Below are 72,089 nucleotides of genomic sequence, written 5' to 3' on the forward strand. Positions count from 1 at the left end.
AAAGATGTAACTCTGTGAGATGAATTAACAGAACACAGAGCAGTTTCTCAGAAAGCTTCTTTCCAGTTTTGAACGGAAGATATTTCCTTTTTCACCATAGCCCTCTATGGGCTTCCAAATATCCCTTTGCCAATTCCACAAGAACAGCCTTAGCGAAAGGCTTCTTGAAGGGAAAGATGTAACTCTGTGAGATGAATTCACAGAACACAGAGCAGTTTTTCAGAAAGCTTCTTTCCAGTTTTGAACGGAAGATATTTCCTTTTTCACCATAGCCCTCTATGGGCTTCCAAATATCCCTTTGCCAATTCCACAAGAACAGCCTTAGCGAAAGGCTTCTTGAAGGGAAAGATGTAACTCTGTGAGATGAATTCACAGAACACAGAGCAGTTTCTCAGAAATCATCTTTCCAGTTTTGAACGGAAGATATTTCCTCTTACACCATAGCCCTCTATGGGTTTCCAAATATCGCTTTGCCAATTCCACAAGAACAGCCTTAGCGAAAGGCTTCTTTAAGGGAAAGATGTAACTCTGTGAGATGAATTCACAGAACACAGAGCAGTTTCTCAGAAAGCTTCTTTCCAGTTTTGAACGGAAGATATTTCCTTTTTCACCATAGCCCTCTATGGGCTTCCAAATATCCCTTTGCCAATTCCACAATAACAGCCTTAGCGAAAGGTTCTTGAAGGGAAAGATGTAACTCTGTGAGATGAATTCACAGAACACAGAGCAGTTTCTCAGAAATCTTCTTTCCAGGTTTGAACGGAAGATATTTCCTTTTTCACCATAGCCCTCTATGGGCTTCCAAATATCCGTTTGCCAATTCCACAAGAACAGCCTTAGCGAAAGGCTTCTTGAAGGGAAAGATGTAACTCTGTGAGATGAATTCACAGAACACAGAGCAGTTTCTCAGAAAGCTTCTTTCCAGTTTTGAACGGAAGATATGTCCTTTTTCACCATAGCCCTCTATGGGCTTCCAAATATCGCTTTGCCAATTCCACAAGAACAGCCTTAGCGAAAGGCTTCTTGAAGGGAACGATGTAACTCTGTGAGATGAATTCACAGAACACAGAGCAGTTTCTCAGAAAGCTTCTTTCCAGTTTTGAACGGAAGATATTTCCTTTTTCACCATAGCCCTCTATGGGCTTCCAAATATCCCTTTGCCAATTCCACAATAATAGCCTTAGCGAAAGGTTCTTGAAGGGAAAGATGTAACTCTGTGAGATGAATTCACAGAACACAGAGCAGTTTCTCAGAAAGCTTCTTTCCAGTTTTGAACGGAAGATATTTCCTTTTTCACCATAGCCCTCTATGGGCTTCCAAATATCCCTTTGCCAATTCCACAAGAACAGCCTTAGCGAAAGGCTTCTTGAAGGGAAAGATGTAACTCTGTGAGATGAATTCACAGAACACAGAGCAGTTTCTCAGAAAGCTTCTTTCCAGTTTTGAACGGAAGATATTTCGTTTTTCACCATAGCCGTCTATGGGCTTCCAAATATCGCTTTGCCAATTCCACAAGAACAGCCTTAGCGAAAGGCTTCTTGAAGGGAAAGATGTAACTCTGTGAGATGAATTCAGAGAACACAGAGCAGTTTCTCAGAAAGCTTCTTTCCAGTTTTGAAAGGAAGATATTTCCTTTTTCACCTTAGCCGTCTAGGGGCTTCCAAATATCCCTTTGCCAATTCCACAAGAATAGCCTTAGCGAAAGGCTTCTTGAAGGGAAAAATGTAACTCTGTGAGATGAATTAACAGAACACAGAGCAGTTTCTCAGAAAGCTTCTTTCCAGTTTTGAACGGAAGATATTTCCTTTTTCACCATAGGCCTCTATGGGCTTCCAAATATCCCTTTGCCAATTCCACAAGAACAGCCTTAGCGAAAGGCTTCTTGAAGGGAAAGATATAACTCTGTGAGATGAATTAACAGGACACAGAGAAGTTTTCAGAAAGCTTCTTTCCAGTTTTGAACGGAAGATATTTCCTTTTTCACGATAGCCCTCTAAGGGCTTCCAAATATCCCTTTGCCAATTCCACAAGAACAGCCTTAGCGAAAGGCTTCTTGAAGGGAAAGATGTAACTCTGTGAGATGAATTCACAGAACACAGAGCAGTTTCTCAGAAAGCTTCTTTCCAGTTTTGAACGGAAGATATTTCCTCTTACACCATAGCCCTCTATGGGTTTCCAAATATCGCTTTGCCAATTCCACAAGAACAGCCTTAGCGAAAGGCTTCTTGAAGGGAAAGATGTAACTCTGTGAGATGAATTCACAGAACACAGAGCAGTTTCTCAGAAAGCTTCTTTCCAGTTTTGAACGGAAGATATTTCCTTTTTCACCATAGCCCTCTATGGGCTTCCAAATATCCCTTTGCCAATTCCACAATAACAGCCTTAGCGAAAGGTTCTTGAAGGGAAAGATGTAACTCTGTGAGATGAATTCACAGAACACAGAGCAGTTTCTCAGAAAGCTTCTTTCCAGGTTTGAACGGAAGATATTTCCTTTTTCACCATAGCCCTCTATGGGCTTCCAAATATCCGTTTGCCAATTCCACAAGAACAGCCTTCGCGAAAGGCTTCTTGAAGGGAAAGATGTAACTCTGTGAGATGAATTCACAGAACACAGAGCAGTTTCTCAGAAAGCTTCTTTCCAGTTTTGAACGGAAGATATGTCCTTTTTCACCGTAGCCCTCTATGGGCTTCCAAATATCGCTTTGCCAATTCCACAAGAACAGCCTTAGCGAAAGGCTTCTTGAAGGGAAAGATGTAACTCTGTGAGATGAATTTACAGAACACAGAGCAGTTTCTCAGAAAGCTTCTTTCCAGTTTTGAAAGGAAGATATTTCCTTTTTCACCTTAGCCGTCTAGGGGCTTCCAAATATCCCTTTGCCAATTCCACAAGAATAGCCTTAGCGAAAGGCTTCTTGAAGGGAAAAATGTAACTCTGTGAGATGAATTAACAGAACACAGAGCTGTTTCTCAGAAAGCTTCTTTCCAGTTTTGAACGGATGATATTACCTTTTTCACCATAGGCCTTAAGGGCTTCCAAATATCCCTTTGCCAATTCCACAAGAACAGCCTTAGCGAAAGGCTTCTTAAAGGGAAACATATAACTCTGTGAGATGAATTAACAGGACACAGAGAAGTTTCTCAGAAAGCTTCTTTCCAGTTTTGAACGGAAGATATTTCCTTTTTCACGATAGCCCTCTAAGGGCTTCCAAATATCCCTTTGCCAATTCCACAAGAACAGCCTTAGCGAAAGGCTTCTTGAAGGGAAAGATGTAACTCTGTGAGATGAATTAACAGAACACAGAGCAGTTTCTCAGAAAGCTTCTTTGCAGTTTTGAACGGAAGATATTTCCTTTTTCACCATAGGCCTCTATGGGCTTCCAAATATCCCTTTGCCAATTCCAAAAGAACAGCCTTAGCGAAAGGCTTCTTGAAGGGAAAGATATAACTCTGTGAGATGAATTAACAGGACACAGAGAAGTTTCTCAGAAAGCTTCTTTCCAGTTTTGAACGGAAGATATTTCCTTTTTCACCATAGCCCTCTAAGGGCTTCCAAATATCAATTGCCAATTCCACAAGCACAGCCTTAGCGAAAGGCTTCTTGAAGGGAAAGATGTAACTCTGTGAGATGAATTCACAGAACACAGAGCAGTTTCTCAGAAAGATTCTTTCCAGTTTTGAACGGAAGATATTTCCTTTTTCACCATAGGCCTCTATGGGCTTCCAAATATCCGTTTGCCAATTCCACAAGAACAGCCTTAGCGAAAGGCTTCTTGAAGGGAAAGATGTAACTCTGTGAGATAAATTAACAGAACACAGAGCAGTTTCTCAGAAAGCTTCTTTCCAGTTTTGAACGAAAGATATTTCCTTTTTCACCATAGCCGTCTATTGGCTTCGAAATATCTCTTTGCCAATTCCACAAGAACAGCCTTAGCGAAAGGCTTCTTGAAGGGAAAGATGTAACTCTGTGAGATGAATTCACAGAACACAGAGCAGTTTCTCAGAAAGCTTCTTTCCAGTTTTGAACGGAAGATATTTCCTTTTTCACCATAGCCCTCTGTGGGCTTCCAAATATCCCTTTGCCAATTCCACAAGAACAGCCTTAGCGAAAGGCTTCTTGAAGGGAAAGATGTAACTCTGTGAGATGAATTCACAGAACACAGAGCTGTTTCTCAGAAAGCTTCTTTCCAGTTTTGAACGGAAGATATTTCCTTTTTCACCATAGGACCCTTTGGGCTTCCAAATATCCCTTTGCCAATTCCACAAGAACAGCCTTAGCGAAAGGCTTCTTGAAGGGAAAGATGTAACTCTGTGAGATGAATTCACAGAACACAGAGCAGTTTCTCAGAAAGCTTCTTTCCAGTTTTGAACGGAAGATATGTCCTTTTTCACCATAGCCCTCTATGGGCTTCCAAATATCGCTTTGCCAATTCCACAAGAACAGCCTTAGCGAAAGGCTTCTTGAAGGGAAAGATGTAACTCTGTGAGATGAATTAACAGAACACAGAGCAGTTTCTCAGAAAGCTTCTTTCCAGTTTTGAAAGGAAGATATTTCCTTTTTCACCTTAGCCGTCTATGGGCTTCCAAATATCCCTTTGCCAATTCCACAAGAATAGCCTTAGCGAAAGGCTTCTTGAAGGGAAAAATGTAACTCTGTGAGATGAATTAACAGAACACAGAGCAGTTTCTCAGAAAGCTTCTTTCCAGTTTTGAACGGAAGATATTTCCTTTTTCACCATAAGCCTCTAGGGGCTTCCAAATATCCCTTTGCCAATTCCACAAGAACAGCCTTAGCGAAAGGCTTCTTGAAGGGAAAGATATAACTCTGTGAGATGAATTAACAGGACACAGAGAAGTTTCTCAGAAAGCTTCTTTCCAGTTTTGAACGGAAGATATTTCCTTTTTCACGATAGCCCTCTAAGGGCTTCCAAATATCCCTTTGCCAATTCCACAAGAACAGCCTTAGCGAAAGGCTTCTTGAAGGGAAAGATGTAACTCTGTGAGATGAATTCAGAGAACACAGAGCAGTTTCTCAGAAAGCTTCTTTCCAGTTTTGAACGGAAGATATTTCCTTTTTCACCATAGGCCTCTATGGGCTTCCAAATATCCCTTTGCCAATTCCACAAGAACAGCCTTAGCGAAAGGCTTCTTGAAGGGAAAGATGTAACCCTGTGAGATAAATTAACAGAACACAGAGCAGTTTCTCAGAAAGCTTCTTTCCAGTTTTGAACGAAGATATTTCCTTTTTCACCATAGCCGTCTATGGGCTTCCAAATATCCCTTTGCCAATTCCACAAGAACAGCCTTAGCGAAAGGCTTCTTGAAGGGAAAGATGTAACTCTGTGAGATGAATTCACAGAACACAGAGCAGTTTTTCAGAAAGCTTCTTTCCAGTTTTGAACGGAAGATATTTCCTTTTTCACCATAGCCCTCTGTGGGCTTCCAAATATCCCTTTGCCAATTCCACAAGAACAGCCTTAGCGAAAGGCTTCTTGAAGGGAAAGATGTAACACTGTGAGATGAATTCACAGAACACAGAGCTGTTTCTGAGAAAGCTTCTTTCCAGTTTTGAACGGAAGATATTTCCTTTTTCACCATAGGACCCTTTGGGCTTCCAAATATCCCTTTGCCAATGCCACAAGAACAGCCTTAGCGAAAGGCTTCTTGAAGGGAAAGATGTAACTCTGTGAGATGAATTAACAGAACACAGAGCAGTTTCTCAGAAAGCTTCTTTCCAGTTTTGAACTGAAGATATTTCCTTTTTCACCATAGCCCTCTATGAGCTTCCAAATATCCCTTTGCCAATTCCACAAGAACAGCCTTAGCGAAAGGCTTCTTGAAGGGAAAGATGTAACTCCGTGAGATGAATTCAGAGAACACAGAGCAGTTTCTCAGAAAGCTTCTTTCCACTTTTGAACGGAAGATATTTCCTTTTTCACCATAGGCCTCTATGGGCTTCCAAATATCCCTTTGCCAATTCCACAAGAACAGCCTTAGCGAAAGGCTTCCTGAAGGGAAAGATGTAACTCTGTGAGATGAATTAACAGAACACAGAGCAGTTTCTCAGAAAGCTTCTTTCCAGTTTTGAACGGAAGATATTTCCTTTTTCACCATAGGCCTCTATGGGCTTCCAAATATCCCTTTGCCAATTCCACAAGAACAGCCTTAGCGAAAGGCTTCTTGAAGGGAAAGATGTAACTCTGTGAGATGAATTCACAGAACACAGAGCAGTTTCTCAGAAAGCTTCTTTCCAGTTTTGAACGAAAGATATTTCCTTTTTCACCATAGGCCTCTATGGGCTTCCAAATATCCCTTTGCCAATTCCACAAGAACAGCCTTAGCGAAAGGCTTCTTGAAGGGAAAGATGTAACTCTGTGAGATGAATTCACAGAACACAGAGCTGTTTCTCAGAAAGCTTCTTTCCAGTTTTGAACGGAAGATATTTCCTTTTTCACCATAGGACCTTTTGGGCTTCCAAATATCCCTTTGCCAATTCCACAAGAACAGCCTTAGCGAAAGGCTTCTTGAAGGGAAAGATGTAACTCTGTGAGATGAATTAACAGAACACAGAGCAGTTTCTCAGAAAGCTTCTTTCCAGTTTTGAACGGAAGATATTTCCTTTTTCACCATAGCCCTCTATGGGCTTCCAAATATCGCTTTGCCAATTCCACAAGAACAGCCTTAGCGAAAGGCTTCTTGAAGGGAAAGATGTAACTCCGTGAGATGAATTCAGAGAACACAGAGCTGTTTCTCAGAAAGCTTCTTACCAGTTTTGAACGGAAGATATTTCCTTTTTCACCATAGGACCCTTTGGGCTTCCAAATATCGCTTTGCCAATTCCACAAGAACAGCCTTAGCGAAAGGCTTCTTGAAGGGAAAGATGTAACTCTGTGAGATGAATTCAGGGAACACAGAGCAGTTTCTCAGAAAGCTTCTTTCCAGATTTGAACGGAAGATATTTCCTTTTTCACCATAGGCCTCTATGGGCTTCCAAATATCCCTTTGCCAATTCCACAAGAAAAGACTTAGCGAAAGGCTTCTTGAAGGGAAAGATGTAACTCTGTGAGATGAATTCACAGAAAACAGAGCAGTTTCTCAGAAAGCTTCTTTCCAGTTTTGAACGGAAGATATTTCCTTTTTCACCATAGCCCTCTAGGGGTTTCCAAATATCGCTTTGCAAATTCCACAAGAACAGCCTTAGCGAAAGGCTTCTTGAAGGGAAAGATGTAACTCTGTGAGATGAATTCACAGAACACAGAGCAGTTTCTCAGAAAGCTTCTTTCCAGTTTTGAACGGAAGATATTTCCTTTTTCACCATAGGCCTCTATGGGCTTCCAAATATCCCTTTGCCAATTCCTCAAGAACAGCCTTAGCGAAAGGCTTCTTGAAGGGAAAGATGTAACTCTGTGAGATGAATTAACAGAACACAGAGCAGTTTCTCAGAAAGCTTCTTTCCAGTTTTGAACGGAAGATATTTCCTTTTTCACCATAGCCGTCTATGGGCTTCCAAATATCCCTTTGCCAATTCCACAAGAACAGCCTTAGCGAAAGGCTTCTTGAAGGGAAAGATGTAACTCTGTGAGATTAATTCAGAGAACACAGAGCAGTTTCTCAGAAAGCTTCTTTCCAGTTTTGAACGGAAGATATTTCCTTTTTCACCATAGGCCTCTATGGGCTTCCAAATATCCCTTTGCCAATTCCACAAGAACAGCCTTAGCGAAAGGCTTCTTGAAGGGAAAGATGTAACTCTGTGAGATGAATTCACAGAACACAGAGCAGTTTCTCAGAAAGCTTCTTTCCAGTTTTGAACGGAAGATATTTCCTTTTTCACCATAGCCCTCTATGGGCTTCCAAATATCCCTTTGCCAATTCCACAAGAACAGCCTTAGCGAAAGGCTTCTTGAAGGGAAAGATGTAACTCTGTGAGATGAATTCACAGAACACAGAGCAGTTTCTCAGAAACCTTCTTTCCAGTTTTGAACGGAAGATATTTCCTTTTTCACCATAGCCCTCTATGGGCTTCCAAATATCCGTTTGCCAATTCCAGAAGAACAGTCTTAGCGAAAGACTTCTTCAAGGGAAAGATGTAACTCTGTGAGATGAATTAACAGAACACAGAGCAGTTTCTCAGAAAGCTTCTTTCCAGTTTTGAACGGAAGATATTTCCTTTTTCACCATAGCCGTCTATGGGCTTCCAAATATCCCTTTGCCAATTCCACAAGAACAGCCTTAGCCAAAGGCTTCTTGAAGGGAAAGATGTAACTCTGTGAGTTGAATTAACAGAACACAGAGCAGTTTCTCAGAAAGCTTCTTTCCAGTTTTGAACGGAAGATATTTCCTTTTTCACCATAGCCCTCAATGGGCTTACGAATATCCCTTTGCCAATTCCACAAGAACAGCCTTAGCGAAAGGCTTCTTGAAGGGAAAGATGTAACTCTGTGAGATGAATTCACAGAACACAGAGCAGTTTCCCAGAAAGCTTCTTTCCAGTTTTGAACGGAAGATATTTCCTTTTTCACCATAGCCCTCTATGGGCTTCCAAATATCCCTTTGCCAATTCCACAAGAACAGCCTTAGCGAAAGGCTTCTTGAAGGGAAAGATGTAACTCTGTGAGATGAATTCACAGAACACAGAGCAGTTTCTCAGAAAGCTTCTTTCCTGTTTTGAACGGAAGATATTTCCTTTTTCAGCATAGGCCTCTATGGGCTTCCAAATATCCCTTTGCCAATTCCACAAGAACAGCCTTAGCGAAAGGCTTCTTGAAGGGAAAGATATAACTCTGTGAGATGAATTAACAGGACACAGAGAAGTTTCTCAGAAAGCTTCTTTCCAGTTTTGAACGGAAGATATTTCCTTTTTCACGATAGCGCTCTAAGGGCTTCCAAATATCCCTTTGCCAATTCCACAAGAACAGCCTTAGCGAAAGGCTTCTTGAAGGGAAAGATGTAACTCTGTGAGATGAATTAACAGAACACAGAGCAGTTTCTCAGAAAGCTTCTTTGCAGTTTTGAACGGAAGATATTTCCTTTTTCACCATAGGCCTCTATGGGCTTCCAAATATCCCTTTGCCAATTCCACAAGAACAGCCTTAGCGAAAGGCTTCTTGAAGGGAAAGATATAACTCTGTGAGATGAATTAACAGGACACAGAGAAGTTTCTCAGAAAGCTTCTTTCCAGTTTTGAACGGAAGATATTTCCTTTTTCACCATAGCCCTCTAAGGGCTTCCAAATATCCCTTTGCCAATTCCACAAGAACAGCCTTAGCGAAAGGCTTCTTGAAGGGAAAGATGTAACTCTGTGAGATGAATTAACAGAACACAGAGCAGTTTCTCAGAAAGCTTCTTTCCAGTTTTGAACGGAATATATTTCCTTTTTCACCATAAGCCTCTAGGGGCTTCCAAATATCCCTTTGCCAATTCCACAAGAACAGCCTTAGCGAAAGGCTTCTTGAAGGGAAAGATATAACTCTGTGAGATGAATTAACAGGACACAGAGAAGTTTCTCAGAAAGCTTCTTTCCAGTTTTGAACGGAAGATATTTCCTTTTTCACGATAGCCCTCTAAGGGCTTCCAAATATCCCTTTGCCAATTCCACAAGAACAGCCTTAGCGAAAGGCTTCTTGAAGGGAAAGATGTAACTCTGTGAGATGAATTCACAGAACACAGAGCAGTTTTTCAGAAAGCTTCTTTCCAGTTTTGAACGGAAGATATTTCCTTTTTCACCATAGGCCTCTATGGGCTTCCAAATATCCCTTTGCCAATTCCACAAGAACAGCCTTAGCGAAAGGCTTCTTGAAGGGAAAGATGTAACTCTGTGAGATGAATTAACAGAACACAGAGCAGTTTCTCAGAAAGCTTCTTTCCAGTTTTGAACGGAAGATATTTCCTTTTTCACCATAGGCCTCTATGGGCTTCCAAATATCCCTTTGCCAATTCCACAAGAACAGCCTTAGCGAAAGGCTTCTTGAAGGGAAAGATGTAACTCTGTGAGATGAATTCACAGAACACAGAGCTGTTTCTCAGAAAGCTTCTTTCCAGTTTTGAACGGAAGATATTTCCTTTTTCACCATAGGACCCTTTGGGCTTCCAAATATCCCTTTGCCAATTCCACAAGAACAGCCTTAGCGAAAGGCTTCTTGAAGGGAAAGATGTAACTCTGTGGGATGAATCAACAGAACACAGAGCAGTTTCTCAGAAAGCTTCTTTCCAGTTTTGAACGGAAGATATTTCCTTTTTCACCATAGCCTTCTATGGGCTTCCAAATATCCCTTTGCCAATTCCACAAGAACAGCCTTAGCGAAAGGCTTCTTGAAGGGAAAGATGTAACTCCGTGAGATGAATTCAGAGAACACAGAGCTGTTTCTCAGAAAGCTTCTTTCCAGTTTTGAAAGGAAGATATTTCCTTTTTCACCTTAGCCGTCTATGGGCTTCCAAATATCCCTTTGCCAATTCCACAAGAATAGCCTTAGCGAAAGGCTTCTTGAAGGGAAAAATGTAACTCTGTGAGATGAATTAACAGAACACAGAGCAGTTTCTCAGAAAGCTTCTTTCCAGTTTTGAACGGAAGATATTTCCTTTTTCACCATAGGCCTCTATGGGCTTCCAAATATCCCTTTGCCAATTCCACAAGAACAGCCTTAGCGAAAGGCTTCTAGAAGGGAAAGATATAACTCTGTGAGATGAATTAACAGGACACAGAGAAGTTTCTCAGAAAGCTTCTTTCCAGTTTTGAACGGAAGATATTTCCTTTTTCACGATAGCCCTCTAAGGGCTTCCAAATATCCCTTTGCCAATTCCACAAGAACAGCCTTAGCGAAAGGCTTCTTGAAGGGAAAGATGTAACTCTGTGAGATGAATTAACAGAACACAGAGCAGTTTCTCAGAAAGCTTCTTTGCAGTTTTAAACGGAAGATATTTCCTTTTTCACCATAGGCCTCTATGGGCTTCCAAATATCCCTTTGCCAATTCCACAAGAACAGCCTTAGCGAAAGGCTTCTTGAAGGGAAAGATATAACTCTGTGAGATGAATTAACAGGACACAGAGAAGTTTCTCAGAAAGCTTCTTTCCAGTTTTGAACGGAAGATATTTCCTTTTTCAGCATAGCCCTCTAAGGGCTTCCAAATATCCCTTTGCCAATTCCACAAGAACAGCCTTAGCGAAAGGCTTCTTGAAGGGAAAGATGTAACTCTGTGAGATGAATTCACAGAACACAGAGCAGTTTCTCAGAAAGCTTCTTTCCAGTTTTGAACGGAAGATATTTCCTTTTTCACCATAGGCCTCTATGGGCTTCCAAATATCCCTTTTACAATTCCACAAGAACAGCCTTAGCGAAAGGCTTCTTGAAGGGAAAGATGTAACTCTGTGAGATAAATTAACAGAACACAGAGCAGTTTCTCAGAAAGCTTCTTTCCAGTTTTGAACGGAAGATATTTCCTTTTTCACCATAGCCGTCTATGGGCTTCCAAATATCCCTTTGCCAATTCCACAAGAACAGCCTTAGCGAAAGGCTTCTTGAAGGGAAAGATGTAACTCTGTGAGATGAATTCACAGAACACAGAGCAGTTTTTCAGAAAGCTTCTTTCCAGTGTTGAACGGAAGATATATCCTTTTCACCATAGCCCTCTGTGGGCTTCCAAATATCCCTTTGCCAATTCCACAAGAATAGCCTTAGCGAAAGGCTTCTTGAAGGGAAAGATGTAACTCTGTGAGATGAATTCACAGAACACAGAGCTGTTTCTCAGAAAGCTTCTTTCCAGTTTTGAACGGAAGATATTTCCTTTTTCACCATAGGACCCTTTGGGCTTCCAAATATCCCTTTGCCAATTCCACAAGAACAGCCTTAGCGAAAGGCTTCTTGAAGGGAAAGATGTAACTCTGTGAGATGAATTAACAGAACACAGAGCAGTTTCTCAGAAAGCTTCTTTCCAGTTTTGAACGGAAGATATTTCCTTTTTCACCATAGCCCTCTATGGGCTTCCAAATATCCCTTTGCCAATTCCACCAGAACAGCCTTAGCGAAAGGCTTCTTGAAGGGAAAGATGTAACTCCGTGAGATGAATTCAGAGAACACAGAGCAGTTTCTCAGAAAGCTTCTTTCCAGTTTTGAACGGAAGATATTTCCTTTTTCACCATAGGCCTCTATGGGCTTCCAAATATCCCTTTGCCAATTCCACAAGAACAGCCTTAGCGCAAGGCTTCTTGAAGGGAAAGATGTAACTCTGTGAGATGAATTCACAGAACACAGAGCAGTTTCTCAGAAAGCTTCTTTCCAGTTTTGAACGGAAGATATTTCCTTTTTCACCATAGCCCTCTAAGGGCTTCCAAATATCCCTTTGCCAATTCCACAAGAACAGCCTTAGGGAAAGGCTTCTTGAAGGGAAAGATGTAACTCTGTGAGATGAATTCACAGAACACAGAGCAGTTTCTCAGAAAGCTTCTTTCCAGTTTTGAACGGAAGATATTTCCTCTTACACCATAGCCCTCTACGGGTTTCCAAATATCGCTTTGCCAATTCCACAAGAACAGCCTTAGCGAAAGGCTTCTTGAAGGGAAACATATAACTCTGTGAGATGAATTAACAGGACACAGAGAAGTTTCTCAGAAAGCTTCTTTCCAATTTTGAACGGAAGATATTTCCTCTTACACCATAGCCCTCTACGGGTTTCCAAATATCGCTTTGCAAATTCCACAAGAACAGCCTTAGCGAAAGGCTTCTTGAAGGGAAAGATGTAACTCTGTGAGATGAATTCACAGAACACAGAGCAGTTTCTCAGAAAGCTTCTTTCCAGTTTTGAACGGAAGATATTTCCTTTTTCACCATAGGCCTCTATGGGCTTCCAAATATCCCTTTGCCAATTCCACAAGAACAGCCTTAGCGAAAGGCTTCTTGAAGGGAAAGATGTAACTCTGTGAGATGAATTCACAGAAAACAGAGCAGTTTCTCAGAAAGCTTCTTTCCAGTTTTGAACGGAAGATATTTCCTTTTTCACCATAGGCCTCTAAGGGCTTCCAAATATCCCTTTGCCAATTCCACAAGAACAGCCTTAGCGAAAGGCTTCTTGAAGGGAAAGATGTAACTCTGTGAGATGAATTCACAGAACACAGAGCAGTTTCTCAGAAAGCTTCTTTCCAGTTTTGAACGGAAGATATTTCCTTTTTCACCATAGCCCTCTATGGGCTTCCAAATATCCCTTTGCCAATTCCACAAGAACAGCCTTAGCGAAAGGCTTCTTGAAGGGAAAGATGTAACTCTGTGAGATGAATTCACAGAACACAGAGCAGTTTCTCAGAAAGCTTCTTTCCAGTTTTGAACGGAAGATATTTCCTTTTTCACCATAGGCCTCTATGGGCTTCCAAATATCCCTTTGCCAATTCCACAAGAACAGCCTTAGCGAAAGGCTTCTTGAAGGGAAAGATGTAACTCTGTGAGATGAATTCACAGAACACAGAGCAGTTTCTCAGAAAGCTTCTTTCCAGTTTTGAACGGAAGATATTTCCTTTTTCACCATAGGCCTCTATGGGCTTCCAAATATCCCTTTGCCAATTCCACAAGAACAGCCTTAGCGAAAGGCTTCTTGAAGGGAAAGATGTAACTCTGTGAGATGAATTCACAGAACACAGAGCTGTTTCTCAGAAAGCTTCTTTCCAGTTTTGAACGGAAGATATTTCCTTTTTCACCATAGGACCCTTTGGGCTTCCAAATATCCCTTTGCCAATTCCACAAGAACAGCCTTAGCGAAAGGCTTCTTGAAGGGAAAGATGTAACTCTGTGAGATGAATTAACAGAACACAGAGCAGTTTCTCAGAAAGCTTCTTTCCAGTTTTGAACGGAAGATATTTCCTTTTTCACCATAGCCCTCTATGGGCTTCCAAATATCCCTTTGCCAATTCCACAAGAACAGCCTTAGCGAAAGGCTTCTTGAAGGGAAAGATGTAACTCTGTGAGATGAATTCAGAGAACACAGAGCTGTTTCTCAGAAAGCTTCTTTCCAGTTTTGAACGGAAGATATTTCCTTTTTCACCATAGGACCCTTTGGGCTTCCAAATATCCCTTTGCCAATTCCACAAGAACAGCCTTAGCGAAAGGCTTCTTGAAGGGAAAGATGTAACTCTGTGAGATGAATTCACAGAACACACAGCTGTTTCTCAGAAAGCTTCTTTCCAGTTTTGAACGGAAGATATTTCCTTTTTCACCATAGGCCTCTATGGGCTTCCAAATATCCCTTTGCCAATTCCACAAGAACAGCCTTAGCGAAAGGCTTCTTGAAGGGAAAGATGTAACTCTGTGAGATGAATTCACAGAAAACAGAGCAGTTTCTCAGAAAGCTTCTTTCCAGTTTTGAACGGAAGATATTTCCTTTTTCACCATAGCCCTCTATGGGTTTCCAAATATCGCTTTGCAAATTCCACAAGAACAGCCTTAGCGAAAGGCTTCTTGAAGGGAAAGATGTAACTCTGTGAGATGAATTCACAGAACACAGAGCAGTTTCTCAGAAAGCTTCTTTCCAGTTTTGAACGGAAGATATTTCGTTTTTCACCATAGCCGTCTATGGGCTTCCAAATATCCCTTTGCCAATTCCACAAGAACAGCCTTAGCGAAAGGCTTCTTGAAGGGAAAGATGTAACTCTGTGAGATTAATTCAGAGAACACAGAGCAGTTTCTCAGAAAGCTTCTTTCCAGTTTTGAACGGAAGATATTTCCTTTTTCACCATAGGCCTCTAAGGGCTTCCAAATATCCCTTTGCCAATTCCACAAGAACAGCCTTAGCGAAAGGCTTCTTGAAGGGAAAGATGTAACTCTGTGAGATGAATTCGCAGAACACAGAGCAGTTTCTCAGAAAGCTTCTTTCCAGTTTTGAACGGAAGATATTTCCTTTTTCACCATAGCCCTCTATGGGCTTCCAAATATCCCTTTGCCAATTCCAAAAGAACAGCCTTAGCGAAAGGCTTCTTGAAGGGAAAGATGTAACTCTGTGAGATGAATTCACAGAACACAGAGCAGTTTCTCAGAAAGCTTCTTTCCAGTTTTGAACGGAAGATATTTCCTTTTTCACCATAGCCCTGTATGGGCTTCCAAATATCGCTTTGCCAATTCCACAAGAACAGCCTTAGCGAAAGGCTTCTTGAAGGGAAAGATGTAACTCTGTGAGATGAATTCACAGAACACAGAGCAGTTTCTCAGAAAGCTTCTTTCCAGTTTTGAACGGAAGATATTTCCTTTTTCACCATAGCCGTCTATGGGCTTCCAAATATCCCTTTGCCAATTCCTCAAGAACAGCCTTAGCGAAAGGCTTCTTGAAGGGAAAGATGTAACTCTGTGAGATGAATTCAGAGAACACAGAGCAGTTTCTCAGAAAGCTTCTTTCCAGTTTTGAACGGAAGATATTTCCTTTTTCACCATAGCCCTCTATGGGCTTCCAAATATCCGTTTGCCAATTCCACAAGAACAGCCTTAGCGAAAGGCTTCTTGAAGGGAAAGATGTAACTCTGTGAGATGAATTCAGGGAACACAGAGCAGTTTCTCAGAAAGCTTCTTTCCAGTTTTGAAAGGAAGATATTTCCTTTTTCACCTTAGCCCTCTATGGGCTTCCAAATATCCCTTTGCCAATTCCACAAGAATAGCCTTAGCGAAAGGCTTCTTGAAGGGAAAAATGTAACTCTGTGAGATGAATTAACAGAACACAGAGCAGTTTCTTAGAAAGCTTCTTTCCAGTTTTGAACGGAAGATATTTCCTTTTTCACCATAGGCCTCTATGGGCTTCCAAATATCCCTTTGCCAATTCCACAAGAACAGCCTTAGCGAAAGGCTTCTTGAAGGGAAAGATATAACTCTGTGAGATGAATTAACAGGACACAGAGAAGTTTCTCAGAAAGCTTCTTTCCAGTTTTGAACGGAAGATATTTCCTTTTTCACGATAGCCCTCTAAGGGCTTCCAAATATCCCTTTGCCAATTCCACAAGAACAGCCTTAGCGAAAGGCTTCTTGAAGGGAAAGATGTAACTCTGTGAGATGAATTCACGGAACACAGAGCAGTTTCTCAGAAAGCTTCTTTGCAGTTTTGAACGGAAGATATTTCCTTTTTCACCATAGGCCTCTATGGGCTTCCAAATATCCCTTTGCCAATTCCACAAGAACAGCCTTAGCGAAAGGCTTCTTGAAGGGAAAGATATAACTCTGTGAGATGAATTAGCAGGACACAGAGAAGTTTCTCAGAAAGCTTCTTTCCAGTTTTGAACGGAAGATATTTCCTTTTTCACCATAGCCCTCTAAGGGCTTCCAAATATCCCTCTGCCAGTTCCACAAGAACAGCCTTAGCGAAAGGCTTCTTGAAGGGAAAGATGTAACTCTGTGAGATGAATTCACAGAACACAGAGCAGTTTCTCAGAAAGCTTCTTTCCAGTTTTGAACGGAAGATATTTCCTTTTTCACCATAGGCCTCTATGGGCTTCCAAATATCCCTTTGCCAATTCCACAAGAACAGCCTTAGCGAAAGGCTTCTTGAAGGGAAAGATGTAACTCTGTGAGATAAATTAACAGAACACAGAGCAGTTTCTCAGAAAGCTTCTTTCCAGTTTTGAACGGAAGATATTTCCTTTTTCACCATAGCCGTCTATGGGCTTCCAAATATCTCTTTGCCAATTCCACAAGAACAGCCTTAGCGAAAGGCTTCTTGAAGGGAAAGATGTAACTCTGTGAGATGAATTCACAGAACACAGAGCAGTTTTTCAGAAAGCTTCTTTCCAGTTTTGAACGGAAGATATTTCCTTTTTCACCATAGCCTTCTGTGGGCTTCCAAATATCCCTTTGCCAATTCCACAAGAACAGCCTTAGCGAAAGGCTTCTTGAAGGGAAAGATGTAACTCTGCGAGATGAATTCACAGAACACAGAGCAGTTTCTCAGAAAGCTTCTTTCCAGTTTTGAACGGAAGATATTTCCTTTTTCACCATAGGACCCTTTGGGCTTCCAAATATCCCTTTGCCAATTCCACAAGAACAGCCTTAGCGCAAGGCTTCTTGAAGGGAAAGATGTAACTCTGTGAGATGAATTCACAGAACACAGAGCAGTTTCTCAGAAAGCTTCTTTCCAGTTTTGAACGGAAGATATTTCCTTTTTCACCATAGCCCTCTATGGGCTTCCAAATATCCCTTTGCCAATTCCACAAGAACAGCCTTAGGGAAAGGCTTCTTGAAGGGAAAGATGTAACTCTGTGAGATGAATTCACAGAACACAGAGCAGTTTCTCAGAAAGCTTCTTTCCAGTTTTGAACGGAAGATATTTCCTCTTACACCATAGCCCTCTATGGGTTTCCAAATATCGCTTTGCCAATTCCACAAGAACAGCCTTAGCGAAAGGCTTCTTGAAGGGAAAGATGTAACTCTGTGAGATGAATTCACAGAAAACAGAGCAGTTTCTCAGAAAGCTTCTTTCCAGTTTTGAACGGAAGATATTTCCTTTTTCACCACAGCCCTCTATGGGCTTCCAAATATCCCTTTGCCAATTCCACAAGAACAGCCTTAGCGAAAGGCTTCTTGAAGGGAAAGATGTAACTCTGTGAGATGAATTAACACAACACAGAGCAGTTTCTCAGAAAGCTTCTTTCCAGTTTTGAACGGAAGATATTTCCTTTTTCACCATAGGCCTCTATGGGCTTCCAAATATCCCTTTGCCAATTCCACAAGAACAGCCTTAGCGAAAGGCTTCTTGAAGGGAAAGATATAACTCTGTGAGATGAATTCACAGGACACAGAGAAGTTTCTCAGAAAGCTTCTTTCCAGTTTTGAACGGAAGATATTTCCTTTTTCACCATAGCCCTCTAAGGGCTTCCAAATATCCCTTTGCCAATTCCACAAGAACAGCCTTAGCGAAAGGCTTCTTGAAGGGAAAGATGTAACTCTGTGAGATGAATTCAGAGAACACAGAGCAGTTTCTCAGAAAGCTTCTTTCCAGTTTTGAACGGAAGATATTTCCTTTTTCACCATAGGCCTCTATGGGCTTCCAAATATCCCTTTGCCAATTCCACAAGAACAGCCTTAGCGAAAGGCTTCTTGAAGGGAAAGATGTAACTCTGTGAGATGAATTCACAGAAAACAGAGCAGTTTCTCAGAAAGCTTCTTTCCAGTTTTGAACGGAAGATATTTCCTTTTTCACCATAGCCCTCTATGGGTTTCCAAATATCGCTTTGCAAATTCCACAAGAACAGCCTTAGCGAAAGGCTTCTTGAAGGGAAAGATGTAACTCTGTGAGATGAATTCACAGAACACAGAGCAGTTTCTCAGAAAGCTTCTTTCCAGTTTTGAACGGAAGATATTTCCTTTTTCACCATAGGCCTCTATGGGCTTCCAAATATCCCTTTGCCAATTCCACAAGAACAGCCTTAGCGAAAGGCTTCTTGAAGGGAAAGATGTAACTCTGTGAGATGAATTAACAGAACACAGAGCAGTTTCTCAGAAAGCTTCTTTCCAGTTTTGAACGGAAGATATTTCCTTTTTCACCATAGCCCTCTATGGGCTTCCAAATATCCGTTTGCCAATTCCACAAGAACAGCCTTAGCGAAAGGCTTCTTGAAGGGAAAGATGTAACTCTGTGAGATGAATTCACAGAACACAGAGCAGTTTCTCAGAAAGCTTCTTTCCAGTTTTGAACGGAAGATATTTCCTTTTTCACCATAGCCCTCTATGGGCTTCCAAATATCCCTTTGCCAATTCCACAAGAACAGCCTTAGCGAAAGGCTTCTTGAAGGGAAAGATGTAACTCTGTGAGATGAATTAACAGAACACAGAGCAGTTTCTCAGAAAGCTTCTTTCCAGTTTTGAACGGAAGATATTTCCTTTTTCACCATAGCCCTCTATGGGCTTCCAAATATCCGTTTGCCAATTCCACAAGAACAGCCTTAGCGAAAGGCTTCTTGAAGGGAAAGATGTAACTCTGTGAGATGAATTCACAGAACACAGAGCAGTTTCTCAGAAAGCTTCTTTCCAGTTTTGAACGGAAGATATTTCCTTTTTCACCATAGCCCTCTATGGGCTTCCAAATATCCCTTTGCCAATTCCACAAGAACAGCCTTAGCGAAAGGCTTCTTGAAGGGAAAGGTGTAACTCTGTCAGATGAATTCACAGAACACAGAACAGTTTCTCAGAAAGCTTCTTTCCAGTTTTGAACGGAAGATATTTCCTTTTTCACCATAGGCCTCTATGGGCTTCCAAATATCCCTTTGCCAATTCCACAAGAACAGCCTTAGCGAAAGGCTTCTTGAAGGGAAAGATGTAACTCTGTGAGATGAATTCACAGAACACAGAGCAGTTTCTCAGAAAGCTTCTTTCCAGTTTTGAACGGAAGATATTTCGTTTTTCACCATAGCCGTCTATGGGCTTCCAAATATCCCTTTGCCAATTCCACAAGAACAGCCTTAGCGAAAGGCTTCTTGAAGGGAAAGATGTAACTCTGTGAGATTATTTCAGAGAACACAGAGCAGTTTCTCAGAAAGCTTCTTTCCAGTTTTGAACGGAAGATATTTCCTTTTTCACCATAGGCCTCTAAGGGCTTCCAAATATCCCTTTGCCAATTCCACAAGAACAGCCTTAGCGAAAGGCTTCTTGAAGGGAAAGATGTATCTCTGTGAGATGAATTCACAGAACACAGAGCAGTTTCTCAGAAAGCTTCTTTCCAGTTTTGAACGGAAGATATTTCCTTTTTCACCATAGCCGTCTATGGGCTTCCAAATATCCCTTTGCCAATTCCACAAGAACAGCCTTAGCGAAAGGCTTCTTGAAGGGAAAGATGTAGCTCTGTGAGATGAATTCACAGAACACAGAGCAGTTTCTCAGAAAGCTTCTTTCCAGTTTTGAACGGAAGATATTTCCTTTTTCACCATAGCCCTCTATGGGCTTCCAAATATCCCTTTGCCAATTCCAAAAGAACAGCCTTAGCGAAAGGCTTCTTGAAGGGAAAGATGTAACTCTGTGAGATGAATTCACAGAACACAGAGCAGTTTCTCAGAAAGCTTCTTTCCAGTTTTGAACGGAAGATATTTCCTTTTTCACCATAGCCCTGTATGGGCTTCCAAATATCGCTTTGCCAATTCCACAAGAACAGCCTTAGCGAAAGGCTTCTTGAAGGGAAAGATGTAACTCTGTGAGATGAATTCACAGAACACAGAGCAGTTTCTCAGAAAGCTTCTTTCCAGTTTTGAACGGAAGATATTTCCTTTTTCACCATAGCCGTCTATGGGCTTCCAAATATCCCTTTGCCAATTCCTCAAGAACAGCCTTAGCGAAAGGCTTCTTTAAGGGAAAGATGTAACTCTGTGAGATGAATTCAGAGAACACAGGGCAGTTTCTCAGAAAGCTTCTTTCCAGTTTTGAACGGAAGATATTTCCTTTTTCACCATAGCCCTCTATGGGCTTCCAAATATCCGTTTGCCAATTCCACAAGAACAGCCTTAGCGAAAGGCTTCTTGAAGGGAAAGATGTAACTCTGTGAGATGAATTCAGGGAACACAGAGCAGTTTCTCAGAAAGCTTCTTTCCAGTTTTGAACGGAAGATATTTCCTTTTTCACCATAGCCCTCTATGGGCTTCCAAATATCCCTTTGCCAATTCCACAAGAACAGCCTTAGCGAAAGGCTTCTTGAAGGGAAAGGTGTAACTCTGTCAGATGAATTCACAGAACACAGAGCAGTTTCTCAGAAAGCTTCTTTCCAGTTTTGAACGGAAGATATTTCCTTTTTCACCATAGGCCTCTATGGGCTTCCAAATATCCCTTTGCCAATTCCACAAGAACAGCCTTAGCGAAAGGCTTCTTGAAGGGAAAGATGTAACTCTGTGAGATGAATTCACAGAACACAGAGCAGTTTCTCAGAAAGCTTCTTTCCAGTTTTGAACGGAAGATATTTCGTTTTTCACCATAGCCGTCTATGGGCTTCCAAATATCCCTTTGCCAATTCCACAAGAACAGCCTTAGCGAAAGGCTTCTTGAAGGGAAAGATGTAACTCTGTGAGATTATTTCAGAGAATACAGAGCAGTTTCTCAGAAAGCTTCTTTCCAGTTTTGAACGGAAGATATTTCCTTTTTCACCATAGGCCTCTAAGGGCTTCCAAATATCCCTTTGCCAATTCCACAAGAACAGCCTTAGCGAAAGGCTTCTTGAAGGGAAAGATGTATCTCTGTGAGATGAATTCACAGAACACAGAGCAGTTTCTCAGAAAGCTTCTTTCCAGTTTTGAACGGAAGATATTTCCTTTTTCACCATAGCCGTCTATGGGCTTCCAAATATCCCTTTGCCAATTCCACAAGAACAGCCTTAGCGAAAGGATTCTTGAAGGGAAAGATGTAGCTCTGTGAGATGAATTCACAGAACACAGAGCAGTTTCTCAGAAAGCTTCTTTCCAGTTTTGAACGGAAGATATTTCCTTTTTCACCATAGCCCTCTATGGGCTTCCAAATATCCCTTTGCCAATTCCAAAAGAACAGCCTTAGCGAAAGGCTTCTTGAAGGGAAAGATGTAACTCTGTGAGATGAATTCACAGAACACAGAGCAGTTTCTCAGAAAGCTTCTTTCCAGTTTTGAACGGAAGATATTTCCTTTTTCACCATAGCCCTGTATGGGCTTCCAAATATCGCTTTGCCAATTCCACAAGAACAGCCTTAGCGAAAGGCTTCTTGAAGGGAAAGATGTAACTCTGTGAGATGAATTCACAGAACACAGAGCAGTTTCTCAGAAAGCTTCTTTCCAGTTTTGAACGGAAGATATTTCCTTTTTCACCATAGCCGTCTATGGGCTTCCAAATATCCCTTTGCCAATTCCTCAAGAACAGCCTTAGCGAAAGGCTTCTTGAAGGGAAAGATGTAACTCTGTGAGATGAATTCAGAGAACACAGAGCAGTTTCTCAGAAAGCTTCTTTCCAGTTTTGAACGGAAGATATTTCCTTTTTCACCATAGCCCTCTATGGGCTTCCAAATATCCGTTTGCCAATTCCACAAGAACAGCCTTAGCGAAAGGCTTCTTGAAGGGAAAGATGTAACTCTGTGAGATGAATTCAGGGAACACAGAGCAGTTTCTCAGAAAGCTTCTTTCCAGTTTTGAAAGGAAGATATTTCCTTTTTCACCTTAGCCGTCTATGGGCTTCCAAATATCCCTTTGCCAATTCCACAAGAATAGCCTTAGTGAAAGGCTTCTTGAAGGGAAAAATGTAACTCTGTGAGATGAATTAACAGAACACAGAGCAGTTTCTCAGAAAGCTTCTTTCCAGTTTTGAACGGAAGATATTTCCTTTTTCACCATAGGCCTCTATGGGCTTCCAAATATCCCTTTGCCAATTCCACAAGAACAGCCTTAGCGAAAGGCTTCTTGAAGGGAAAGATATAACTCTGTGAGATGAATTAACAGGACACAGAGAAGTTTCTCAGAAAGCTTCTTTCCAGTTTTGAACGGAAGATATTTCCTTTTTCACGATAGCCCTCTAAGGGCTTCCAAATATCCCTTTGCCAATTCCACAAGAACAGCCTTAGCGAAAGGCTTCTTGAAGGGAAAGATGTAACTCTGTGAGATGAATTAACAGAACACAGAGCAGTTTCTCAGAAAGCTTCTTTCCAGTTTTGAACGGAAGATATTTCCTTTTTCACCATAGCCCTCTATGGGCTTCCAAATATCCCTTTGCCAATTCCACAAGAACAGCCTTAGGGAAAGGCTTCTTGAAGGGAAAGATGTAACTCTGTGAGATGAATTCACAGAACACAGAGCAGTTTCTCAGAAAGCTTCTTTCCAGTTTTGAACGGAAGATATTTCCTCTTACACCATAGCCCTCTATGGGTTTCCAAATATCGCTTTGCCAATTCCACAAGAACAGCCTTAGCGAAAGGCTTCTTGAAGGGAAAGATGTAACTCTGTGAGATGAATTCACAGAAAACAGAGCAGTTTCTCAGAAAGCTTCTTTCCAGTTTTGAACGGAAGATATTTCCTTTTTCACCACAGCCCTCTATGGGCTTCCAAATATCCCTTTGCCAATTCCACAAGAACAGCCTTAGCGAAAGGCTTCTTGAAGGGAAAGATGTAACTCTGTGAGATGAATTAACACAACACAGAGCAGTTTCTCAGAAAGCTTCTTTCCAGTTTTGAACGGAAGATATTTCCTTTTTCACCATAGGCCTCTATGGGCTTCCAAATATCCCTTTGCCAATTCCACAAGAACAGCCTTAGCGAAAGGCTTCTTGAAGGGAAAGATATAACTCTGTGAGATGAATTCACAGGACACAGAGAAGTTTCTCAGAAAGCTTCTTTCCAGTTTTGAACGGAAGATATTTCCTTTTTCACCATAGCCCTCTAAGGGCTTCCAAATATCCCTTTGCCAATTCCACAAGAACAGCCTTAGCGAAAGGCTTCTTGAAGGGAAAGATGTAACTCTGTGAGATGAATTCAGAGAACACAGAGCAGTTTCTCAGAAAGCTTCTTTCCAGTTTTGAACGGAAGATATTTCCTTTTTCACCATAGGCCTCTATGGGCTTCCAAATATCCCTTTGCCAATTCCACAAGAACAGCCTTAGCGAAAGGCTTCTTGAAGGGAAAGATGTAACTCTGTGAGATGAATTCACAGAAAACAGAGCAGTTTCTCAGAAAGCTTCTTTCCAGTTTTGAACGGAAGATATTTCCTTTTTCACCATAGCCCTCTATGGGTTTCCAAATATCGCTTTGCAAATTCCACAAGAACAGCCTTAGCGAAAGGCTTCTTGAAGGGAAAGATGTAACTCTGTGAGATGAATTCACAGAACACAGAGCAGTTTCTCAGAAAGCTTCTTTCCAGTTTTGAACGGAAGATATTTCCTTTTTCACCATAGGCCTCTATGGGCTTCCAAATATCCCTTTGCCAATTCCACAAGAACAGCCTTAGCGAAAGGCTTCTTGAAGGGAAAGATGTAACTCTGTGAGATGAATTAACAGAACACAGAGCAGTTTCTCAGAAAGCTTCTTTCCAGTTTTGAACGGAAGATATTTCCTTTTTCACCATAGCCCTCTATGGGCTTCCAAATATCCGTTTGCCAATTCCACAAGAACAGCCTTAGCGAAAGGCTTCTTGAAGGGAAAGATGTAACTCTGTGAGATGAATTCACAGAACACAGAGCAGTTTCTCAGAAAGCTTCTTTCCAGTTTTGAACGGAAGATATTTCCTTTTTCACCATAGCCCTCTATGGGCTTCCAAATATCCCTTTGCCAATTCCACAAGAACAGCCTTAGCGAAAGGCTTCTTGAAGGGAAAGATGTAACTCTGTGAGATGAATTAACAGAACACAGAGCAGTTTCTCAGAAAGCTTCTTTCCAGTTTTGAACGGAAGATATTTCCTTTTTCACCATAGCCCTCTATGGGCTTCCAAATATCCGTTTGCCAATTCCACAAGAACAGCCTTAGCGAAAGGCTTCTTGAAGGGAAAGATGTAACTCTGTGAGATGAATTCACAGAACACAGAGCAGTTTCTCAGAAAGCTTCTTTCCAGTTTTGAACGGAAGATATTTCCTTTTTCACCATAGCCCTCTATGGGCTTCCAAATATCCCTTTGCCAATTCCACAAGAACAGCCTTAGCGAAAGGCTTCTTGAAGGGAAAGGTGTAACTCTGTCAGATGAATTCACAGAACACAGAACAGTTTCTCAGAAAGCTTCTTTCCAGTTTTGAACGGAAGATATTTCCTTTTTCACCATAGGCCTCTATGGGCTTCCAAATATCCCTTTGCCAATTCCACAAGAACAGCCTTAGCGAAAGGCTTCTTGAAGGGAAAGATGTAACTCTGTGAGATGAATTCACAGAACACAGAGCAGTTTCTCAGAAAGCTTCTTTCCAGTTTTGAACGGAAGATATTTCGTTTTTCACCATAGCCGTCTATGGGCTTCCAAATATCCCTTTGCCAATTCCACAAGAACAGCCTTAGCGAAAGGCTTCTTGAAGGGAAAGATGTAACTCTGTGAGATTATTTCAGAGAACACAGAGCAGTTTCTCAGAAAGCTTCTTTCCAGTTTTGAACGGAAGATATTTCCTTTTTCACCATAGGCCTCTAAGGGCTTCCAAATATCCCTTTGCCAATTCCACAAGAACAGCCTTAGCGAAAGGCTTCTTGCAGGGAAAGATGTATCTCTGTGAGATGAATTCACAGAACACAGAGCAGTTTCTCAGAAAGCTTCTTTCCAGTTTTGAACGGAAGATATTTCCTTTTTCACCATAGCCGTCTATGGGCTTCCAAATATCCCTTTGCCAATTCCACAAGAACAGCCTTAGCGAAAGGCTCCTTGAAGGGAAAGATGTAGCTCTGTGAGATGAATTCACAGAACACAGAGCAGTTTCTCAGAAAGCTTCTTTCCAGTTTTGAACGGAAGATATTTCCTTTTTCACCATAGCCCTCTATGGGCTTCCAAATATCCCTTTGCCAATTCCAAAAGAACAGCCTTAGCGAAAGGCTTCTTGAAGGGAAAGATGTAACTCTGTGAGATGAATTCACAGAACACAGAGCAGTTTCTCAGAAAGCTTCTTTCCAGTTTTGAACGGAAGATATTTCCTTTTTCACCATAGCCCTGTATGGGCTTCCAAATATCGCTTTGCCAATTCCACAAGAACAGCCTTAGCGAAAGGCTTCTTGAAGGGAAAGATGTAACTCTGTGAGATGAATTCACAGAACACAGAGCAGTTTCTCAGAAAGCTTCTTTCCAGTTTTGAACGGAAGATATTTCCTTTTTCACCATAGCCGTCTATGGGCTTCCAAATATCCCTTTGCCAATTCCTCAAGAACAGCCTTAGCGAAAGGCTTCTTTAAGGGAAAGATGTAACTCTGTGAGATGAATTCAGAGAACACAGGGCAGTTTCTCAGAAAGCTTCTTTCCAGTTTTGAACGGAAGATATTTCCTTTTTCACCATAGCCCTCTATGGGCTTCCAAATATCCGTTTGCCAATTCCACAAGAACAGCCTTAGCGAAAGGCTTCTTGAAGGGAAAGATGTAACTCTGTGAGATGAATTCAGGGAACACAGAGCAGTTTCTCAGAAAGCTTCTTTCCAGTTTTGAACGGAAGATATTTCCTTTTTCACCATAGCCCTCTATGGGCTTCCAAATATCCCTTTGCCAATTCCACAAGAACAGCCTTAGCGAAAGGCTTCTTGAAGGGAAAGGTGTAACTCTGTCAGATGAATTCACAGAACACAGAGCAGTTTCTCAGAAAGCTTCTTTCCAGTTTTGAACGGAAGATATTTCCTTTTTCACCATAGGCCTCTATGGGCTTCCAAATATCCCTTTGCCAATTCCACAAGAACAGCCTTAGCGAAAGGCTTCTTGAAGGGAAAGATGTAACTCTGTGAGATGAATTCACAGAACACAGAGCAGTTTCTCAGAAAGCTTCTTTCCAGTTTTGAACGGAAGATATTTCGTTTTTCACCATAGCCGTCTATGGGCTTCCAAATATCCCTTTGCCAATTCCACAAGAACAGCCTTAGCGAAAGGCTTCTTGAAGGGAAAGATGTAACTCTGTGAGATTATTTCAGAGAATACAGAGCAGTTTCTCAGAAAGCTTCTTTCCAGTTTTGAACGGAAGATATTTCCTTTTTCACCATAGGCCTCTAAGGGCTTCCAAATATCCCTTTGCCAATTCCACAAGAACAGCCTTAGCGAAAGGCTTCTTGAAGGGAAAGATGTATCTCTGTGAGATGAATTCACAGAACACAGAGCAGTTTCTCAGAAAGCTTCTTTCCAGTTTTGAACGGAAGATATTTCCTTTTTCACCATAGCCGTCTATGGGCTTCCAAATATCCCTTTGCCAATTCCACAAGAACAGCCTTAGCGAAAGGATTCTTGAAGGGAAAGATGTAGCTCTGTGAGATGAATTCACAGAACACAGAGCAGTTTCTCAGAAAGCTTCTTTCCAGTTTTGAACGGAAGATATTTCCTTTTTCACCATAGCCCTCTATGGGCTTCCAAATATCCCTTTGCCAATTCCAAAAGAACAGCCTTAGCGAAAGGCTTCTTGAAGGGAAAGATGTAACTCTGTGAGATGAATTCACAGAACACAGAGCAGTTTCTCAGAAAGCTTCTTTCCAGTTTTGAACGGAAGATATTTCCTTTTTCACCATAGCCCTGTATGGGCTTCCAAATATCGCTTTGCCAATTCCACAAGAACAGCCTTAGCGAAAGGCTTCTTGAAGGGAAAGATGTAACTCTGTGAGATGAATTCACAGAACACAGAGCAGTTTCTCAGAAAGCTTCTTTCCAGTTTTGAACGGAAGATATTTCCTTTTTCACCATAGCCGTCTATGGGCTTCCAAATATCCCTTTGCCAATTCCTCAAGAACAGCCTTAGCGAAAGGCTTCTTGAAGGGAAAGATGTAACTCTGTGAGATGAATTCAGAGAACACAGAGCAGTTTCTCAGAAAGCTTCTTTCCAGTTTTGAACGGAAGATATTTCCTTTTTCACCATAGCCCTCTATGGGCTTCCAAATATCCGTTTGCCAATTCCACAAGAACAGCCTTAGCGAAAGGCTTCTTGAAGGGAAAGATGTAACTCTGTGAGATGAATTCAGGGAACACAGAGCAGTTTCTCAGAAAGCTTCTTTCCAGTTTTGAAAGGAAGATATTTCCTTTTTCACCTTAGCCGTCTATGGGCTTCCAAATATCCCTTTGCCAATTCCACAAGAATAGCCTTAGTGAAAGGCTTCTTGAAGGGAAAAATGTAACTCTGTGAGATGAATTAACAGAACACAGAGCAGTTTCTCAGAAAGCTTCTTTCCAGTTTTGAACGGAAGATATTTCCTTTTTCACCATAGGCCTCTATGGGCTTCCAAATATCCCTTTGCCAATTCCACAAGAACAGCCTTAGCGAAAGGCTTCTTGAAGGGAAAGATATAACTCTGTGAGATGAATTAACAGGACACAGAGAAGTTTCTCAGAAAGCTTCTTTCCAGTTTTGAACGGAAGATATTTCCTTTTTCACGATAGCCCTCTAAGGGCTTCCAAATATCCCTTTGCCAATTCCACAAGAACAGCCTTAGCGAAAGGCTTCTTGAAGGGAAAGATGTAACTCTGTGAGATGAATTAACAGAACACAGAGCAGTTTCTCAGAAAGCTTCTTTGCAGTTTTGAACGGAAGATATTTCCTTTTTCACCATAGGCCTCTATGGGCTTCCAAATATCCCTTTGCCAATTCCACAAGAACAGCCTTAGCAAAAGGCTTCTTGAAGGGAAAGATATAACTCTGTGAGATGAATTAACAGGACACAGAGAAGTTTCTCAGAAAGCTTCTTTCCAGTTTTGAACGGAAGATATTTCCTTTTTCACCATAGCCCTCTAAGGGCTTCCAAATATCCCTTTGCCAATTCCACAAGAACAGCCTTAGCGAAAGGCTTCTTGAAGGGAAAGATGTAACTCTGTGAGATGAATTAACAGAACACAGAGCAGTTTCTCAGAAAGCTTCTTTCCAGTTTTGAACGGAAGATATTTCCTTTTTCACCATAGCCCTCTATGGGCTTCCAAATATCCCTTTGCCAATTCCACCAGAACAGCCTTAGCGAAAGGCTTCTTGAAGGGAAAGATGTAACTCCGTGAGATGAATTCAGAGAACACAGAGCAGTTTCTCAGAAAGCTTCTTTCCAGTTTTGAACGGAAGATATTTCCTCTTACACCATAGCCCTCTATGGGTTTCCAAATATCGCTTTGCCAATTCCAGAAGAACAGCCTTAGCGAAAGGCTTCTTGAAGGGAAAGATGTAACTCTGTGAGATGAATTCACAGAACACAGAGCAGTTTCTCAGAAAGCTTCTTTCCAGTTTTGAACGGAAGATATTTCCTTTTTCACCATAGCCCTCTATGGGCTTCCAAATATCCCTTTGCCAATTCCACAATAACAGCCTTAGCGAAAGGTTCTTGAAGGGAAAGATGTAACTCTGTGAGATGAATTCACAGAACACAGAGCAGTTTCTCAGAAATCTTCTTTCCAGGTTTGAACGGAAGATATTTCCTTTTTCACCATAGCCCTCTATGGGCTTCCAAATATCCGTTTGCCAATTCCACAAGAACAGCCTTAGCGAAAGGCTTCTTGAAGGGAAAGATGTAACTCTGTGAGATGAATTCACAGAACACAGAGCAGTTTCTCAGAAAGCTTCTTTCCAGTTTTGAACGGAAGATATGTTCTTTTTCACCATAGCCCTCTATGGGCTTCCAAATATCGCTTTGCCAATTCCACAAGAACAGCCTTAGCGAAAGGCTTCTTGAAGGGAAAGATGTAACTCTGTGAGATGAATTCACAGAACACAGAGCAGTTTCTCAGAAAGCTTCTTTCCAGTTTTGAACGGAAGATATTTCCTTTTTCACCATAGCCCTCTATGGGCTTCCAAATATCCCTTTGCCAATTCCACAATAACAGCCTTAGCGAAAGGTTCTTGAAGGGAAAGATGTAACTCTGTGAGATGAATTCACAGAACACAGAGCAGTTTCTCAGAAAGCTTCTTTCCAGTTTTGAACGGAAGATATTTCCTTTTTCACCATAGCCCTCTATGGGCTTCCAAATATCCCTTTGCCAATTCCACAAGAACAGCCTTAGCGAAAGGCTTCTTGAAGGGAAAGATGTAACTCTGTGAGATGAATTCACAGAACACAGAGCAGTTTCTCAGAAAGCTTCTTTCCAGTTTTGAACGGAAGATATTTCGTTTTTCACCATAGCCGTCTATGGGCTTCCAAATATCGCTTTGCCAATTCCACAAGAACAGCCTTAGCGAAAGGCTTCTTGAAGGGAAAGATGTAACTCTGTGAGATGAATTCAGAGAACACAGAGCAGTTTCTCAGAAAGCTTCTTTCCAGTTTTGAAAGGAAGATATTTCCTTTTTCACCTTAGCCGTCTAGGGGCTTCCAAATATCCCTTTGCCAATTCCACAAGAATAGCCTTAGCGAAAGGCTTCTTGAAGGGAAAAATGTAACTCTGTGAGATGAATTAACAGAACACAGAGCAGTTTCTCAGAAAGCTTCTTTCCAGTTTTGAACGGAAGATATTTCCTTTTTCACCATAGGCCTCTATGGGCTTCCAAATATCCCTTTGCCAATTCCACAAGAACAGCCTTAGCGAAAGGCTTCTTGAAGGGAAAGATATAACTCTGTGAGATGAATTAACAGGACACAGAGAAGTTTCTCAGAAAGCTTCTTTCCAGTTTTGAACGGAAGTTATTTCCTTTTTCACGATAGCCCTCTAAGGGCTTCCAAATATCCCTTTGCCAATTCCACAAGAACAGCCTTAGCGAAAGGCTTCTTGAAGGGAAAGATGTAACTCTGTGAGATGAATTCACAGAACACAGAGCAGTTTCTCAGAAAGCTTCTTTCCAGTTTTGAACGGAAGATATTTCCTCTTACACCATAGCCCTCTATGGGTTTCCAAATATCGCTTTGCCAATTCCACAAGAACAGCCTTAGCGAAAGGCTTCTTGAAGGGAAAGATGTAACTCTGTGAGATGAATTAACAGAACACAGAGCAGTTTCTCAGAAAGCTTCTTTCCAGTTTTGAACGGAAGATATTTCCTTTTTCACCATAGCCCTCTATGGGCTTCCAAATATCCCTTTGCCAATTCCACAATAACAGCCTTAGCGAAAGGTTCTTGAAGGGAAAGATGTAACTCTGTGAGATGAATTCACAGAACACAGAGCAGTTTCTCAGAAAGCTTCTTTCCAGGTTTGAACGGAAGATATTTCTTTTTTCACCATAGCCCTCTATGGGCTTCCAAATATCCGTTTGCCAATTCCACAAGAACAGCCTTCGCGAAAGGCTTCTTGAAGGGAAAGATGTAACTCTGTGAGATGAATTCACAGAACACAGAGCAGTTTCTCAGAAAGCTTCTTTCCAGTTTTGAACGGAAGATATGTCCTTTTTCACCGTAGCCCTCTATGGGCTTCCAAATATCGCTTTGCCAATTCCACAAGAACAGCCTTAGCGAAAGGCTTCTTGAAGGGAAAGATGTAACTCTGTGAGATGAATTCACAGAACACAGAGCAGTTTCTCAGAAACCTTCTTTCCAGTTTTGAACGGAAGATATTTCCTTTTTCACCATAGCCCTCTATGGGCTTCCAAATATCCCTTTGCCAATTCCACAAGAACAGCCTTAGCGAAAGGCTTCTTGAAGGGAAAGATGTAACTCTGTGAGATGAATTCACAGAACACAGAGCAGTTTCTCAGAAAGCTTCTTTCCAGTTTTGAACGGAAGATATTTCCTTTTTCACCATAGCCCTCTATGGGTTTCCAAATATCCCTTTGCCAATTCCACAAGAACAGCCTTAGCGAAAGGCTTCTTGAAGGGAAAGATGTAACTCTGTGAGATGAATTCACAGAACACAGAGCAGTTTCTCAGAAAGCTTCTTTCCAGTTTTGAACGGAAGATATTTCTTTTTTCACCATAGCCGTCTATGGGCTTCCAAATATCGCTTTGCCAATTCCACAAGAACAGCCTTAGCGAAAGGCTTCTTGAAGGGAAAGATGTAACTCTGTGAGATGAATTAACAGAACACAGAGCAGTTTCTCATAAAGCTTCTTTCCAGTTTTGAAAGGAAGATATTTCCTTTTTCACCTTAGCCGTCTAGGGGCTTCCAAATATCCCTTTGCCAATTCCACAAGAATAGCCTTAGCGAAAGGCTTCTTGAAGGGAAAAATGTAACTCTGTGAGATGAATTAACAGAACACAGAGCTGTTTCTCAGAAAGCTTCTTTCCAGTTTTGAACGGAAGATATTTCCTTTTTCACCATAGGCCTCTATGGGCTTCCAAATATCCCTTTGCCAATTCCACAAGAACAGCCTTAGCGAAAGGCTTCTTGAAGGGAAACATATAACTCTGTGAGATGAATTAACAGGACACAGAGAAGTTTCTCAGAAAGCTTCTTTCCAGTTTTGAACGGAAGATATTTCCTTTTTCACGATAGCCCTCTAAGGGCTTCCAAATATCCCTTTGCCAATTCCACAAGAACAGCCTTAGCGAAAGGCTTCTTGAAGGGAAAGATGTAACTCTGTGAGATGAATTAACAGAACACAGAGCAGTTTCTCAGAAAGCTTCTTTGCAGTTTTGAACGGAAGATATTTCCTTTTTCACCATAGGCCTCTATGGGCTTCCAAATATCCCTTTGCCAATTCCACAAGAACAGCCTTAGCGAAAGGCTTCTTGAAGGGAAAGATATAACTCTGTGAGATGAATTAACAGGACACAGAGAAGTTTCTCAGAAAGCTTCTTTCCAGTTTTGAACGGAAGATATTTCCTTTTTCACGATAGCTCTCTAAGGGCTTCCAAATATCCCTTTGCCAATTCCACAAGAACAGCCTTAGCGAAAGGCTTCTTGAAGGGAAAGATGTAACTCTGTGAGATGAATTAACAGAACACAGAGCAGTTTCTCAGAAAGCTTCTTTGCAGTTTTGAACGGAAGATATTTCCTTTTTCACCATAGGCCTCTATGGGCTTCCAAATATCCCTTTGCCAATTCCTCAAGAACAGCCTTAGCAAAAGGCTTCTTGAAGGGAAAGATATAACTCTGTGAGATGAATTAACAGGACACAGAGAAGTTTCTCAGAAAGCTTCTTTCCAGTTTTGAACGGAAGATATTTCCTTTTTCACCATAGCCCTCTAAGGGCTTCCAAATATCCCTTTGCCAATTCCACAAGAACAGCCTTAGCGAAAGGCTTCTTGAAGGGAAAGATGTAACTCTGTGAGATGAATTCACAGAACACAGAGCAGTTTCTCAGAAAGCTTCTTTCCAGTTTTGAACGGAAGATATTTCCTTTTTCACCATAGCCCTCTATGGGCTTCCAAATATCCCTTTGCCAATTCCACCAGAACAGCCTTAGCGAAAGGCTTCTTGAAGGGAAAGATGTAACTCCGTGAGATGAATTCAGAGAACACAGAGGAGTTTCTCAGAAAGCTTCTTTCCAGTTTTGAACGGAAGATGATTCCTTTTTCACCATAGGCCTCTATGGGCTTCCAAATATCCCTTTGCCAATTCCACAAGAACAGCCTTAGCGCAAGGCTTCTTGAAGGGAAAGATGTAACTCTGTGAGATGAATTCACAGAACACAGAGCAGTTTCTCAGAAAGCTTCTTTCCAGTTTTGAACGGAAGATATTTCCTTTTTCACCATAGCCCTCTATGGGCTTCCAAATATCCCTTTGCCAATTCCACAAGAACAGCCTTAGGGAAAGGCTTCTTGAAGGGAAAGATGTAACTCTGTGAGATGAATTCACAGAACACAGAGCAGTTTCTCAGAAAGCTTCTTTCCAGTTTTGAACGGAAGATATTTCCTCTTACACCATAGCCCTCTATGGGTTTCCAAATATCGCTTTGCCAATTCCACAAGAACAGCCTTAGCGAAAGGCTTCTTGAAGGGAAAGATGTAACTCTGTGAGATGAATTCACAGAACACAGAGCAGTTTCTCAGAAAGCTTCTTTCCAGTTTTGAACGGAAGATATTTCCTTTTTCACCATAGCCCTCTATGGGCTTCCAAATATCCCTTTGCCAATTCCACAATAACAGCCTTAGCGAAAGGCTTCTTGAAGGGAAAGATGTAACTCTGTGAGATGAATTCACAGAACACATAGCAGTTTCTCAGAAAGCTTCTTTCCAGTTTTGAACGGAAGATATGTCCTTTTTCACCATAGCCCTCTATGGGCTTCCAAATATCGCTTTGCCAATTCCACAAGAACAGCCTTAGCGAAAGGCTTCTTGAAGGGAAAGATGTAACTCTGTGAGATGAATTCACAGAACACAGAGCAGTTTCTCAGAAAGCTTCTTTCCAGTTTTGAACGGAAGATATTTCCTTTTTCACCATAGCCCTCTATGGGCTTCCAAATATCCCTTTGCCAATTCCACAATAACAGCCTTAGCGAAAGGTTCTTGAAGGGAAAGATGTAACTCTGTGAGATGAATTCACAGAACACAGAGCAGTTTCTCAGAAAGCTTCTTTCCAGTTTTGAACGGAAGATATTTCCTTTTTCACCATAGCCCTCTATGGGCTTCCAAATATCCCTTTGCCAATTCCACAAGAACAGCCTTAGCGAAAGGCTTCTTGAAGGGAAAGATGTAACTCTGTGAGATGAATTCACAGAACACAGAGCAGTTTCTCAGAAAGCTTCTTTCCAGTTTTGAACGGAAGATATTTCGTTTTTCACCATAGCCGTCTATGGGCTCCCAAATATCGCTTTGCCAATTCCACAAGAACAGCCTTAGCGAAAGGCTTCTTGAAGGGAAAGATGTAACTCTGTGAGATGAATTCAGAGAACACAGAGCAGTTTCTCAGAAAGCTTCTTTCCAGTTTTGAAAGGAAGATATTTCCTTTTTCACCTTAGCCGTCTAGGGGCTTCCAAATATCCCTTTGCCAATTCCACAAGAATAGCCTTAGCGAAAGGCTTCTTGAAGGGAAAAATGTAACTCTGTGAGATGAATTAACAGAACACAGAGCAGTTTCTCAGAAAGCTTCTTTCCAGTTTTGAACGGAAGATATTTCCTTTTTCACCATAGGCCTCTATGGGCTTCCAAATATCCCTTTGCCAATTCCACAAGAACAGCCTTAGCCAAAGGCTTCTTGAAGGGAAAGATATAACTCTGTGAGATGAATTAACAGGACACAGAGAAGTTTTCAGAAAGCTTCTTTCCAGTTTTGAACGGAAGATATTTCCTTTTTCACGATAGCCCTCTAAGGGCTTCCAAATATCCCTTTGCCAATTCCACAAGAACAGCCTTAGCGAAAGGCTTCTTGAAGGGAAAGATGTAACTCTGTGAGATGAATTCACAGAACACAGAGCAGTTTCTCAGAAAGCTTCTTTCCAGTTTTGAACGGAAGATATTTCCTCTTACACCATAGCCCTCTATGGGTTTCCAAATATCGCTTTGCCAATTCCACAAGAACAGCCTTAGCGAAAGGCTTCTTGAAGGGAAAGATGTAACTCTGTGAGATGAATTCACAGAACACAGAGCAGTTTCTCAGAAAGCTTCTTTCCAGTTTTGAACGGAAGATATTTCCTTTTTCACCATAGCCCTCTATGGGCTTCCAAATATCCCTTTGCCAATTCCACAATAACAGCCTTAGCGAAAGGTTCTTGAAGGGAAAGATGTAACTCTGTGAGATGAATTCACAGAACACAGAGCAGTTTCTCAGAAATCTTCTTTCCAGGTTTGAACGGAAGATATTTCCTTTTTCACCATAGCCCTCTATGGGCTTCCAAATATCCGTTTGCCAATTCCACAAGAACAGCCTTAGCGAAAGGCTTCTTGAAGGGAAAGATGTAACTCTGTGAGATGAATTCACAGAACACATAGCAGTTTCTCAGAAAGCTTCTTTCCAGTTTTGAACGGAAGATATGTCCTTTTTCACCATAGCCCTCTATGGGCTTCCAAATATCGCTTTGCCAATTCCACAAGAACAGCCTTAGCGAAAGGCTTCTTGAAGGGAAAGATGTAACTCTGTGAGATGAATTCACAGAACACAGAGCAGTTTTTCAGAAAGCTTCTTTCCAGTTTTGAACGGAAGATATTTCCTTTTTCACCATAGCCCTCTGTGGGCTTCCAAATATCCCTTTGCCAATTCCACAAGAACAGCCTTAGCGAAAGGCTTCTTGAAGGGAAAGATGTATCTCTGTGAGATGAATTCACAGAACACAGAGCTGTTTCTCAGAAAGCTTCTTTCCAGTTTTGAACGGAAGATATTTCCTTTTTCACCATAGGAACCTTTGGGCTTCCAAATATCCCTTTGCCAATTCCACAAGAACAGCCTTAGCGAAAGGCTTCTTGAAGGGAAAGATGTAACTCTGTGAGATGAATTCACAGAACACAGAGCAGTTTCTCAGAAAGCTTCTTTCCAGTTTTGAACGGAAGATATTTCCTTTTTCACCATAGCCCTCTATGGGCTTCCAAATATCCCTTTGCCAATTCCACCAGAACAGCCTTAGCGAAAGGCTTCTTGAAGGGAAAGATGTAACTCCGTGAGATGAATTCAGAGAACACAGAGCAGTTTCTCAGAAAGCTTCTTTCCAGTTTTGAACGGAAGATATTTCCTTTTTCACCATAGGCCTCTATGGGCTTCCAAATATCCCTTTGCCAATTCCACAAGAACAGCCTTAGCGCAAGGCTTCTTGAAGGGAAAGATGTAACTCTGTGAGATGAATTCACAGAACACAAAGCAGTTTCTCAGAAAGCTTCTTTCCAGTTTTGAACGGAAGATATTTCCTTTTTCACCATAGCCCTCTATGGGCTTCCAAATATCCCTTTGCCAATTCCACAAGAACAGCCTTAGCGAAAGGCTTCTTGAAGGGAAAGATGTAACTCTGTGAGATGAATTCACAGAACACAGAGCAGTTTCTCAGAAAGTTTCTTTCCAGTTTTGAACTGAAGATATGTCCTTTTTCACCATAGCCCTCTATGGGTTTCCAAATATCGCTTTGCCAATTCCACAAGAACAGCCTTAGCGAAAGGCTTCTTGAAGGGAAAGATGTAACTCTGTGAGATGAATTCACAGAACACAGAGCAGTTTCTCAGAAAGCTTCTTTCCAGTTTTGAACGGAAGATATTTCCTTTTTCACCATAGCCCTCTATGGGCTTCCAAATATCGCTTTGCCAATTCCACAAGAACAGCCTTAGCGAAACGCTTCTTGAAGGGAAAGATGTAACTCTGTGAGATGAATTCACAGAACACAGAGCAGTTTCTCAGAAAGCTTCTTTCCAGTTTTGAACGGAAGATATTTCCTCTTACACCATAGCCCTCTATGGGCTTCCAAATATCCGTTTACCAATTCCACAAGAACAGCCTTAGCGAAAGGCTTCTTGAAGGGAAAGATGTAACTCTGTGAGATGAATTCACAGAACACAGAGCAATTTCTCAGAAAGCTTCTTTCCAGTTTTAAACGGAAGATATGTCCTTTTTCACCATAGCCCTCTATGGGCTTCCAAATATCGCTTTGCCAATTCCACAAGAACAGCCTTAGCGAAAGGCTTCTTGAAGGGAAAGATGTAACTCTGTGAGATGAATTAACAGAACACAGAGCAGTTTCTCAGAAAGCTTCTTTCCAGTTTTGAACGGAAGATATTTCCTTTTTCACCATAGCCCTCTATGGGCTTCCAAATATCCCTTTGCCAATTCCACAAGAACAGCCTTAGCGAAAGGCTTCTTGAAGGGAAAGATGTAACTCTGTGAGATGAATTCACAGAACACAGAGCAGTTTTTCAGAAAGCTTCTTTCCAGTTTTGAACGGAAGATATTTCCTTTTTCACCATAGCCCTCTATGGGCTTCCAAATATCCCTTTGCCAATTCCACAAGAACAGCCTTAGCGAAAGGCTTCTTGAAGGGAAAGATGTAACTCTGTGAGATGAATTCACAGAACACAGAGCAGTTTCTCAGAAAGCTTCTTTCCAGTTTTGAACGGAAGATATTTCCTTTTTCACCATAGCCCTCTATGGGCTTCCAAATATCGCTTTGCCAATTCCACAAGAACAGCCTTAGCGAAAGGCTTCTTGAAGGGAAAGATGTAACTCTGTGAGATGAATTAACAGAACACAGAGCAGTTTCTCAGAAAGCTTCTTTCCAGTTTTGAAAGGAAGATATTTCCTTTTTCTCCTTAGCCATCTATGGGCTTCCAAATATCCCTTTGCCAATTCCACAAGAATAGCCTTAGCGAAAGGCTTCTTGAAGGGAAAAATGTAACTCTGTGAGATGAATTAACAGAACACAGAGCAGTTTCTCAGAAAGCTTCTTTCCAGTTTTGAACGGAAGATATTTCCTTTTTCACCATAGGCCTCTATGGGCTTCCAAATATCCCTTTGCCAATTCCACAAGAACAGCCTTAGCGAAAGGCTTCTTGAAGGGAAAGATATAACTCTGTGAGATGAATTAACAGGACACAGAGAAGTTTCTCAGAAAGCTTCTTTCAGTTTTGAACGGAAGATATTTCCTTTTTCACGATAGCCCTCTAAGGGCTTCCAAATATCCCTTTGCCAATTCCACAAGAACAGCCTTAGCGAAAGGCTTCTTGAAGGGAAAGATGTAACTCTGTGAGATGAATTAACAGAACACAGAGCAGTTTCTCAGAAAGCTTCTTTGCAGTTTTGAACGGAAGATATTTCCTTTTTCACCATAGGCCTCTATGGGCTTCCAAATATCCCTTTGCCAATTCCACAAGAACAGCCTTAGCGAAAGGCTTCTTGAAGGGAAAGATATAACTCTGTGAGATGAATTAACAGGACACAGAGAAGTTTCTCAGAAAGCTTCTTTCCAGTTTTGAACGGAAGATATTTCCTTTTTCACCATAGCCCTCTAAGGGCTTCCAAATATCCCTTTGCCAATTCCACAAGAACAGCCTTAGCGAAAGGCTTCTTGAAGGGAAAGATGTAACTCTGTGAGATGAATTCACAGAACACAGAGCAGTTTCTCAGAAAGCTTCTTTCCAGTTTTGAACGGAAGATATTTCCTTTTTCACCATAGGCCTCTATGGGCTTCCAAATATCCCTTTGCCAATTCCACAAGAACAGCCTTAGCGAAAGGCTTCTTGAAGGGAAAGATGTAACTCTGTGAGATAAATTAACAGAACACAGAGCAGTTTCTCAGAAAGCTTCTTTCCAGTTTTGAACGGAAGATATTTCCTTTTTCACCATAGCCGTCTATGGGCTTCCAAATATCTCTTTGCCAATTCCACAAGAACAGCCTTAGCGAAAGGCTTCTTGAAGGGAAAGATGTAACTCTGTGAGATGAATTCGCAGAACACAGAGCAGTTTTTCAGAAAGCTTCTTTCCAGTTTTGAACGGAAGATATTTCCTTTTTCACCATAGCCCTCTGTGGGCTTCCAAATATCCCTTTGCCAATTCCACAAGAACAGCCTTAGCGAAAGGCTTCTTGAAGGGAAAGATGTATCTCTGTGAGATGAATTCACAGAACACAGAGCTGTTTCTCAGAAAGCTTCTTTCCAGTTTTGAACGGAAGATATTTCCTTTTTCACCATAGGACCCTTTGGGCTTCCAAATATCCCTTTGCCAATTCCACAAGAACAGCCTTAGCGAAAGGCTTCTTGAAGGGAAAGATGTAACTCTGTGAGATGAATTCACAGAACACAGAGCAGTTTCTCAGAAAGCTTCTTTCCAGTTTTGAACGGAAGATATTTCCTTTTTCACCATAGCCCTCTATGGGCTTCCAAATATCCCTTTGCCAATTCCACCAGAACAGCCTTAGCGAAAGGCTTCTTGAAGGGAAAGATGTAACTCCGTGAGATGAATTCAGAGAACACAGAGCAGTTTCTCAGAAAGCTTCTTTCCAGTTTTGAACGGAAGATATTTCCTTTTTCACCATAGGCCTCTATGGGCTTCCAAATATCCCTTTGCCAATTCCACAAGAACAGCCTTAGCGCAAGGCTTCTTGAAGGGAAAGATGTAACTCTGTGAGATGAATTCACAGAACACAAAGCAGTTTCTCACAAAGCTTCTTTCCAGTTTTGAACGGAAGATATTTCCTTTTTCACCATAGCCCTCTATGGGCTTCCAAATATCCCTTTGCCAATTCCACAAGAACAGCCTTAGCGAAAGGCTTCTTGAAGGGAAAGATGTAACTCTGTGAGATGAATTCACAGAACACAGAGCAGTTTCTCAGAAAGCTTCTTTCCAGTTTTGAACGGAAGATATTTCCTTTTTCACCATAGCCCTCTATGGGCTTCCAAATATAACTTTGCCAATTCCACAAGAACAGCCTTAGCGAAAGGCTTCTTGAAGGGAAAGATGTAACTCTGTGAGATGAATTCACAGAACACAGAGCAGTTTCTCAGAAAGCTTCTTTCCAGTTTTGAACGGAAGATATTTCCTTTTTCACCATAGCCCTCTATGGGCTTCCAAATATCCCTTTGCCAATTCCACAAGAATAGCCTTAGCGAAAGGCTTCTTGAAGGGAAAGATGTAACTCTGTGAGATGAATTAACAGAACACAGAGCAGTTTCTCAGAAAGCTTCTTTCCAGTTTTGAAAGGAAGATATTTCCTTTTTCACCTTAGCCGTCTATGGGCTTCCAAATATCCCTTTGCCAATTCCACAAGAATAGCCTTAGCGAAAGGCTTCTTGAAGGGAAAAATGTAACTCTGTGAGATGAATTAACAGAACACAGAGCAGTTTCTCAGAAAGCTTCTTTCCAGTTTTGAACGGAAGATATTTCCTTTTTCACCATAAGCCTCTATGGGCTTCCAAATATCCCTTTGCCAATTCCACAAGAACAGCCTTAGCGAAAGGCTTCTTGAAGGGAAAGATGTAACTCCGTGAGATGAATTCAGAGAACACAGAGCAGTTTCTCAGAAAGCTTCTTTCCACTTTTGAACGGAAGATATTTCCTTTTTCACCATAGGCCTCTATGGCCTTCCAAATATCCCTTTGCCAATTCCACAAGAACAGCCTTAGCGAAAGGCTTCTTGAAGGGAAAGATGTAACTCTGTGAGATGAATTAACAGAACACAGAGCAGTTTCTCAGAAAGCTTCTTTCCAGTTTTGAACGGAAGATATTTCCTTTTTCACCATAGGCCTCTATGGGCTTCCAAATATCCCTTTGCCAATTCCACAAGAACAGCCTTAGCGAAAGGCTTCTTGAAGGGAGAGATGTAACTCTGTGAGATGAATTCACAGAACACAGAGCAGTTTCTCAGAAAGCTTCTTTCCAGTTTTGAACGAAAGATATTTCCTTTTTCACCATAGGCCTCTATGGGCTTCCAAATATCGCTTTGCCAATTCCACAAGAACAGCCTTAGCGAAAGGCTTCTTGAAGGGAAAGATGTAACTCTGTGAGATGAATTAACAGAACACAGAGCAGTTTCTCAGAAAGCTTCTTTGCAGTTTTGAACGGAAGATATTTCCTTTTTCACCATAGGCCTCTATGGGCTTCCAAATATCCCTTTGCCAATTCCACAAGAACAGCCTTAGCGAAAGGCTTCTTGAAGGGAAAGATATAACTCTGTGAGATGAATTAACAGGACACAGAGAAGTTTCTCAGAAAGCTTCTTTCCAGTTTTGAACGGAAGATATTTCCTTTTTCACCATAGCCCTCTAAGGGCTTCCAAATATCCCTTTGCCAATTCCACAAGAACAGCCTTAGCGAAAGGCTTCTTGAAGGGAAAGATGTAACTCTGTGAGATGAATTCACAGAACACAGAGCAGTTTCTCAGAAAGCTTCTTTCCAGTTTTGAACGGAAGATATTTCCTTTTTCACCATAGGCCTCTATGGGCTTCCAAATATCCCTTTGCCAATTCCACAAGAACAGCCTTAGCGAAAGGCTTCTTGAAGGGAAAGATGTAACTCTGTGAGATAAATTAACAGAACACAGAGCAGTTTCTCAGAAAGCTTCTTTCCAGTTTTGAACGGAAGATATTTCCTTTTTCACCATAGCCGTCTATGGGCTTCCAAATATCTCTTTGCCAATTCCACAAGAACAGCCTTAGCGAAAGGCTTCTTGAAGGGAAAGATGTAACTCTGTGAGATGAATTCGCAGAACACAGAGCAGTTTTTCAGAAAGCTTCTTTCCAGTTTTGAACGGAAGATATTTCCTTTTTCACCATAGCCCTCTGTGGGCTTCCAAATATCCCTTTGCCAATTCCACAAGAACAGCCTTAGCGAAAGGCTTCTTGAAGGGAAAGATGTATCTCTGTGAGATGAATTCACAGAACACAGAGCTGTTTCTCAGAAAGCTTCTTTCCAGTTTTGAACGGAAGATATTTCCTTTTTCACCATAGGACCCTTTGGGCTTCCAAATATCCCTTTGCCAATTCCACAAGAACAGCCTTAGCGAAAGGCTTCTTGAAGGGAAAGATGTAACTCTGTGAGATGAATTCACAGAACACAGAGCAGTTTCTCAGAAAGCTTCTTTCCAGTTTTGAACGGAAGATATTTCCTTTTTCACCATAGCCCTCTATGGGCTTCCAAATATCCCTTTGCCAATTCCACCAGAACAGCCTTAGCGAAAGGCTTCTTGAAGGGAAAGATGTAACTCCGTGAGATGAATTCAGAGAACACAGAGCAGTTTCTCAGAAAGCTTCTTTCCAGTTTTGAACGGAAGATATTTCCTTTTTCACCATAGGCCTCTATGGGCTTCCAAATATCCCTTTGCCAATTCCACAAGAACAGCCTTAGCGCAAGGCTTCTTGAAGGGAAAGATGTAACTCTGTGAGATGAATTCACAGAACACAAAGCAGTTTCTCACAAAGCTTCTTTCCAGTTTTGAACGGAAGATATTTCCTTTTTCACCATAGCCCTCTATGGGCTTCCAAATATCCCTTTGCCAATTCCACAAGAACAGCCTTAGCGAAAGGCTTCTTGAAGGGAAAGATGTAACTCTGTGAGATGAATTCACAGAACACAGAGCAGTTTCTCAGAAAGTTTCTTTCCAGTTTTGAACGGAAGATATGTCCTTTTTCACCATAGCCCTCTATGGGTTTCCAAATATCGCTTTGCCAATTCCACAAGAACAGCCTTAGCGAAAGGCTTCTTGAAGGGAAAGATGTAACTCTGTGAGATGAATTCACAGAACACAGAGCAGTTTCTCAGAAAGCTTCTTTCCAGTTTTGAACGGAAGATATTTCCTTTTTCACCATAGCCCTCTATGGGCTTCCAAATATCCCTTTGCCAATTCCACAAGAACAGCCTTAGCGAAAGGCTTCTTGAAGGGAAAGATGTAACTCTGTGAGATGAATTCACAGAACACAGAGCAGTTTCTCAGAAAGCTTCTTTCCAGTTTTGAACGGAAGATATTTCCTTTTTCACCATAGCCCTCTATGGGCTTCCAAATATCCCTTTGCCAATTCCACAAGAACAGCCTTAGCGAAAGGCTTCTTGAAGGGAAAGATGTAACTCTGTGAGATGAATTCACAGAACACAGAGCAGTTTCTCAGAAAGCTTCTTTCCAGTTTTGAACGGAAGATATTTCCTTTTTCACCATAGCCCTCTATGGGCTTCCAAATATCGCTTTGCCAATTCCACAAGAACAGCCTTAGCAAAAGGCTTCTTGAAGGGAAAGATGTAACTCTGTGAGATGAATTAACAGAACACAGAGCAGTTTCTCAGAAAGCTTCTTTCCAGTTTTGAAAGGAAGATATTTCCTTTTTCACCTTAGCCGTCTATGGGCTTCCAAATATCCCTTTGCCAATTCCACAAGAATAGCCTTAGCGAAAGGCTTCTTGAAGGGAAAAATGTAACTCTGTGAGATGAATTAACAGAACACAGAGCAGTTTCTCAGAAAGCTTCTTTCCAGTTTTGAACGGAAGATATTTCCTTTTTCACCATAAGCCTCTAGGGGCTTCCAAATATCCCTTTGCCAATTCCACAAGAACAGCCTTAGCGAAAGGCTTCTTGAAGGGAAAGATATAACTCTGTGAGATGAATTAACAGGACACAGAGAAGTTTCTCAGAAAGCTTCTTTCCAGTTTTGAACGGAAGATATTTCCTTTTTCACGATAGCCCTCTAAGGGCTTCCAAATATCGCTTTGCCAATTCCACAAGAACAGCCTTAGCGAAAGGCTTCTTGAAGGGAAAGATGTAACTCTGTGAGATGAATTCAGAGAACACAGAGCAGTTTCTCAGAAAGCTTCTTTCCAGTTTTGAACGGAAGATATTTCCTTTTTCACCATAGGCCTCTATGGGCTTCCAAATATCCCTTTGCCAATTCCACAAGAACAGCCTTAGCGAAAGGCTTCTTGAAGGGAAAGATGTAACCCTGTGAGATAAATTAACAGAACACAGAGCAGTTTCTCAGAAAGCTTCTTTCCAGTTTTGAACGAAGATATTTCCTTTTTCACCATAGCCGTCTATGGGCTTCCAAATATCCCTTTGCCAATTCCACAAGAACAGCCTTAGCGAAAGGCTTCTTGAAGGGAAAGATGTAACTCTGTGAGATGAATTCACAGAACACAGAGCAGTTTTTCAGAAAGCTTCTTTCCAGTTTTGAACGGAAGATATTTCCTTTTTCACCATAGCCCTCTGTGGGCTTCCAAATATCCCTTTGCCAATTCCACAAGAACAGCCTTAGCGAAAGGCTTCTTGAAGGGAAAGATGTAACTCTGTGAGATGAATTCACAGAACACAGAGCTGTTTCTCAGAAAGCTTCTTTCCAGTTTTGAACGGAAGATATTTCCTTTTTCACCATAGGACCCTTTGGGCTTCCAAATATCCCTTTGCCAATGCCACAAGAACAGCCTTAGCGAAAGGCTTCTTGAAGGGAAAGATGTAACTCTGTGAGATGAATTAACAGAACACAGAGCAGTTTCTCAGAAAGCTTCTTTCCAGTTTTGAACTGAAGATATTTCCTTTTTCACCATAGCCCTCTATGGGCTTCCAAATATCCCTTTGCCAATTCCACAAGAACAGCCTTAGCGAAAGGCTTCTTGAAGGGAAAGATGTAACTCCGTGAGATGAATTCAGAGAACACAGAGCAGTTTCTCAGAAAGCTTCTTTCCACTTTTGAACGGAAGATATTTCCTTTTTCACCATAGGCCTCTATGGGCTTCCAAATATCCCTTTGCCAATTCCACAAGAACAGCCTTAGCGAAAGGCTTCTTGAAGGGAAAGATGTAACTCTGTGAGATGAATTAACAGAACACAGAGCAGTTTCTCAGAAAGCTTCTTTCCAGTTTTGAACGGAAGATATTTCCTTTTTCACCATAGGCCTCTATGGGCTTCCAAATATCCCTTTGCCAATTCCACAAGAACAGCCTTAGCGAAAGGCTTCTTGAAGGGAGAGATGTAACTCTGTGAGATGAATTCACAGAACACAGAGCAGTTTCTCAGAAAGCTTCTTTCCAGTTTTGAACGAAAGATATTTCCTTTTTCACCATAGGCCTCTATGGGCTTCCAAATATCCCTTTGCCAATTCCACAAGAACAGCCTTAGCGAAAGGCTTCTTGAAGGGAAAGATGTAACTCTGTGAGATGAATTCACAGAACACAGAGCTGTTTCTCAGAAAGCTTCTTTCCAGTTTTGAACGGAAGATATTTCCTTTTTCACCATAGGACCCTTTGGGCTTCCAAATATCCCTTTGCCAATTCCACAAGAACAGCCTTAGCGAAAGGCTTCTTGAAGGGAAAGATGTAACTCTGTGAGATGAATTAACAGAACACAGAGCAGTTTCTCAGAAAGCTTCTTTCCAGTTTTGAACGGAAGATATTTCCTTTTTCACCATAGCCCTCTATGGGCTTCCAAATATCCCTTTGCCAATTCCACAAGAACAGCCTTAGCGAAAGGCTTCTTGAAAGGAAAGATGTAACTCCGTGAGATGAATTCAGAGAACACAGAGCTGTTTCTCAGAAAGCTTCTTTCCAGTTTTGAACGGAAGATATTTCCTTTTTCACCATAGGACCCTTTGGGCTTCCAAATATCCCTTTGCCAATTCCACAAGAACAGCCTTAGCGAAAGGCTTCTTGAAGGGAAAGATGTAACTCTGTGAGATGAATTCACAGAACACAGAGCAGTTTCTCAGAAAGCTTCTTTCCAGTTTTGAACCGAAGATATTTCCTTTTTCACCATAGCCGTCTATGGGCTTCCAAATATCACTTTGCCAATTCCACAAGAACAGACTTAGCGAAAGGCTTCTTGAAGGGAAAGATGTAACTCTGTGAGATGAATTAACAGAACACAGAGCAGTTTCTGAGAAAGCTTCTTTCCAGTTTTGAACGGAAGATATTTCCTTTTTCACCATAGGCCTCTATGGGCTTCCAAATATCCCTTTGCCAATTCCACAAGAACAGCCTTAGAGAAAGGCTTCCTGAAGGGAAAGATGTAACTCTGTGAGATGAATTCACAGAACACAGAGCAGTTTCTCAGAAAGCTTCTTTCCAGTTTTGAACGGAAGATATTTCGTTTTTCACCATAGCCGTCTATGGGCTTCCAAATATCCCTTTGCCAATTCCACAAGAACAGCCTTAGCGAAAGGCTTCTTGAAGGGAAAGATGTAACTCTGTGAGATTAATTCAGAGAACACAGAGCAGTTTCTCAGAAAGCTTCTTTCCAGTTTTGAACGGAAGATATTTCCTTTTTCACCATAGGCCTCTAAGGGCTTCCAAATATCCCTTTGCCAATTCCACAAGAACAGCCTTAGCGAAAGGCTTCTTGAAGGGAAAGATGTAACTCTGTGAGATGAATTCACAGAACACAGAGCAGTTTCTGAGAAAGCTTCTTTCCAGTTTTGAACGGAAGATATTTCCTTTTTCACCATAGCCCTCTATGGGCTTCCAAATATCCCTTTGCTAATTCCAAAAGAACAGCCTTAGCGAAAGGCTTCTTGAAGGGAAAGATGTAACTCTGTGAGATGAATTCACAGAACACAGAGCAGTTTCTCAGAAAGCTTCTTTCCAGTTTTGAACGGAAGATATTTCCTTTTTCACCATAGCCCTGTATTGGCTTCCAAATATCGCTTTGCCAATTCCACAAGAACAGCCTTAGCGAAAGGCTTCTTGAAGGGAAAGATGTAACTCTGTGAGATGAATTCAGGGAACACAGAGCAGTTTCTCAGAAAGCTTCTTTCCAGATTTGAACGGAAGATATTTCCTTTTTCACCATAGGCCTCTATGGGCTTCCAAATATCCCTTTGCCAATTCCACAAGAAAAGACTTAGCGAAAGGCTTCTTGAAGGGAAAGATGTAACTCTGTGAGATGAATTCACAGAAAACAGAGCAGTTTCTCAGAAAGCTTCTTTCCAGTTTTGAACGGAAGATATTTCCTTTTTCACCATAGCCCTCTAGGGGTTTCCAAATATCGCTTTGCAAATTCCACAAGAACAGCCTTAGCGAAAGGCTTCTTGAAGGGAAAGATGTAACTCTGTGAGATGAATTCACAGAACACAGAGCAGTTTCTCAGAAAGCTTCTTTCCAGTTTTGAACGGAAGATATTTCCTTTTTCACCATAGGCCTCTATGGGCTTCCAAATATCCCTTTGCCAATTCCTCAAGAACAGCCTTAGCGAAAGGCTTCTTGAAGGGAAAGATGTAACTCTGTGAGATGAATTAACAGAACACAGAGCAGTTTCTCAGAAAGCTTCTTTCCAGTTTTGAACGGAAGATATTTCCTTTTTCACCATAGCCCTCTATGGGCTTCCAAATATCCCTTTGCCAATTCCACAAGAACAGCCTTAGCGAAAGGCTTCTTGAAGGGAAAGATGTAACTCTGTGAAATTAATTCAGAGAACACAGAGCAGTTTCTCAGAAAGCTTCTTTCCAGTTTTGAACGGAAGATATTTCCTTTTTCACCATAGGCCTCTATGGGCTTCCAAATATCCCTTTGCCAATTCCACAAGAACAGCCTTAGCGAAAGGCTTCTTGAAGGGAAAGATGTAACTCTGTGAGATGAATTCACAGAACACAGAGCAGTTTCTCAGAAAGCTTCTTTCCAGTTTTGAACGGAAGATATTTCCTTTTTCACCATAGCCCTCTATGGGCTTCCAAATATCCCTTTGCCAATTCCACAAGAACAGCCTTAGCGAAAGGCTTCTTGAAGGGAAAGATGTAACTCTGTGAGATGAATTCACAGAACACAGAGCAGTTTCTCAGAAAGCTTCTTTCCAGTTTTGAACGGAAGATATTTCCTTTTTCACCATAGCCCTCTATGGGCTTCAAATATCCGTTTGCCAATTCCAGAAGAACAGTCTTAGCGAAAGACTTCTTCAAGGGAAAGATGTAACTCTGTGAGATGAATTAACAGAACACAGAGCAGTTTCTCAGAAAGCTTCTTTCCAGTTTTGAACGGAAGATATTTCCTTTTTCACCATAGCCGTCTATGGGCTTCCAAATATCCCTTTGCCAATTCCACAAGAACAGCCTTAGCCAAAGGCTTCTTGAAGGGAAAGATGTAACTCTGTGAGTTGAATTAACAGAACACAGAGCAGTTTCTCAGAAAGCTTCTTTCCAGTTTTGAACGGAAGATATTTCCTTTTTCACCATAGCCCTCAATGGGCTTACGAATATCCCTTTGCCAATTCCACAAGAACAGCCTTAGCGAAAGGCTTCTTGAAGGGAAAGATGTAACTCTGTGAGATGAATTCACAGAACACAGAGCAGTTTCCCAGAAAGCTTCTTTCCAGTTTTGAACGGAAGATATTTCCTTTTTCACCATAGCCCTCTATGGGCTTCCAAATATCCCTTTGCCAATTCCACAAGAACAGCCTTAGCGAAAGGCTTCTTGAAGGGAAAGATGTAACTCTGTGAGATGAATTCACAGAAAACAGAGCAGTTTCTCAGAAAGCTTCTTTCCAGTTTTGAACGGAAGATATTTCCTTTTTCAGCATAGGCCTCTATGGGCTTCCAAATATCCCTTTGCCAATTCCACAAGAACAGCCTTAGCGAAAGGCTTCTTGAAGGGAAAGATATAACTCTGTGAGATGAATTAACAGGACACAGAGAAGTTTCTCAGAAAGCTTCTTTCCAGTTTTGAACGGAAGATATTTCCTTTTTCACGATAGCGCTCTAAGGGCTTCCAAATATCCCTTTGCCAATTCCACAAGAACAGCCTTAGCGAAAGGCTTCATGAAGGGAAAGATGTAACTCTGTGAGATGAATTAACAGAACACAGAGCAGTTTCTCAGAAAGCTTCTTTGCAGTTTTGAACGGAAGATATTTCCTTTTTCACCATAGGCCTCTATGGGCTTCCAAATATCCCTTTGCCAATTCCACAAGAACAGCCTTAGCGAAAGGCTTCTTGAAGGGAAAGATATAACTCTGTGAGATGAATTAACAGGACACAGAGAAGTTTCTCAGAAAGCTTCTTTCCAGTTTTGAACGGAAGATATTTCCTTTTTCACCATAGCCCTCTAAGGGCTTCCAAATATCCCTTTGCCAATTCCACAAGAACAGCCTTAGCGAAAGGCTTCTTGAAGGGAAAGATGTAACTCTGTGAGATGAATTAACAGAACACAGAGCAGTTTCTCAGAAAGCTTCTTTCCAGTTTTGAACGGAAGATATTTCCTTTTTCACCATAAGCCTCTAGGGGCTTCCAAATATCCCTTTGCCAATTCCACAAGAACAGCCTTAGCGAAAGGCTTCTTGAAGGGAAAGATATAACTCTGTGAGATGAATTAACAGGACACAGAGAAGTTTCTCAGAAAGCTTCTTTCCAGTTTTGAACGGAAGATATTTCCTTTTTCACGATAGCCCTCTAAGGGCTTCCAAATATCCCTTTGCCAATTCCACAAGAACAGCCTTAGCGAAAGGCTTCTTGAAGGGAAAGATGTAACTCTGTGAGATGAATTCACAGAACACAGAGCAGTTTTTCAGAAAGCTTCTTTCCAGTTTTGAACGGAAGATATTTCCTTTTTCACCATAGCCCTCTGTGGGCTTCCAAATATCCCTTTGCCAATTCCACAAGAACAGCCTTAGCGAAAGGCTTCTTGTAGGGAAAGATGTAACACTGTGAGATGAATTCACAGAACACAGAGCTGTTTCTCAGAAAGCTTCTTTCCAGTTTTGAACGGAAGATATTTCCTTTTTCACCATAGGACCCTTTGGGCTTCCAAATATCCCTTTGCCAATTCCACAAGAACAGCCTTAGCGAAAGGCTTCTTGAAGGGAAAGATGTAACTCTGTGAGATGAATTAACAGAACACAGAGCAGTTTCTCAGAAAGCTTCTTTCCAGTTTTGAACGGAAGATATTTCCTTTTTCGCCATAGGCCTCTATGGGCTTCCAAATATCCCTTTGCCAATTCCACAAGAACAGCCTTAGCGAAAGGCTTCTTGAAGGGAAAGATGTAACTCTGTGAGATGAATTCACAGAACACAGAGCAGTTTCTCAGAAAGCTTCTTTCCAGTTTTGAACGGAAGATATTTCCTTTTTCACCATAGGCCTCTATGGGCTTCCAAATATCCCTTTGCCAATTCCACAAGAACAGCCTTAGCGAAAGGCTTCTTGAAGGGAAAGATGTAACTCTGTGAGATGAATTCACAGAACACAGAGCTGTTTCTCAGAAAGCTTCTTTCCAGTTTTGAACGGAAGATATTTCCTTTTTCACCATAGGACCCTTTGGGCTTCCAAATATCCCATTGCCAATTCCACAAGAACAGCCTTAGCGAAAGGCTTCTTGAAGGGAAAGATGTAACTCTGTGGGATGAATCAACAGAACACAGAGCAGTTTCTCAGAAAGCTTCTTTCCAGTTTTGAACGGAAGATATTTCCTTTTTCACCATAGCCCTCTATGGGCTTCCAAATATCCCTTTGCCAATTCCACAAGAACAGCCTTAGCGAAAGGCTTCTTGAAGGGAAAGATGTAACTCCGTGAGATGAATTCAGAGAACACAGAGCTGTTTCTCAGAAAGCTTCTTTCCAGTTTTGAAAGGAAGATATTTCCTTTTTCACCTTAGCCGTCTATGGGCTTCCAAATATCCCTTTGCCAATTCCACAAGAATAGCCTTAGCGAAAGGCTTCTTGAAGGGAAAAATGTAACTCTGTGAGATGAATTAACAGAACACAGAGCAGTTTCTCAGAAAGCTTCTTTCCAGTTTTGAACGGAAGATATTTCCTTTTTCACCATAGGCCTCTATGGGCTTCCAAATATCCCTTTGCCAATTCCACAAGAACAGCCTTAGCGAAAGGCTTCTAGAAGGGAAAGATATAACTCTGTGAGATGAATTAACAGGACACAGAGAAGTTTCTCAGAAAGCTTCTTTCCAGTTTTGAACGGAAGATATTTCCTTTTTCACGATAGCCCTCTAAGGGCTTCCAAATATCCCTTTGCCAATTCCACAAGAACAGCCTTAGCGAAAGGCTTCTTGAAGGGAAAGATGTAACTCTGTGAGATGAATTAACAGAACACAGAGCAGTTTCTCAGAAAGCTTCTTTGCAGTTTTAAACGGAAGATATTTCCTGTTTCACCATAGGCCTCTATGGGCTTCCAAATATCCCTTTGCCAATTCCACAAGAACAGCCTTAGCGAAAGGCTTCTTGAAGGGAAAGATATAACTCTGTGAGATGAATTAACAGGACACAGAGAAGTTTCTCAGAAAGCTTCTTTCCAGTTTTGAACGGAAGATATTTCCTTTTTCAGCATAGCCCTCTAAGGGCTTCCAAATATCCCTTTGCCAATTCCACAAGAACAGCCTTAGCGAAAGGCTTCTTGAAGGGAAAGATGTAACTCTGTGAGATGAATTCACAGAACACAGTGCAGTTTCTCAGAAAGCTTCTTTCCAGTTTTGAACGGAAGATATTTCCTTTTTCACCATAGGCCTCTATGGGCTTCCAAATATCCCTTTTCCAATTCCACAAGAACAGCCTTAGCGAAAGGCTTCTTGAAGGGAAAGATGTAACTCTGTGAGATAAATTAACAGAACACAGAGCAGTTTCTCAGAAAGCTTCTTTCCAGTTTTGAACGGAAGATATTTCCTTTTTCACCATAGCCGTCTATGGGCTTCCAAATATCCCTTTGCCAATTCCACAAGAACAGCCTTAGCGAAAGGCTTCTTGAAGGGAAAGATGTAACTCTGTGAGATGAATTCACAGAACACAGAGCAGTTTTTCAGAAAGCTTCTTTCCAGTGTTGAACGGAAGATATTTCCTTTTTCACCATAGCCCTCTGTGGGCTTCCAAATATCCCTTTGCCAATTCCACAAGAATAGCCTTAGCGAAAGGCTTCTTGAAGGGAAAGATGTAACTCTGTGAGATGAATTCACAGAACACAGAGCTGTTTCTCAGAAAGCTTCTTTCCAGTTTTGAATGGAAGATATTTCCTTTTTCACCATAGGACCCTTTGGGCTTCCAAATATCCCTTTGCCAATTCCACAAGAACAGCCTTAGCGAAAGGCTTCTTGAAGGGAAAGATGTAACTCTGTGAGATGAATTAACAGAACACAGAGCAGTTTCTCAGAAAGCTTCTTTCCAGTTTTGAACGGAAGATATTTCCTTTTTCACCATAGCCCTCTATGGGCTTCCAAATATCCCTTTGCCAATTCCACCAGAACAGCCTTAGCGAAAGGCTTCTTGAAGGGAAAGATGTAACTCCGTGAGATGAATTCAGAGAACACAGAGCAGTTTCTCAGAAAGCTTCTTTCCAGTTTTGAACGGAAGATATTTCCTTTTTCACCATAGGCCTCTATGGGCTTCCAAATATCCCTTTGCCAATTCCACAAGAACAGCCTTAGCGCAAGGCTTCTTGAAGGGAAAGATGTAACTCTGTGAGATGAATTCACAGAACACAGAGCAGTTTCTCAGAAAGCTTCTTTCCAGTTTTGAACGGAAGATATTTCCTTTTTCACCATAGCCCTCTATGGGCTTCCAAATATCCCTTTGCCAATTCCACAAGAACAGCCTTAGGGAAAGGCTTCTTGAAGGGAAAGATGTAACTCTGTGAGATGAATTCACAGAACACAGAGCAGTTTCTCAGAAAGCTTCTTTCCAGTTTTGAACGGAAGATATTTCCTCTTACACCATAGCCCTCTACGGGTTTCCAAATATCGCTTTGCCAATTCCACAAGAACAGCCTTAGCGAAAGGCTTCTTGAAGGGAAACATATAACTCTGTGAGATGAATTAACAGGACACAGAGAAGTTTCTCAGAAAGCTTCTTTCCAGTTTTGAACGGAAGATATTTCCTTTTTCACCATAGCCCTCTAAGGGCTTCCAAATATCCCTTTGCCAATTCCACAAAAACAGCCTTAGCGAAAGGCTTCTTGAAGGGAAAGATGTAACTCTGTGAGATGAATTCAGAGAACACAGAGCAGTTTCTCAGAAAGCTTCTTTCCAGTTTTGAACGGAAGATATTTCCTTTTTCACCATAGGCCTCTATGGGCTTCCAAATATCCCTTTGCCAATTCCACAAGAACAGCCTTAGCGAAAGGCTTCTTGAAGGGAAAGATGTAACTCTGTGAGATGAATTCACAGAAAACAGAGCAGTTTCTCAGAAAGCTTCTTTCCAGTTTTGAACGGAAGATATTTCCTTTTTCACCATAGGCCTCTAAGGGCTTCCAAATATCCCTTTGCCAATTCCACAAGAATAGCCTTAGCGAAAGGCTTCTTGAAGGGAAAGATGTAACTCTGTGAGATTAATTCAGAGAACACAGAGCAGTATCTCAGAAAGCTTCTTTCCAGTTTTGAACGGAAGATATTTCCTTTTTCACCATAGGCCTCTAAGGGCTTCCAAATATCCCTTTGCCAATTCCACAAGAACAGCCTTAGCGAAAGGCTTCTTGAAGGGAAAGATGTAACTCTGTGAGATGAATTCACAGAACACAGAGCAGTTTCTCAGAAAGCTTCTTTCCAGTTTTGAACGGAAGATATTTCCTTTTTCACCATAGCCCTCTATGGGCTTCCAAATATCCCTTTGCCAATTCCACAAGAACAGCCTTAGCGAAAGGCTTCTTGAAGGGAAAGATGTAACTCTGTGAGATGAATTCACAGAACACAGAGCAGTTTCTCAGAAAGCTTCTTTCCAGTTTTGAACGGAAGATATTTCCTTTTTCACCATAGTTCTCTATGGGCTTCCAAATATCCCTTTGCCAATTCCACAAGAACAGCCTTAGCGAAAGGCTTCTTGAAGGGAAAGATGTAACTCTGTGAGATGAATTCACAGAACACAGAGCAGTTTCTCAGAAAGCTTCTTTCCAGTTTTGAACGGAAGATATTTCCTTTTTCACCATAGGCCTCTATGGGCTTCCAAATATCCCTTTGCCAATTCCACAAGAACAGCCTTAGCGAAAGGCTTCTTGAAGGGAAAGATGTAACTCTGTGAGATGAATTCACAGAACACAGAGCTGTTTCTCAGAAAGCTTCTTTCCAGTTTTGAACGGAAGATATTTCCTTTTTCACCATAGGACCCTTTGGGCTTCCAAATATCCCTTTGCCAATTCCACAAGAACAGCCTTAGCGAAAGGCTTCTTGAAGGGAAAGATGTAACTCTGTTAGATGAATTAACAGAACACAGAGCAGTTTCTCAGAAAGCTTCTTTCCAGTTTTGAACGGAAGATATTTCCTTTTTCAGCATAGGCCTCTATGGGCTTCCAAATATCCCTTTGCCAATTCCACAAGAACAGCCTTAGCGAAAGGCTTCTTGAAGGGAAAGATGTAACTCTGTGAGATGAATTCAGAGAACACAGAGCTGTTTCTCAGAAAGCTTCTTTCCAGTTTTGAACGGAAGATATTTCCTTTTTCACCATAGGACCCTTTGGGCTTCCAAATATCCCTTTGCCAATTCCACAAGAACAGCCTTAGCGAAAGGCTTCTTGAAGGGAAAGATGTAACTCTGTGAGATGAATTCACAGAACACACAGCTGTTTCTCAGAAAGCTTCTTTCCAGTTTTGAACGGAAGATATTTCCTTTTTCACCATAGGCCTCTATGGGCTTCCAAATATCCCTTTGCCAATTCCACAAGAACAGCCTTAGCGAAAGGCTTCTTGAAGGGAAAGATGTAACTCTGTGAGATGAATTCACAGAAAACAGAGCAGTTTCTCAGAAAGCTTCTTTCCAGTTTTGAACGGAAGATATTTCCTTTTTCACCATAGCCCTCTATGGGTTTCCAAATATCGCTTTGCAAATTCCACAAGAACAGCCTTAGCGAAAGGCTTCTTGAAGGGAAAGATGTAACTCTGTGAGATGAATTCACAGAACACAGAGCAGTTTCTCAGAAAGCTTCTTTCCAGTTTTGAACGGAAGATATTTCCTTTTTCACCATAGGCCTCTATGGGCTTCCAAATATCCCTTTGCCAATTCCACAAGAACAGCCTTAGCGAAAGGCTTCTTGCAGGGAAAGATGTAACTCTGTGAGATGAATTCACAGAACACAGAGCAGTTTCTCAGAAAGCTTCTTTCCAGTTTTGAACGGAAGATATTTCCTTTTTCACCATAGCCCTCTATGGGCTTCCAAATATCCCTTTGCCAATTCCACAAGAACAGCCTTAGCGAAAGGCTTCTTGAAGGGAAAGATGTAATTCTGTGAGATGAATTCAGAGAACACAGAGCAGTTTCTCAGAAAGCTTCTTTCCAGTTTTGAACGGAAGATATTTCCTTTTTCACCATAGGCCTCTATGGGCTTCCAAATATCCCTTTGCCAATTCCACAAGAACAGCCTTAGCGAAAGGCTTCTTGAAGGGAAAGATGTAACTCTGTGAGATGAATTCACAGAACACAGAGCAGTTTCTCAGAAAGCTTCTTTCCAGTTTTGAACGGAAGATATTTCGTTTTTCACCATAGCCGTCTATGGGCTTCCAAATATCCCTTTGCCAATTCCACAAGAACAGCCTTAGCGAAAGGCTTCTTGAAGGGAAAGATGTAACTCTGTGAGATTAATTCAGAGAACACAGAGCAGTTTCTCAGAAAGCTTCTTTCCAGTTTTGAACGGAAGATATTTCCTTTTTCACCATAGGCCTCTAAGGGCTTCCAAATATCCCTTTGCCAATTCCACAAGAACAGCCTTAGCGAAAGGCTTCTTGAAGGGAAAGATGTAATTCTGTGAGATTAATTCAGAGAACACAGAGCAGTTTCTCAGAAAGCTTCTTTCCAGTTTTGAACGGAAGATATTTCCTTTTTCACCGTAGGCCTCTAAGGGCTTCCAAATATCCCTTTGCCAATTCCACAAGAACAGCCTTAGCGAAAGGCTTCTTGAAGGGAAAGATGTAACTCTGTGAGATGAATTCACAGAACACAGAGCAGTTTCTCAGAAAGCTTCTTTCCAGTTTTGAACGGAAGATATTTCCTTTTTCACCATAGCCCTCTATGGGCTTCCAAATATCCCTTTGCCAATTCCACAAGAACAGCCTTAGCGAAAGGCTTCTTGAAGGGAAAGATGTAACTCTGTGAGATGAATTCACAGAACACAGAGCAGTTTCTCAGAAAGCTTCTTTCCAGTTTTGAACGGAAGATATTTCCTTTTTCACCATAGGCCTCTATGGGCTTCCAAATATCCCTTTGCCAATTCCACAAGAACAGCCTTAGCGAAAGGCTTCTTGAAGGGAAAGATGTAACTCTGTGAGATGAATTCACAGAACACAGAGCAGTTTCTGAGAAAGCTTCTTTCCAGTTTTGAACGGAAGATATTTCCTTTTTCACCATAGGACCCTTTGGGCTTCCAAATATGCCTTTGCCAATTCCACAAGAACAGCCTTAGCGAAAGGCTTCTTGAAGGGAAAGATGTAACTCTGTGAGATGAATTCACAGAACACAGAGCAGTTTCTCAGAAAGCTTCTTTCCAGTTTTGAACGGAAGATATTTCCTTTTTCACCATAGCCCTCTATGGGCTTCCAAATATCCCTTTGCCAATTCCACAAGAACAGCCTTAGCGAAAGGCTTCTTGAAGGGAAAGATGTAACTCCGTGAGATGAATTCAGAGAACACAGAGCTGTTTCTCAGAAAGCTTCTTTCCAGTTTTGAACGGAAGATATTTCCTTTTTCACCATAGGACCCTTTGGGCTTCCAAATATCCCTTTGCCAATTCCACAAGAACAGCCTTAGCGAAAGGCTTCTTGAAGGGAAAGATGTAACTCTGAGAGATGAATTCACAGAACACACAGCAGTTTCTCAGAAAGCTTCTTTCCAGTTTTGAACGGAAGATATTTCCTTTTTCACCATAGCCCTCTATGGGCTTCCAAATATCCCTTTGCCAATTCCACAAGAACAGCCTTAGCGAAAGGCTTCTTGAAGGGAAAGATGTAACTCTGTGAGATGAATTCACAGAAAACAGAGCAGTTTCTCAGAAAGCTTCTTTCCAGTTTTGAACGGAAGATATTTCCTTTTTCACCATAGCCCTCTATGGGTTTCCAAATATCGCTTTGCAAATTCCACAAGAACAGCCTTAGCGAAAGGCTTCTTGAAGGGAAAGATGTAACTCTGTGAGATGAATTCACAGAACACAGAGCAGTTTCTCAGAAAGCTTCTTTCCAGTTTTGAACGGAAGATATTTCGTTTTTCACCATAGCCGTCTATGGGCTTCCAAATATCCCTTTGCCAATTCCACAAGAACAGCCTTAGCGAAAGGCTTCTTGAAGGGAAAGATGTAACTCTGTGAGATGAATTCACAGAACACAGAGCAGTTTCTCAGAAAGCTTCTTTCCAGTTTTGAACCGAAGATATTTCCTTTTTCACCATAGCCCTCTATGGGCTTCCAAATATCCCTTTGCCAATTCCACAAGAACAGCCTTAGCGAAAGGCTTCTTGAAGGGAAAGATGTAACTCTGTGAGATGAATTAACAGAACACAGAGCAGTTTCTCAGAAAGCTTCTTTCCAGTTTTGAACGGAAGATATTTCCTTTTTCACCATAGCCCTCTATGGGCTTCCAAATATCGCTTTGCCAATTCCACAAGAACAGCCTTAGCGAAAGGCTTCTTGAAGGGAAAGATGTAACTCTGTGAGATGAATTAACAGAACACAGAGCAGTTTCTCAGAAAGCTTCTTTACAGTTTTGAACGGAAGATATTTCCTTTTTCACCATAGCCCTCTATGGGCTTCCAAATATCCCTTTGCCAATTCCACAAGAACAGCCTTAGCGAAAGGCTTCTTGAAGGGAAAGATGTAACTCTGTGAGATGAATTAACAGAACACAGAGCAGTTTCTCAGAAAGCTTCTTTCCAGTTTTGAACGGAAGATATTTCCTTTTTCACCATAGCCCTCTATGGGCTTCCAAATATCCCTTTGCCAATTCCACAAGAACAGCCTTAGCGAAAGGCTTCTTGAAGGGAAAGATGTAACTCTGTGAGATGAATTCACAGAACACAGAGCAGTTTCTCAGAAAGCTTCTTTCCAGTTTTGAACGGAAGATATTTCCTTTTTCACCATAGCCCTCTATGGGCTTCCAAATATCCCTTTGCCAATTCCACAAGAACAGCCTTAGCGAAAGGCTTCTTGAAGGGAAAGATGTAACTCTGTGAGATGAATTCGCAGAACACAGAGCAGTTTCTCAGAAAGCTTCTTTCCAGTTTTGAACGGAAGATATTTCCTTTTTCACCATAGGCCTCTATGGGCTTCCAAATATCCCTTTGCCAATTCCACAAGAACAGCCTTAGCGAAAGGCTTCTTGAAGGGAAAGATGTAACTCTGTGAGATGAATTCAAAGAACACAGAGCAGTTTCTCAGAAAGCTTCTTTCCAGTTTTGAATGGAAGATATTTCGTTTTTCACCATAGCCGTCTATGGGCTTCCAAATATCCCTTTGCCAATTCCACAAGAACAGCCTTAGCGAAAGGCTTCTTGAAGGGAAAGATGTAACTCTGTGAGATGAATTCACAGAACACAGAGCAGTTTCTCAGAAAGCTTCTTTCCAGTTTTGAACGGAAGATATTTCCTTTTTCACCATAGGCCTCTAAGGGCTTCCAAATATCCCTTTGCCAATTCCACAAGAACATCCTTAGCGAAAGGCTTCTTGAAGGGAAAGATGTAACTCTGTGAGATGAATTCACAGAACACAGAGCAGTTTCTCAGAAAGCTTCTTTCCAGTTTTGAACGGAAGATATTTCCTTTTTCACCATAGCCCTCTATGGGCTTCCAAATATCCCTTTGCCAATTCCACAAGAACAGCCTTAGCGAAAGGCTTCTTGAAAGGAAAGATGTAACTCTGTGAGATGAATTAACAGAACACAGAGCAGTTTCTCAGAAAGCTTCTTTGCAGTTTTGAACGGAAGATATTTCCTTTTTCACCATAGGCCTCTATGGGCTTCCAAATATCCCTTTGCCAATTCCCCAAGAACAGCCTTAGCGAAAGGCTTCTTGAAGGGAAAGATGTAACTCTGTGAGATGAATTCACAGAACACAGAGCAGTTTCTGAGAAAGCTTCTTTCCAGTTTTGAACGGAAGATATTTCCTTTTTCACCATAGGCCTCTAGGGCTTCCAAATATCCCTTTGCCAATTCCACAAGAACAGCCTTAGCGAAAGGCTTCTTGAAGGGAAAGATGTAACTCTGTGAGATGAATTCACAGAACACAGAGCAGTTTCTCAGAAAGCTTCTTTCCAGTTTTGAACGGAAGATATTTCCTTTTTCACCATAGCCCTCTATGGGCTTCCAAATATCGCTTTGCCAATTCCACAAGAACAGCCTTAGCGAAAGGCTTCTTGAAGGGAAAGATGTAACTCTGTGAGACGAATTAACAGAACACAGAGCAGTTTCTCAGAAAGCTTCTTTCCAGTTTTGAACGGAAGATATTTCCTTTTTCACCATAGCCCTCTATGGGCTTCCAAATATCCCTTTGCCAATTCCACAAGAACAGCCTTAGAGAAAGGCCTCTTGAAGGGAAGGATGTAACTCTGTGAGATAATTTACAGAACACAGAGCAGTTTCTCAGAAAGCTTCTTTCCAGTTTTGAACGGAAGATATTTCCTTTTTCACCATAGGCCTCTATGGGCTTCCAAATATCCCTTTGCCAATTCCACAAGAACAGCCTTAGCGAAAGGCTTCTTGAAGGGAAAGATGTAACTCTGTGAGATGAATTCAGAGAACACAGAGCAGTTTCTCAGAAAGCTTCTTTACAGTTTTGAACGGAAGATATTTCCTTTTTCACCATAGCCCTCTATGGGCTTCCAAATATCCCTTTGCCAATTCCACAAGAACAGCCTTAGCGAAAGGCTTCTTGAAGGGAAAGATGTAACTCTGTGAGATGAATTAACAGAACACAGAGCAGTTTCTCAGAAAGCTTCTTTCCAGTTTTGAACGGAAGATATTTCCTTTTTCACCATAGCCCTCTATGGGCTTCCAAATATCCCTTTGCCAATTCCACAAGAACAGCCTTAGCGAAAGGCTTCTTGAAGGGAAAGATGTAACTCTGTGAGATGAATTCACAGAACACAGAGCAGTTTCTCAGAAAGCTTCTTTCCAGTTTTGAACGGAAGATATTTCCTTTTTCACCATAGCCCTCTATGGGCTTCCAAATATCCCTTTGCCAATTCCACAAGAACAGCCTTAGCGAAAGGCTTCTTGAAGGGAAAGATGTAACTCTGTGAGATGAATTCGCAGAACACAGAGCAGTTTCTCAGAAAGCTTCTTTCCAGTTTTGAACGGAAGATATTTCCTTTTTCACCATAGGCCTCTATGGGCTTCCAAATATCCCTTTGCCAATTCCACAAGAACAGCCTTAGCGAAAGGCTTCTTGAAGGGAAAGATGTAACTCTGTGAGATGAATTCAAAGAACACAGAGCAGTTTCTCAGAAAGCTTCTTTCCAGTTTTGAACGGAAGATATTTCGTTTTTCACCATAGCCGTCTATGGGCTTCCAAATATCCCTTTGCCAATTCCACAAGAACAGCCTTAGCGAAAGGCTTCTTGAAGGGAAAGATGTAACTCTGTGAGATGAATTCACAGAACACAGAGCAGTTTCTCAGAAAGCTTCTTTCCAGTTTTGAACGGAAGATATTTCCTTTTTCACCATAGGCCTCTAAGGGCTTCCAAATATCCCTTTGCCAATTCCACAAGAACATCCTTAGCGAAAGGCTTCTTGAAGGGAAAGATGTAACTCTGTGAGATGAATTCACAGAACACAGAGCAGTTTCTCAGAAAGCTTCTTTCCAGTTTTGAACGGAAGATATTTCCTTTTTCACCATAGCCCTCTATGGGCTTCCAAATATCCCTTTGCCAATTCCACAAGAACAGCCTTAGCGAAAGGCTTCTTGAAAGGAAAGATGTAACTCTGTGAGATGAATTAACAGAACACAGAGCAGTTTCTCAGAAAGCTTCTTTGCAGTTTTGAACGGAAGATATTTCCTTTTTCACCATAGGCCTCTATGGGCTTCCAAATATCCCTTTGCCAATTCCCCAAGAACAGCCTTAGCGAAAGGCTTCTTGAAGGGAAAGATGTAACTCTGTGAGATGAATTCACAGAACACAGAGCAGTTTCTGAGAAAGCTTCTTTCCAGTTTTGAACGGAAGATATTTCCTTTTTCACCATAGGCCTCTAGGGCTTCCAAATATCCCTTTGCCAATTCCACAAGAACAGCCTTAGCGAAAGGCTTCTTGAAGGGAAAGATGTAACTCTGTGAGATGAATTCACAGAACACAGAGCAGTTTCTCAGAAAGCTTCTTTCCAGTTTTGAACGGAAGATATTTCCTTTTTCACCATAGCCCTCTATGGGCTTCCAAATATCGCTTTGCCAATTCCACAAGAACAGCCTTAGCGAAAGGCTTCTTGAAGGGAAAGATGTAACTCTGTGAGACGAATTAACAGAACACAGAGCAGTTTCTCAGAAAGCTTCTTTCCAGTTTTGAACGGAAGATATTTCCTTTTTCACCATAGCCCTCTATGGGCTTCCAAATATCCCTTTGCCAATTCCACAAGAACAGCCTTAGAGAAAGGCCTCTTGAAGGGAAGGATGTAACTCTGTGAGATAATTTACAGAACACAGAGCAGTTTCTCAGAAAGCTTCTTTCCAGTTTTGAACGGAAGATATTTCCTTTTTCACCATAGGCCTCTATGGGCTTCCAAATATCCCTTTGCCAATTCCACAAGAACAGCCTTAGCGAAAGGCTTCTTGAAGGGAAAGATGTAACTCTGTGAGATGAATTCAGAGAACACAGAGCAGTTTCTCAGAAAGCTTCTTTCCAGTTTTGAACGGAAGATATTTCCTTTTTCACCATAGGCCTCTATGGGCTTCCAAATATCCCTTTGCCAATTCCACAAGAACAGCCTTAGCGAAAGGCTTCTTGAAGGGAAAGATGTAACTCTGTGAGATGAATTCACAGAACACAGAGCAGTTTCTCAGAAAGCTTCTTTCCAGTTTTGAACGGAAGATATTTCGTTTTTCACCATAGCCGTCTATGGGCTTCCAAATATCCCTTTGCTAATTCCACAAGAACAGCCTTAGAGAAAGGCTTCTTGAAGGGAAAGATGTAACTCTGTGAGATTAATTCATAGAAAACAGAGCAGTTTCTCAGAAAGCTTCTTTCCAGTTTTGAACGGAAGATATTTCCTTTTTCACCATAGGACTCTATGGGCTTCCAAATATCCCTTTGCCAATTCCACAAGAACAGCCTTAGCGAAAGGCTTCTTGAATGGAAAGATATAACTCTGTGAGATGAATTAACAGGACACAGAGAAGTTTCTCAGAAAGCTTCTTTCCAGTTTTGAACGGAAGATATTTCCTTTTTCACCATAGCCCTCTAAAGGCTTCCAAATATCCCTTTGCCAATTCCACAAGAACAGCCTTAGCGAAAGGCTTCTTGAAGGGAAAGATGTAACTCTGTGAGATGAATTCACAGAACACAGAGCAGTTTCTCAGAAAGCTTCTTTCCAGTTTTGAACGGAAGATATTTCCTTTTTCACCATAGCCCTCTATGGGTTTCCAAATATCGCTTTGCAAATTCCACAAGAACAGCCTTAGCGAAAGGCTTCTTGAAGGGAAAGATGTAACTCTGTGAGATGAATTCACAGAACACAGAGCAGTTTCTCAGAAAGCTTCTTTCCAGTTTTGAACGGAAGATATTTCCTTTTTCACCATAGGCCTCTATGGGCTTCCAAATATCCCTTTGCCAATTCCACAAGAACAGCCTTAGCGAAAGGCTTCTTGAAGGGAAAGATGTAACTCTGTGAGATGAATTCAGAGAACACAGAGCAGTTTCTCAGAAAGCTTCTTTCCAGTTTTGAACGGAAGATATTTCCTTTTTCACCATAGGCCTCTATGGGCTTCCAAATATCCCTTTGCCAATTCCACAAGAACAGCCTTAGCGAAAGGCTTCTTGAAGGGAAAGATGTAACTCTGTTAGATGAATTCACAGAACACAGAGCAGTTTCTCAGAAAGCTTCTTTCCAGTTTTGAACGGAAGATATTTCGTTTTTCACCATAGCCGTCTATGGGCTTCCAAATATCCCTTTGCTAATTCCACAAGAACAGCCTTAGCGAAAGGCTTCTTGAAGGGAAAGATGTAACTCTGTGAGATTAATTCAGAGAAAACAGAGCAGTTTCTCAGAAAGCTTCTTTCCAGTTTTGAACGGAAGTTATTTCCTTTTTCACCATAGGCCTCTAAGGGCTTCCAAATATCCGTTTGCCAATTCCACAAGAACAGCCTTAGCGAAAGGCTTCTTGAAGGGAAAGATGTAACTCTGTGAGATGAATTCACAGAACACAGAGCAGTTTCTCAGAAAGCTTCTTTCCAGTTTTGAACGGAAGATATTTCCTTTTTCACCATAGCCGTCTATGGGCTTCCAAATATCCCTTTGCCAATTCCAAAAGAACAGCCTTAGCGAAAGGCTTCTTGAAGGGAAAGATGTAGCTCTGTGAGATGAATTCACAGAACACAGAGCAGTTTCTCAGAAAGCTTCTTTCCAGTTTTGAACGGAAGATATTTCCTTTTTCACCATAGCCCTCTATGGGCTTCCAAATATCCCTTTGCCAATTCCAAAAGAACAGCCTTAGCGAAAGGCTTCTTGAAGGGAAAGATGTATCTCTGTGAGATGAATTCACGGAACACAGAGCAGTTTCTCAGAAAGCTTCTTTCCAGTTTTGAACGGAAGATACTTCCTTTTTCACCATAGCCCTGTATGGGCTTCCAAATATCGCTTTGCCAATTCCACAAGAACAGCCTTAGCGAAAGGCTTCTTGAAGGGAAAGATGTAACTCTGTGAGATGAATTCACAGAACACAGAGCAGTTTCTCAGAAAGCTTCTTTCCAGTTTTGAACGGAAGATATTTCCTTTTTCACCATAGCCGTCTACGGGCTTCCAAATATCCCTTTGCCAATTCCTCAAGAACAGCCTTAGCGAAAGGCTTCTTGAAGGGAAAGATGTAACTCTGTGAGATGAATTAACAGAACACAGAGCAGTTTCTCAGAAAGCTTCTTTCCAGTTTTGAACGGAAGATATTTCCTTTTTCACCATAGCCCTCTATGGGCTTCCAAATATCCGTTTGCCAATTCCACAAGAACAGCCTTAGCGAAAGGCTTCTTGAAGGGAAAGATGTAACTCTGTGAGATGAATTCACAGAACACAGAGCAGTTTCTCAGAAAGCTTCTTTCCAGTTTTGAACGGAAGATATTTCCTTTTTCACCATAGCCCTGTATGGGCTTCCAAATATCGCTTTGCCAATTCCACAAGAACAGCCTTAGCGAAAGGCTTCTTGAAGGGAAAGATGTAACTCTGTGAGATGAATTCACAGAACACAGAGCAGTTTCTCAGAAAGCTTCTTTCCAGTTTTGAACGGAAGATATTTCCTTTTTCACCATAGCCGTCTATGGGCTTCCAAATATCCCTTTGCCAATTCCTCAAGAACAGCCTTAGCGAAAGGCTTCTTGAAGGGAAAGATGTAACTCTGTGAGATGAATTAACAGAACACAGAGCAGTTTCTCAGAAAGCTTCTTTCCAGTTTTGAACGGAAGATATTTCCTTTTTCACCATAGCCCTCTATGGGCTTCCAAATATCCGTTTGCCAATTCCACAAGAACAGCCTTAGCGAAAGGCTTCTTGAAGGGAAAGATGTAACTCTGTGAGATGAATTCAGGGAACACAGAGCAGTTTCTCAGAAAGCTTCTTTCCAGTTTTGAACGGAAGATATTTCCTTTTTCACCATAGGCCTCTATGGGCTTCCAAATATCCCCTTGCCAATTCCACAAGAACAGCTTTAGCGAAAGGCTTCTTGAAGGGAAAGATGTAACTCTGTGAGATGAATTCACAGAAAACAGAGCAGTTTCTCAGAAAGCTTCTTTCCAGTTTTGAACGGAAGATATTTCCTTTTTCACCATAGCCCTCTAGGGGTTTCCAAATATCGCTTTGCAAATTCCACAAGAACAGCCTTAGCGAAAGGCTTCTTGAATGGAAAGATGTAACTCTGTGAGATGAATTCACAGAACACAGAGCAGTTTCTCAGAAAGATTCTTTCTAGTTTTGAACGGAAGATATTTCCTTTTTCACCATAGGCCTCTATGGGCTTCCAAATATCCCTTTGCCAATTCCTCAAGAACAGCCTTAGCGAAAGGCTTCTTGAAGGGAAAGATGTAACTCTGTGAGATTAATTCAGAGAACACAGAGCAGTTTCTCAGAAAGCTTCTTTCCAGTTTTGAACGGAAGATATTTCCTTTTTCACCATAGGCCTCTATGGGCTTCCAAATATCCCTTTGCCAATTCCACAAGAACAGCCTTAGCGAAAGGCTTCTTGAAGGGAAAGATGTAACTCTGTGAGATGAATTCACAGAACACAGAGCAGTTTCTCAGAAAGCTTCTTTCCAGTTTTGAACGGAAGATATTTCCTTTTTCACCATAGCCCTCTATGGGCTTCCAAATATCCCTTTGCCAATTCCACAAGAACAGCCTTAGCGAAAGGCTTCTTGAAGGGAAAGATGTAACTCTGTGAGATGAATTCACAGAACACAGAGCAGTTACTCAGAAAGCTTCTTTCCAGTTTTGAACGGAAGATATTTCCTTTTTCACCATAGCCCTCTATGGGCTTCCAAATATCCGTTTGCCAATTCCACAAGAACAGTCTTAGCGAAAGAATTCTGCAAGGGAAAGATGTAACTCTGTGAGATGAATTAACAGAACACAGAGCAGTTTCTCAGAAAGCTTCTTTACAGTTTTGAACGGAAGATATTTCCTTTTTCACCATATCCGTCTATGGGCTTCCAAATATCCCTTTGCCAATTCCACAAGAACGGCCTTAGCCAAAGGCTTCTTGAAGGGAAAGATGTAACTCTGTGAGATGAATTAACAGAACACAGAGCAGTTTCACAGAAAGCTTCTTTCCAGTTTTGAACGGAAGATATGTCCTTTTTCACCATAGCCCTCTATGGGCTTCCAAATATCCCTTTGCCAATTCCACAAGAACAGCCTTAGCGCAAGGCTTCTTGAAGGGAAAGATGTAACTCTGTGAGATGAATACACAGAACACAGAGCAGTTTCTCAGAAAGCTTCTTTCCAGTTTTGAACGGAAGATATTTCCTTTTTCACCATAGGCCTCTATGGGCTTCCAAATATCCCTTTGCCAATTCCACAAGAACAGCCTTAGCGAAAGGCTTCTTGAAGGCAAAGATGTAACTCTGTGAGATGAATTCACAGAACACAGAGCAGTTTCTCAGAAAGCTTCTTTCCAGTTTTGAACGGAAGATATTTCCTTTTTCACCATAGCCCTCTATGGGCTTCCAAATATCCCTTTGCCAATTCCACAAGAACAGCCTTAGCGAAAGGCTTCTTGAAGGGAAAGATGTAACTCTGTGAGATGAATTCACAGAACACAGAGCAGTTTCTCAGAAAGCTTCTTTCCAGTTTTGAACGGAAGATATTTCCTTTTTCACCATAGCCCTCTATGGGCTTCCAAATATCCCTTTGCCAATTCCACAAGAACAGCCTTAGCGAAAGGCTTCTTGAAGGGAAGGATGTAACTCTGTGAGATGAATTCAGAGAACACAGAGCAGTTTCTCAGAAAGCTTCTTTGCAGTTTTGAACGGAAGATATTTCCTTTTTCACCATAGCCCTCTATGGGCTTCCAAATATCGCTTTGCCAATTCCACAAGAACAGCCTTAGCGAAAGGCTTCTTGAAGGGAAAGATGTAACTCTGTTAGATGAATTAACAGAACACAGAGCAGTTTCTCAGAAAGCTTCTTTCCAGTTTTGAAAGGAAGATATTTCCTTTTTCACCTTAGCCGTCTATGGGCTTCCAAATATCCCTTTGCCAATTCCACAAGAATAGCCTTAGCGAAAGGCTTCTTGAAGGGAAAAATGTAACTCTGTGAGATGAATTAACAGAACACAGAGCAGTTTCTCAGAAAGCTTCTTTCCAGTTTTGAACGGAAGATATTTCCTTTTTCACCATAGGCCTCTATGGGCTTCCAAATATCCCTTTGCCAATTCCACAAGAACAGCCTTAGCGAAAGGCTTCTTGAAGGGAAAGATATAACTCTGTGAGATGAATTAACAGGACACAGAGAAGTTTCTCAGAAAGCTTCTTTCCAGTTTTGAACGGAAGATATTTCCTTTTTCACCATAGCCCTCTATGGGCTTCCAAATATCCCTTTGCCAATTCCACCAGAACAGCCTTAGCGAAAGGCTTCTTGAAGGGAAAGATGTAACTCCGTGAGATGAATTCAGAGAACACAGAGCAGTTTTTCAGAAAGCTTCTTTCCAGTTTTGAACGGAAGATATTTCCTTTTTCACCATAGGCCTCTATGGGCTTCCAAATATCCCTTTGCCAATTCCTCAAGAACAGCCTTAGCGCAAGGCTTCTTGAAGGGAAAGATGTAACTCTGTGAGATGAATTCACAGAACACAAAGCAGTTTCTCAGAAAGCTTCTTTCCAGTTTTGAACGGAAGATATTTCCTTTTTCACCATAGCCCTCTATGGGCTTCCAAATATCCCTTTGCCAATTCCACAAGAACAGCCTTAGAGAAAGGCTTCTTGAAGGGAAAGATGTAACTCTGTGAGATGAATTCACAGAACACAGAGCAGTTTCTCAGAAAGCTTCTTTCCAGTTTTGAACGGAAGATATGACCTTTTTCACCATAGCCCTCTATGGGCTTCCAAATATCGCTTTGCCAATTCCACAAGAACAGCCTTAGCGAAAGGCTTCTTGAAGGGAAAGATGTAACTCTGTGAGATGAATTCACAGAACACAGAGCAGTTTCTCAGAAAGCTTCTTTCCAGTTTTGAACGGAAGATATTTCCTTTTTCACCATAGCCCTCTATGGGCTTCCAAATATCCCTTTGCCAATTCCACAAGAACAGCCTTAGCGAAAGGCTTCTTGAAGAGAAAGATGTAACTCTGTGAGATGAATTCAAAGAACACAGAGCAGTTTCTCAGAAAGCTTCTTTCCAGTTTTGAACGGAAGATATTTCCTTTTTCACCATAGCCCTCTATGGGCTTCCAAATATCCCTTTGCCAATTCCACAAGAACAGCCTTAGCGAAAGGCTTCTTGAAGGGAAAGATGTAACTCTGTGAGATGAATTCACAGAACACAGAGCAGTTTCTCAGAAAGCTTCTTTCCAGTTTTGAACGGAAGATATTTCCTTTTTCACCATAGCCCTCTATGGGCTTCCAAATATCGCTTTGCCAATTCCACAAGAACAGCCTTAGCGAAAGGCTTCTTGAAGGGAAAGATTTAACTCTGTGAGATGAATTAACAGAACACAGAGCAGTTTCTCAGAAAGCTTCTTTCCAGTTTTGAAAGGAAGATATTTCCTTTTTCACCTTAGCCGTCTATGGGCTTCCAAATATCCCTTTGCCAATTCCACAAGAACAGCCTTAGGGAAAGGCTTCTTGAAGGGAAAGATGTAACTCTGTGAGATGAATTCACAGAACACAGAGCAGTTTCTCAGAAAGCTTCTTTCCAGTTTTGAACGGAAGATATTTCCTCTTACACCATAGCCCTCTATGGGCTTCCAAATATCCGTTTGCCAATTCCACAAGAACAGCCTTAGCGAAAGGCTTCTTGAAGGGAAAGATGTAACTCTGTGAGATGAATTCACAGAACACAGAGCAGTTTCTCAGAAAGCTTCTTTCCAGTTTTGAACGGAAGATATTTCCTTTTTCACCATAGCCCTCTATGGGCTTCCAAATATCGCTTTGCCAATTCCACAAGAACAGCCTTAGCGAAAGGCTTCTTGAAGGCAAAGATGTAACTCTGTGAGATGAATTCACAGAACACAGAGCAGTTTCTCAGAAAGCTTCTTTCCAGTTTTGAACGGAAGATATTTCCTTTTTCACCATAGCCCTCTATGGGCTTCCAAATATCCCTTTGCCAATTCCACAAGAACAGCCTTAGCGAAAGGCTTCTTGAAGGGAAAGATGTAACTCTGTGAGATGAATTCACAGAACACAGAGCAGTTTCTCAGAAAGCTTCTTTCCAGTTTTGAACGGAAGATATTTCCTTTTTCACCATAGCCCTCTATGGGCTTCCAAATATCCCTTTGCCAATTCCACAAGAACAGCCTTAGCGAAAGGCTTCTTGAAGGGAAGGATGTAACTCTGTGAGATGAATTCACAGAACACAGAGCAGTTTCTCAGAAAGCTTCTTTGCAGTTTTGAACGGAAGATATTTCCTTTTTCACCATAGCCCTCTATGGGCTTCCAAATATCGCTTTGCCAATTCCACAAGAACAGCCTTAGCGAAAGGCTTCTTGAAGGGAAAGATGTAACTCTGTTAGATGAATTAACAGAACACAGAGCAGTTTCTCAGAAAGCTTCTTTCCAGTTTTGAAAGGAAGATATTTCCTTTTTCACCTTAGCCGTCTATGGGCTTCCAAATATCCCTTTGCCAATTCCACAAGAATAGCCTTAGCGAAAGGCCTCTTGAAGGGAAAAATGTAACTCTGTGAGATGAATTAACAGAACACAGAGCAGTTTCTCAGAAAGCTTCTTTCCAGTTTTGAACGGAAGATATTTCCTTTTTCACCATAGGCCTCTATGGGCTTCCAAATATCCCTTTGCCAATTCCACAAGAACAGCCTTAGCGAAAGGCTTCTTGAAGGGAAAGATATAACTCTGTGAGATGAATTAACAGGACACAGAGAAGTTTCTCAGAAAGCTTCTTTCCAGTTTTGAACGGAAGATATTTCCTTTTTCACCATAGCCCTCTATGGGCTTCCAAATATCCCTTTGCCAATTCCACCAGAACAGCCTTAGCGAAAGGCTTCTTGAAGGGAAAGATGTAACTCCGTGAGATGAATTCAGAGAACACAGAGCAGTTTTTCAGAAAGCTTCTTTCCAGTTTTGAACGGAAGATATTTCCTTTTTCACCATAGGCCTCTATGGGCTTCCAAATATCCCTTTGCCAATTCCACAAGAACAGCCTTAGCGCAAGGCTTCTTGAAGGGAAAGATGTAACTCTGTGAGATGAATTCACAGAACACAAAGCAGTTTCTCAGAAAGCTTCTTTCCAGTTTTGAACGGAAGATATTTCCTTTTTCACCATAGCCCTCTATGGGCTTCCAAATATCCCTTTGCCAATTCCACAAGAACAGCCTTAGAGAAAGGCTTCTTGAAGGGAAAGATGTAACTCTGTGAGATGAATTCACAGAACACAGAGCAGTTTCTCAGAAAGCTTCTTTCCAGTTTTGAACGGAAGATATGTCCTTTTTCACCATAGCCCTCTATGGGCTTCCAAATATCGCTTTGCCAATTCCACAAGAACAGCCTTAGCGAAAGGCTTCTTGAAGGGAAAGATGTAACTCTGTGAGATGAATTCACAGAACACAGAGCAGTTTCTCAGAAAGCTTCTTTCCAGTTTTGAACGGAAGATATTTCCTTTTTCACCATAGCCCTCTAAGGGGTTCCAAATATCCCTTTGCCAATTCCACAAGAACAGCCTTAGCGAAAGGCTTCTTGAAGGGAAAGATGTAACTCTGTGAGATGAATTCACAGAACACAGAGCAGTTTCTCAGAAAGCTTCTTTCCAGTTTTGAACGGAAGATATTTCCTTTTTCACCATAGCCCTCTATGGGCTTCCAAATATCCCTTTGCCAATTCCACAAGAACAGCCTTAGCGAAAGGCTTCTTGAAGGGAAAGATGTAACTCTGTGAGATGAATTCACAGAACACAGAGCAGTTTCTCAGAAAGCTTCTTTCCAGTTTTGAACGGAAGATATTTCCTTTTTCACCATAGCCCTCTATGGGCTTCCAAATATCGCTTTGCCAATTCCACAAGAACAGCCTTAGCGAAAGGCTTCTTGAAGGGAAAGATGTAACTCTGTGAGATGAATTAACAGAACACAGAGCAGTTTCTCAGAAAGCTTCTTTCCAGTTTTGAAAGGAAGATATTTCCTTTTTCACCTTAGCCGTCTATGGACTTCCAAATATCCCTTTGCCAATTCCACAAGAATAGCCTTAGCGAAAGGCTTCTTGAATGGAAAAATGTAACTCTGTGAGATGAATTAACAGAACACAGAGCAGTTTCTCAGAAAGCTTCTTTCCAGTTTTGAACGGAAGATATTTCCTTTTTCACCATAAGCCTCTAGGGGCTTCCAAATATCCCTTTGCCAATTCCACAAGAACAGCCTTAGCGAAAGGCTTCTTGAAGGGAAAGATGTAACTCTGCGAGATGAATTCACAGAACACAGAGCAGTTTCTGAGAAAGCTTCTTTCCAGTTTTGAACGGAAGATATTTCCTTTTTCACCATAGGCCTCTAGGGCTTCCAAATATCCCTTTGCCAATTCCACAAGAACAGCCTTAGCGAAAGGCTTCTTGAAGGGAAAGATGTAACTCTGTGAGATGAATTCACAGAACACAGAGCAGTTTCTCAGAAAGCTTCTTTCCAGTTTTGAACGGAAGATATTTCCTTTTTCACCATAGCCCTCTATGGGCTTCCAAATATCGCTTTGCCAATTCCACAAGAACAGCCTTAGCGAAAGGCTTCTTGAAGGGAAAGATGTAACTCTGTGAGATGAATTAACAGAACACAGAGCAGTTTCTCAGAAAGCTTCTTTCCAGTTTTGAACGGAAGATATTTCCTTTTTCACCATAGCCCTCTATGGGCTTCCAAATATCCCTTTGCCAATTCCACAAGAACAGCCTTAGAGAAAGGCCTCTTGAAGGGAAGGATGTAACTCTGTGAGATAATTTACAGAACACAGAGCAGTTTCTCAGAAAGCTTCTTTCCAGTTTTGAACGGAAGATATTTCCTTTTTCACCATAGCCCTCTATGGGCTTCCAAATATCCCTTTGCCAATTCCACAAGAACAGCCTTAGAGAAAGGCCTCTTGAAGGGAAGGATGTAACTCTGTGAGATAATTTACAGAACACAGAGCAGTTTCTCAGAAAGCTTCTTTCCAGTTTTGAAAGGAAGATATTTCCTTTTTCACCATAGGCCTCTATGGGCTTCCAAATATCCCTTTGCCAATTCCACAAGAACAGCCTTAGCGAAAGGCTTCTTGAAGGGAAAGATGTAACTCTGTGAGATGAATTCACAGAACACAGAGCAGTTTCTCAGAAAGCTTCTTTCCAGTTTTGAACGGAAGATATTTCCTTTTTCACCATAGCCCTCTATGGGCTTCCAAATATCCCTTTGCCAATTCCACAAGAACAGCCTTAGCGAAAGGCTTCTTGAAGGGAAAGATGTAACTCTGTGAGATGAATTCACAGAACACAGAGCAGTTTCTCAGAAAGCTTCTTTCCAGTTTTGAACGGAAGATATTTCCTTTTTCACCATAGGCCTCTATGGGCTTCCAAATATCCCTTTGCCAATTCCACAAGAACAGCCTTAGCGAAAGGCTTCTTGAAGGGAAAGATGTAACTCTGTGAGATGAATTCAGAGAACACAGAGCAGTT

The sequence above is a fragment of the Chlorocebus sabaeus genome, chromosome 6, assembly GCF_047675955.1.
Source record: "Chlorocebus sabaeus isolate Y175 chromosome 6, mChlSab1.0.hap1, whole genome shotgun sequence".
NCBI lineage: Eukaryota > Metazoa > Chordata > Mammalia > Primates > Cercopithecidae > Chlorocebus > Chlorocebus sabaeus.